The 66,066-nt window shown below is 38.5% G+C and overlaps 1 protein-coding gene and 1 long non-coding RNA gene across 3 annotated transcripts in view; one reads left to right on the top strand and one right to left on the bottom strand.

Annotated features, from left to right (window-relative positions):
* Nucleotides 1-5,355: 5,355 nt before the first annotated feature.
* Nucleotides 5,356-33,429, bottom strand: LOC130220145 (NLR family CARD domain-containing protein 3-like). Its single transcript, XM_056452528.1, has 11 exons — nt 33,382-33,429; nt 32,651-32,701; nt 31,840-31,944; nt 30,837-30,941; nt 30,578-30,662; nt 28,578-28,773; nt 25,578-27,363; nt 11,354-11,527; nt 9,329-9,502; nt 6,593-6,639; nt 5,356-6,240 (listed from the first exon to the last, which is right to left on the bottom strand). Exons 2-11 carry the CDS (start codon nt 32,692-32,694, stop codon nt 5,711-5,713), a joined length of 3,246 nt encoding a protein of 1,081 aa, XP_056308503.1. The 5' UTR covers nt 32,695-32,701; nt 33,382-33,429; the 3' UTR covers nt 5,356-5,710.
* Nucleotides 33,430-57,900: 24,471 nt separating this feature from the next.
* LOC130220146 (uncharacterized) overlaps nt 57,901-66,066 on the top strand; it is a 10,854-nt gene continuing 2,688 nt past the window's right edge. The window contains exons 1-2 of one of the 2 annotated variants that reach the window (XR_008836138.1): nt 57,901-57,990; nt 63,228-63,304. This is a non-coding gene — a long non-coding RNA (uncharacterized LOC130220146). Of the gene's footprint in view, nt 57,991-63,099; nt 63,305-66,066 lie in introns of both variants that reach the window. The other variant, XR_008836137.1, reaches the window with a different exon arrangement.

The raw sequence follows: 66,066 nt of genomic DNA, 5'->3' as shown, positions 1-66,066 counted from the left end.
TACTCTCTCTCTCTCTCTCTCTCTCTCTCTCTCTCTCTCTTTCTCTCTCTCAGGATTGTGGGTAGTGGGAGGAGTTTCAGGGGTTTGGAACACGCTTTTGAGAGTTTGTTTCACTAACTTATTAATTACCATATATATTTTTTTGTTTTTCGCATTTTGTTTTTTCTAAGAGTTAATAGCATAGTCTTAAATTGTATTATAGTTGCTGTTTTTTTGCCGACCAAGGTCGGTAAACTCCGACAATGGGGTCAAGCGAGGATTTCTCGCTTTTGACGCTCAAACATGGATTTAAATGCATTTCTGATGATTCCATATCTGTGGAGGATGTGTTGGTTGCAGTCAGCGAAAAGGTTGGTGGACAGAACATTAAATCAGCTTCTAGAATGAATAAAGCAGTTGTTGTTTTTCTCACTGAAGTCAGAATAGTTGATGATCTCATTGAAAGTGGAATCACAATCAATGATACTTTTGTGCCGTTAATGCCGCTGTCGAGCCCAGCAAAAAAAATTGTACTATCAAACGTACCTCCGTTCATTAAGAATGAAGCCATTCAAAGAGTACTCGAAAGATACGGAAAGCTAACAGCCCCGATCAAAATGATCCCGTTAGGCTTGAAAAACCCAAATATCAAGCACGTTATGTCTTTTCGAAGGTATACGTACATGATATTGAACGCGCAACAGGATCCGCTTAATCTGGCCGTAAAAATCACAAACGAGGGTAAAGATTACACAATTTTCATTACGTCAGATCACATGCGGTGTTTTCTGTGCGGAGAAACGGGTCATGTCAGGCAAACATGCCCTAATAAACAGAATGACAGACCATCTCAATCACAAATAACTGACCAAATTGTAAACCGAGTAAACGAGCACTCTGATGAAGTTCAAACATCACCTGTAGATCAAACTAATACAAACAGTAATGACGAAAGCACTGATATGTCTGATCGACAAACTGGCGGTGAAGAAGGAACTATACAAATAAATAGAGATGACACATTATTAGAAAGAAAACAAGTGAGGAAAGAGAATAATGATGATGAGGATGATGAAGATGAGGTAGTGGAAGAAAACCTCATTCACATGTCTGCTATGAGCTCAGAATGTGCTTATTCTGACAATGACTCCGAAAATGATCTAGAGAGTCTAGGGAGTTTGTCAGATGAAGAGAACACTGACAAAACAGGAATATCCTCTTCAAAACTGTATACAGTGAAGCAAATAAGTGATTTTCTTGACAGTACCAAGGGAGCTCGTAAACCACAGATCGAAGCTTTTTTTCCAGATTTGAAGCGTTTTTTTGCGTCTTGCAAAATGGCAATGGAAAAAGCAACTTTTGAAGAATTGAGTAGACAGAAACGATATCGCCTTAAGAAAATTATGACTAAAGTGAAAAGTATGACAAAAATAAGTAAATATGATTAAACAGCACAAAAGAAACTAAAAATATATAGCTAATTTTTTTAGTAGAATACACTATGACATCCTTAAATTTTGGAACTTTAAATATTAATGGATGTCGTAGTGCGGAAAAAAGTATTTCTTTAATTGATTTTATAAGCTTAAAAAAACTGAATGTCATTTTCCTGCAAGAAACACACACAGATATGGAAAATCAGACACAATGGCTACGAGAGTGGAGTGGTAAAGTTTTCCTTAGTCATGGAACAAATGTCAGTGCTGGAGTAGCCATTCTTATTTCTGCAGATCTGCAATTTCAAGATCATAAAATAACAGAAATTATACCTGGTAGATTGCAAATGTTAGATATCAAGATAATATGATTTAAGCTTTTCACTAATTAATGTTTATGCTCTAAATGATGGCTTAGGAAGAGTGACTTTTTAAGAAAAATTGCAAGATGTTATTTCAGATATTCCAAATAATAGAATAATTTTTATAGCCGGTGATTTTAATTGCACTCTCGATTATACTATGGATAGAAACCATTTTGAGCCTTATCTATTATCAGCAAAGACTCTCAAAACCGTAGTCCAGTATCATAAATTAGTCGGTCTTTGGAGAGAAACTTTTCCAAATGATAAACAATATACATGGTTAAAAATAAATAATAATGTTATTTCTGGTGCACGACTTGATAGAATATATGTCCAAATGGGAAATAGAAATAGTTTTTTTAATAGTCGCATTTTACCAACATGTTTTTCTGATCACTATTTTGTAGCAGTAACTATGTCTATAACACAAAGCACAGTCCAGAACAGTTATTGGCGATTTAATAATAGCCTGTTGCAAGACACTTCTTTTAAGCAATTTTTAAATATCTTCTGGAAAGAGTGGAGAGAGAGACAACCACAATATAAAACTTTGAGTCAGTGGTGGGACATTGGCAAAGCACAGATTCAGATTTTCTGCCAACAATATACAAGAAATCGAAAAGCTGATATAAAAGAAAAAGTTAATTTCTTAATTGATCAGTTGAGCAGCTCCTTTGGTCCAGATGAAGATGGAGAGACTGTGAAGATACTTAAAAAATACAATTTAGTCTTAAAAAACTTGCATGAAGAAAGGAGTCATAATGCAAATGTACGAGGAAAAATTTTACATCTAAATAGTATGGACTCATCAACAACTTTCTTTTTTCCCTGGAAAAGAAAATCTCAGAAAGAAAAGATATAAAGCATCTTAAATTAACAAATGAAAAGGAAATACATGAAAAAAGGAAATAAATCTCCAAGTTCTACGGTTTATGAAGATTCGTACACTGCACAACCTTGTAACCCTGAAGCAGTTGATCAGCTATTACAAGGACTTCCACAACTTGGAGAAGATGATAAAGCTAAACTGGAAAAAACTCTGTCCCTCCAAGAGTTAGACAAAGCCGTTCAACAACAATCTCCAGGAAAAGCACCAGGATTAGATGGACTGACATCCGAGTTTTACAAAGCCTTCTGGCCAATTATCAGACAAGATTTGTATTCTGTGTTACTTGAGTGTTTTAAATTGGGAACTTTGCCTCTCAGCTGTAGAAGAGCTGTGGTGACTCTTTTACCTAAGAAAGGAGATCTTGGACTATTAAAAAACTGGCGACCAATCTTACTGTTAGGAACGGATTATAAAATATTCTCTAAAGTGTTGACCAATCATCTTAAGGACTCTCTAACATCAATTATTCACAAAAATCAATCGTATTGTCTTCCAAAACGATCAATTTTTGACAATCTCTTTCTTGTGCGAGATATGTTATATTTAACTGACTTGCACAAACTAGATCTTGGCCTAGTGTGTCTGGACCAAGAAAAGGCCTTTGACAAAGTGGACCATAAATACTTATTTACAGCACTCGAGAGGTTTGGCTTTGGAAAACAGATTATCTTATGGATAAGTCTTTTGTATAAAGATGTCTACAGCATGTTGAAAATCAACGGAATTTTGACAAGACCCTTTCCAGTACAGAGAGGAGTAAGACAAGGCTGTAGTTTATCTGGTCTCTTGTATGCAATCTCTATTGAACCATTATTGAAGATGTTGAGAGAGAAGTTACAAGGTCTAATTTTTCCATCTTCAAACTCTCTGTCTATACCAACAGTAAAACTGACAGCCTATGCTGACGACATTACAGTGATTATGAGATCAGAAGAGGATGTCACAAATTTACTGTCTTGTCTCAACTTACTTCAAAATGCATCTTCTGCACAGGTTAATTGGGGAAAGACTAATACTCTGTTACTTGGCTCTTGGTTAGACCGGATTCCACCAAAGCTTCCACATCAGTGTCTCTGGAATAAAGAAGGTGTCAAAATACTTGGACTGTTCTTTGGTACTGAACAATTTATGGAAAAGAATTGGGAAGGACTAATTGAGAAAATCACTGGAAAGTTACATAGATGTAAATGGAATCAAGCACAACTCTCTTACAGGGGCAGAGTTTTAGTAGTGAACAATCTTGCTGCTTCAATGTTATGGCATCGATTGACAGTGCTGGACACTCCTAAAGATTTCTTGTTAAAACTTCAAAAAGCCTTTGTGGACTTCTTTTGGTATGGACATCACTGGTTGCCATCCGGAGTACTTTCTCTTCCTGTTAATGAAGGTGGTCAAGGTTTAATTCATTTAGTCTCCAAAGTTAATGCAATGAGACTACAGACTGCCCAAAATTGCTTTATTCTTTGAGCTCAATACCGTGGGTCAGTCTTGCTCTTGAAATTTTATGGATAAAAAACATGATGGGGTTTGATAAACAAATAGTTTGAGTTCAGAGAATAGTTTGAAAGAAAAGACCGATATAAAGTTTTATGGATCTGTGTTCAAAGCTTGGAACTTTTTAAAATTAGAGCAGAGGACACATTATGGGCTTAATGAACCACTTTTTCATAATCCATGGTTGTATAAAAAGATCAATATGTCAAAGAAAGACATTGACAACTTTGCTTCTGCAGGAATAACTAGAGTTGGAAATTTGTTGAATTTATCAGAAAGAAAGTGGTTTTCAGCATAGGAAATCACTAGGAAAGTTAAAAGTAGATCAGAAAGAATAGTGGGAAATATTGTGAAAAATTTAAAAATTTCTTTTCCTCAATCCTTATCAGATTATATATTAGAATCCATGTCAAATAACTTCACGGAAGTCTTTTTTCCAGAAATGCATGTAACGCCAAAAATAGAACAGTTTGAAAATAATAATGATGATGATGTTAACTTGCTTCCATCTTTTAAAAGTGAAAAAGTCTTAATTTTTCTACAACAAATAAGCGAGTTTTATATAATATTTGTGTCAAGTTTTTCTTTACCAGACAGTTAAAAGGAAGAAAAGATACAAAATGGAGATCTTTGTTGTCTGAATCTGAAATGATTTCGCCCTCTTGGCGTTTATTATACAAAAACCCTCTACCAACAAGGTCTGGTGATTTGCAATGGCGAATCTTGCACTGTTCTTTGCCAACAAGAATGTTTTTGTTTAAATGCATTTTTTCAGATTCTTCTTTCTGTCCTGTGTGTAAAAAACCTGATGACGTTTTTCACGTTTTTTATGTATGCTGTAAACTATTGCCACTTTTTAATATGCTTAAAAGGATTTTTAGCAGGTTAGGTCTTAATTTTACAAATACAATGTTCATTTATGGTCACAAGTACTCTTTTAATAATAAAGAGATTTGTACTTTTTCCAACTTTATGATTGGCCAGGCAAAATTAGCTATCTGGAAGGCATACAGAGCTGACTTGGAAGATCAGAAAGTTAATTAATTTGTTCAAAGCTTTTGTAGAATCAAGAATTCGTTTAGAATATGAATATTATCAAATGAACAGTGATGAATTAGTTTTTGAAAAAAAAATGGTGTATTAACAAAGGTTTTGTATTTATGGAAGACAATAAAAAATTTTTTGACTGGGAATAAGATAAAGCTTTTGAGTTTATAAATGAAATGTTTTAATTGTACATATTGTAAAATAAATAGCTTTTTTAAAGTCAGTCTCTCACAGACACACAGAGAGAAAGAGAGAGACACACAGAGACACTCTTACTCACTCACTCACACACACACACTCTCTCTCTCTCTTTCTTACACACACACTCTCTCTCTCTCTCTCTCACACACACACAGAGAGGAAGAGAGAGACACACAGAGACACTCTTACTCACTCACAGACACACACACACACTCTCTCTCTCTCTCTCTCACACACACACACACACACAGCTACTGACTGCTCCTGCAGAGGATTGTGGGTAAATCTCTCATCAGTCTTCAGCTAAGTTTCACCGACGATCCAGGATAATAAAACCTAAACCCAGGCCAGAGCGGCTCAGTGAATGTGGTCTGGACTGAGTGGATGAGGCTCATTGTGTCTCTATAGATGTTGTAGAAGATCAGAGTTCCTGCACTGTGATCCACAAACACTCCTATTCTCCTGCTGAGCCGCTTCACTGGGAGTTCAGTGTGTGTGTGATTGTGTCTGAATAAGAAACTGGAGGAAGAGCAGCTCAAACTCCAGGACTGAGCATTAGATCCAAACACACACTCAACACCTCGTCCCTTCCTCCTGATGCTCTTATATGACACTGATATACACACACCATGATCTCCACTGCAGTCAATCTCCCAGTAACAGCGTCCACACACACTCTCTCTGCACAACACCTGAGGCCAATAATCAAATCTGTCTGGATGATCAGGATACGGCTGTTTCTCTTCCACACACTTCACCTCTCTGTTCTTCTTAGACAGAATGATTTGAGTGTGTGCTGTGTTTGGATCCAGTGTGAGGAAACAGACATCTGAACACAAGAACACACACATTTATAACAACAGCTCTGTGTGTGTGTGTGTGTGCATATGTGAGAAAATGTGTCTGTGTGTGTGTGCATGAAAGAGAGAGGGAGTGTGTGTATAACCACAGCTGTGTGTGTGTGTGTGTGTGTGTGTGTGTGTGTGTGCGTGTGACTGATTGTGTGTGTGTGTGTGTGTGTGTCTGATTGTGTGTGTGTGTGTCTGTGAGTGAGTGTGTGTCTGATTGTGTGTGTGTGTGTGTGTGTGTGTGTGTGTGTGTGTGTGTGTGTGTGTGTGTGTGCGCATGTGTGTGTGTGTGAGAGTGAGCATGTGAGAGTGTGCGTGTGTGTGTAGTCCTACATTTGCGTGGTCCTGCTGTAATCCTCGTGTCTCCTCCATGATCCAGACTGTAAACACACACAGATTGTCCTCCAGTCAGTAAACAGACATCAGCTTCTAACACACTCACACACACACACACACACACACACACACACAGATTTTCCGTCAGTCAGTACACACACACACACACACACACTCTCTCACTCACTCACTCACTCACACTCTCTCTCTCTCTCTCACACACACACAATGGTTGTGATCAAACATTAGCTTATAACACACACACACACACACACACACACACACACACAAGGCAAGGCTATTTTAATAAGTAATACTGGCCTCAGATCAGTGTATCCTGCATCAGACTGACAAAGAAAGATCAGGCTTTGCTGCTTTTTTTACTGTCAATGAGGGACAATATTGGTCATCCACTAAAGGTAATGTGAGTCTCTTAATATTAGGGCAAGGCAAGGCAAGTTTATTTATATAGCACATTTCATACACAGTGGCAATTCAAAGTGCTTTACATAAACAGGAATAAAAGAAAAGTATAAGAAAAATAAAAACAAAAAATAAGAATGGTAAAAAATACATAAATAAATGAATAAATAAGCATAAAAACAGATAAAATGTGTTATAAAAGAATGAAAAAGAAGAGAAAAACATAATAGTTCGATCTGTCGGACGTAGCACAGTGCTCATTCAGTAAAGGCACAGCTAAACAGATGTGTTTTCAGTCTTGATTTGAATGTGTCTAATGTTGGAGCACATCTGATCATTTCTGGAAGCTGATTCCAGCAGTGAGGGGCGTAGTAGCTGAAAGCCGATTCACCCTGCTTTGACTGAACTCTTGGAATTTCTAGTTTATATGATCCTAAAGATCTGAGTGATCTGTTAGGTTTGTATTCAGTGAGCATATCTGTAATGTATTGAGCTGCTAGGCCATTTAGTGATTTATATAGCAGTAATAATACTTTAAAATCTATTCTGAATGTAACTGGAGCTAGTGTAAAGACCTGAGGACAGGTGTGATGTGCTCTGATTTCCTGGTTCTGGTCAGAATTCTGGCCGCAGCGTTCTGGATGAGCTGCAACTGTCTGACTGTGTTTATGGGAAGGCCAATGAAGAGGCCGTTACAGTAATCCACCCTGCTGCTGGGCATCCAAACAAAGCATCCAATTCCTGCAATGTTTTTGAGATGATAGTATGCTGATTTACTAACTGCTTTAACATGACTACTGAAACTCAGATCTGACTCTAGAGTCACACCAAGATTCTTGACCTTATTTTTTGTTGTTTGACCCTTAGAGCCAAGGTACGCACACTCGCGCGCGCACACACACACACACACACGCACACACACACACACGCACACACACACACACACACACACACACACACACACACACACACACATCAGTCATTACGCAGATTCAGTACAATAAGACATGTGGAGTGTCTGCTGAATGCTGGATTGTGATTGGCTGATCAACAATAGATGATATCAGTGCATTAATAACTGCAGTAAAACAACATGAGTGTGTGTGGAGCTGTCAAATCAGCTTCTGAATGACACACAGAGCTTTTAGATCAGATGTGGACACAGAAAACAGAATCTAAACACAGAAACAGTCAGATATAAAGACTGAAGGATTCATTCAATGATCCATTGACAAAAGCGCAGCACAATAATAAAGCAGAATTCAGTGTTAAATGACTTGAAATATGATGTGGATTTTCATCTTCTGTCAAATGGCTCTTCATTATCTCCAAACAGACTCATAACTCAATCATTCTGAGCTGAGAGTGTGTGATTAGTGATATGAGACTTGCTGTAATCACTGATTTACACATTTACATATTCAGAATTGTGATGAGAAATCGGATTCATTGTGGAGCTCAAAGACAAACACTATTACTGTATTTTCACAACAACAGTTAATGCTCACTATTGAAGCTGATAGTGTATGTGTATGACTCAGATCAGAGGAGTTTTGCACAAGCAGATTTAAGAAAGCCAGGATTTCAGAAAAAGTGCAGTTTAACTGGCTTTAGGAACCACCGGTCAGTTTTTACTCACTTTGGGAACCACTGGTCAAGTAAGGCAAGGCAAGTGTATTTATATAGCACATTTCATACACAGTGGCAATTCAAAGTGCTTTACATAAACAAGAATTAAAAAGACAAGTATAAGAAAATAAAAAAGAACAAACAATAAAAATGATTAAAAACAGATTAAAATGTGTTAAAACAGGTTATAAAAGAATAAAAAGAAGAGAAAAACACAATAGTGTGATCTGTCCGACGTAGCACAGTGCTCATTCAGTAAAGGCACAGCTAAACAGATGTGTTTTCAGTCTTGATGTGAATGTGCCCAATGTTGGAACTCATCTGATCATTTCTGGTACACATTCACCTTGAGAACCTCATCTCTGTTCCAAAATGCAATCACTTCAGTTTTCTCTTTATTTAACTGAAGAGTGTTTTGGCACATCCAATTGTTAATTTCATCAATGCATTGGCAGAGGGTGTCAATTGACGAGTTCTTTTATAAATATAATAATAATTAAACACTTGTGATTAATGAAAACTAATTTAAAAATGTGTACACTTCCCTTAACATTATTTCATATTATTAATTCACACAAGTTGTATCTCCTGTGTGTTCTACCCCATAACCCTCACAGTAAAGCTTAGTGTGTTTTTAAGTCATTCAGTGGAAAAGCACAAGGCCAGTGATGCTCCACATACTTGAGTTTGTCCAGTGTGTAGTTTGGATCCTCCAGTTGTTCAGAGAGCAGCTTGACTCCTGAATCTCCTGGATGATTGTAGCTCAGATCCAGCTCTCTCAGGTGTGAGGGGTTTGAAGTCAGAGCTGAAGACAGAAAACCACAGCCTTCCTCTGTCCCCATACAGCCAGACAATCTACAAACACAGCAATAGTCCACATCACACAGTTGGACAATCACACATCTCTTTGTGTTGTGAAGATGCTGACTGCTGTTTCTGCTCATGTCAACAGCAGTGATGAACACACACACGCACACGCACACACACACACACACACACACACGCACATCCTGATTAGCTCTCCTTATTAATCAAGCCCTCACATCAGCAAACACACTCACACACTCAACAAGGACTCCACATCATCTGTAGAACTGTATATCAACATAAATAAAATCACACCCCTGCACATTTGGACTCCACATCTGGTAAGACTTAAGGGCTGTTCACACGGAAAGTGATGTTGAATGTTGACACCCACAGACATCGTCACAACCTGCTAAAGTTTTCAAATAGTGAACTAAGACTGCAACTATTTGGGGAAATCTCTATAAAAGGTCTTCAAATCTGATTTCGATTTAAAGGAATTGTTTTTCATCTTTAAAATAGGATTTATTCTTGTGTTTAAAGCTTTTGTCATTACGCTACTTCAGTGTCTCAGACTCATTCACAAATGATTATTAAATGCTGGATTAATGCACAAGAGAGTTTGGCGACACGTTTTAGACCATTTCAAATATATATTATATGTGCACGCTGTATAAGTGCACATACAGCCGCTCAGCATAATGGAGTACAGCCCATTCTGAAAATCCAGATTTTCCTCCATTTCTCAGTCAATATAGGCAGTGTATTTTGGTGCATTTAAACAAAACAGATTTATTAAACAGAAATATTTATTACAAGAATATTTTAGTCACCAAACATATTCAGAAATTGAAAGATAACACAATTAAATTCAGGCTAAATATTGCAAAAAAAACAGACAAAATTTCAGCTGAATTCTTCCATTGTTTTGCTTCTCTTGATTTTTCCTCTTTTTTCATTTTGTATTGAATATTTTTCTAGAACATATAAATTTGAGTGGACCTGTTTTTGGAGCTTTATCATAAGTTATTTTGTTAGATGAGCTCCAGATTTGGCTAATCTATTGTATATCCACAAAGATAATATTGTAGAGCTTCCTATTTAAAATATGAATGTAAAAGAGAGATTAGTGAGGGGTGTACTTATATATGCTGAGCACTGTATATTGTTCACCCAGAGTGTTTACATGGTCACACAGCAAGTCATACAACAAGCATTTAGTTTGGGCTAGCTGTTGCAGATGGACATTGCTTTACACTGCCCTTGATGGGTGAGTGGGGGAGTGTCTGTTGTCCTCCAGGTGTAAATTATTCATGACCATTGTCACTCACACATACCGCTGAGATCACCCAAAACAAACCCAACAAATTGTAAACCATTGTAATGTTTTCTTTGAATGAGAGAACAGAATCATTTTCATGTAATTGTGCAGTAAATATTCCAGCCTACAAGACTGCTTACTCTAAAGTCTTGTTCAGGCACATTCAGTCTGGTTTTTGGACCTTATTTCAGCTATTTTGTCCTCTAAAATCTACTAACCACACATAATATTTATTTCTAAAAAACACAAGCATGTACACCAATATTTCTCACATATTATTGTAGCACAGTTTGTGCTGAATACATATAAAATACATATTGGCCAGTACTATGAAAGAAGTAGCTGAAATAAGCACAAATGTCAGGGCATGTCAAAACATCTCAGGGGTCCCAAAATCACCTCAGACCTCTGAGGGTTAACTACAGGTATAGTATGAGCAGAGTGAAACATAATTACTGATAAACCATAATTTCTGTTATCTGGGGTTTAGTATCACCCAGGGTTAACATGTTCAAGCATGAAAAGCCCTAATATGAAACAGTCTGACTGTAGTTATTGTAGAGTGGAGAATCATTTACCTCAGTGTCTCCAGTTTACAGTGTTGACTCTTCAGTCCATCAGAGAGAAGCTTCACTCCTGAATCCTGCAGGTCATTGTTACTCAGGTCCAGCTCTCTCAGGACACAGTTTGAGGATTGTAGAGCTGAAGACAAACTCTGACAGCACTGAACAGTGAGTTTACAGCCCTGTAGCCTGTGTAGAGGAAAAACACAATATGTATGTGTTGATCTGGTGTGTTTAATAGTCTGAAGCATGTATGAATGTGGTGACTGGTTTAACTTTACCAATTAGTGAGCACATCTGGTGATTTTAGCATTAAACAGTATTAAAGTCTATAAAACACAATTAAATGGCTTCCTTCAGATGCTCCAATAGCCCAACTCTTCATTAAACACCTAACACTGCAAGACTTTTTAAACTGTTTTATTTATTAATATTTTAATGAACAAACTAATAACAATAATTTTCTGTAGCATCTTTTAAAGTTGCATCTCAAAGCCCTTTACAGAATAAAGTGAAACAGATGGGTATATAACAGAAATAAAGAAATTAAACAACGAAAACATGGAGAGAACATGCAAACTCTACACAGAAATGTCAACTTGGCCAGGTAAAGACTTGAACCAGTGACATTCTTGTTATGAGGCCACGATGCTAACCACTGAGCCTCTGTGCCGCCCTGTCAAGGAAAAGGGAGGAGTATGGGTTGGAGGAGTGGAGTTTTCAAAGTGAAGGCGGCTAGAGTAAGATACTCTGGTTATTATAGTGATTTAGGGATCATCTGATTGGTGGATCCAATGCATTAGCAGTCAATCATAAGCACATGCTCCTCTCATAATTAGTTTATTAATAAACTTCACTTAAATACACAGATTCTGTGCATCACAGTGTATTAGCGACTCCTTCTATACACAATTGTTAATTTTCCACAATTAAAGTATACAGTTTTGCCTTTTAATACAAGCAGTCAGATATATGAAGTGTTTTAATTTTAACAGCAAATCTTGATTTAGTTTTAGTCGTATTTCAGCATTCTGAATCATTTTAGGTTTAGTCGACTACATTTGATCAGATTTTAGTGACTAAATCTACTCTAGAGTTACATGACTAAAATATATTTGCTTTAATTTAAGAGTATTTGAATTAAATATTGTAAACATTTATTTATACAAAATGTTCAATCTTAAAATGAAATAAAACCGTCTCATTAAAATATGGAATATAGCTTTTCTATTGAAGATCTAAAATTAGATATGCATTGTTTATTTATATCATAAGTAATATGTTAAATGTGTCAGCAATCAATACACATGTAAGAACAGTCTCCATCTGAAAATGCAGGAGTCTGCAATTATTCAGCAAACCCTTTATTAAAAAGGTAAACTACGAGTATTTTGACCAGTCTGCTGAACAGTTTCAAGCCATTAAATCTTTGAAAGGGCTTAAAATAGTTTAAGTCCTCTTTGCAATGTCAGTGTACAGCAATAGTTTATAGCAGTGTATAGATTTACTGTTGGTGCTGCAGTGCATGGTGCTCAGCTATAGCACTGAGTAAATAAGTAGAGTAATGACCAAGCAGCAACCTCCCACTCTCCCTCGTGAAGCCAATACAGAAGTAACTGAAACTGCAATTCATGGAAATCCCGCTAGTCCTGGCTCCGTATAGAGCAGATTTCTATTGAGCCCACTGTTAAAATGGCCGACTTTACAGCAGGAAAAAAAGGTGGGTACAAGAACAAATACAAAGAACCATTTTGGTTCATATGGCTAATATTACCCTTCATGGCAACTGTAAGAGGGTGAATTTTTTTATAACTCATCCGTTTCGTTTATATTAGGTTATATTAAGTCTGCATAATTAAGGGCGTGGCCACTTGAGTGACAGCTAGGTCTCCCTGGTTGCTGTCTCGTCACCTCAGCTGATTCCGGCTGATTAGCCGCTGAACTCGATGTATTTTTGTGTTGTTTATGTGGCTTTACACAGTCAGTCGCCTTTTGGAATTATTTCCTACAAGTATCAGATGATATGGCATGCTGTGTGCACTTCACAAACCGTTCACATGGCCTCTGTTTCTCAGGTGAGTGAAATTCTATACTTGAATACCATCTCTATAAATGTGTTTGTTTTATTTAAGATCATTCATCATTTATAATGTTCTTTAGAGCTGTAATTCACTCCAGAATCTGACAGATTAATTAGCTGTAGGCTCTAGAACAGTCATCTGAAGCGTTGTCATACAGTGTTATGCTGGAGTTCATCAATAGTCTTGCATTTACTAACACAGACTATATCTGAGAGGTTTGGAGGAAATTCACACCTTCCCCCTGTAGAAAAACATCTTAAGAGCAATGTTCAGTGGCTCAATGTGTTACAGCGGTGTTTTTAAAAGACTAAACCCTTTATTGATATAGTGTACAGCCAAGCACATGTGGTCAGAACACAAACCAGTTTGTAATAATTTGCCTCTACATGTTAGAGTTTTAACTCGTTCTGTTTTAAAATCTAGTCTGAAAACTCATTTCACTCTTTGACATTAAACCATATGAGAGTCTTGTGTCCTTTATTTGTCCTTCGTTTTAAATGGAGCACGCTTGTACAACACTTTGGTAAACACTTGTTGTCTTTAAAAGCGCTTTATAAATAAACATTGACTTGACTTGACATTGAATTAATAATCCCGCTTGCTTTTTGAGCACTGTTGAGCGAGTTCTTAAACACCTGTGATTCGCCATTGTGTTCCTCAACAGAAATGATGATGCTGAATGGCTGCGTTTATCACAGCTGATCCATGACAGATGCAGTGGTGAAAACTCGTTCTACAGACAGCCTGGATCCACAAGTATCACTCTGATAGCTTTACAGCTTTCATTTTCACCCTGAGCAGCAAAAAGACTCTCCAGCAAACTAACAAGCAGTGATTGTGCACTGTTATCTGCTTTCTAAAGTAGTTGGAGCTTTTAATTACTCGTGCTCACCTCCCTCACCATAGTCATCTACAATGACAAAGTGCATATGAGATAAACTACATCAGTATGTAACAACCAGTTATGATCTATTACTGAACAGATGCCGAACTGTTTTGACATCCTTATGGTGTACATCAGGAAAAGAGTTACTTCAATTCTGAAAATGCAGCTTCATGCAGTTTATTCAGTAATACATTTAAATAGATTTGTCTTTTTTATTCTGAGTCAACACATAGATATAATCCTATAATCAATATCAATGTGTAGATATGAGTAAACTCACATCCCTGCAAATGTCTGTGTGATATTGCTGAGTGGAGAATCATTTACCTCAGTGTCTCCAGTTTACAGTGTTGACTCTTCAGTCCATCAGAGAGAAGCTTCACTCCTGAATCCTGCAGGTCATTGTTACTCAGCTCCAGCTCTCTCAGGACACAGTTTGAAGATTGTAGAGCTGAAGATAAACTCTCACAGCACTGAACAGTGAGATTACACATGACCAATCTGAGAAAGAGCACACATTACTAAAAACCACACTGTTAATGTGATCTGTCTGATGTAACAAAACAAAAAAACAATCAATCAATTTAATCAATAAATCAAATAATCAATCAGGTGTTTGATCTCAGACCTCAGTGTCTATAAAACACAATTAAATGGCTTCCTTCAGATGCTCCAATAGCCCAACTCTTCATTAAACACCTAACACTGCAAGACAGGAAATACTTTTTAAACTGTTTTATTTATTAATATTTTAATGAACAAACTAATAACAATAATTTTCTGTAGCATCTTTTAAAGTTGCTTCTCAAAGCCCTTTACAGAATAAAGTGAAACAGATGGGTATATAACAGAAATAAAGAAATTAAATAATAAAACACGGAGAGAACATGTAAACTCCACACAGAAATGTCAACTTGGCCAGGTAAAGACTTGAACCAGTGACATTCTTGATATGAGCCCACGGTGCTAACCACTGGGCCTCTGTGCCGCCCTGTCAAGGAAAGAGGAGGAGTAGGGGTGGAAGGGGGGATTCTTCAAAGCAAAGGTGGCTAAGGTAAGATACTCTGGTTATTTTAGTGATTTAGGAATCATCTGATTGGTGGATCCAATGCATTAGCAGTCAATCATAAGCACATGCTCCTCTCATAATTAGTTTATTAATAAACTTCACTTAAATACACAGATTCTGTGCATCACAGTGTATTAGCGATTCCTTCTTTACACAATTGTTAATTTTCCACAATTAAAGTATTCAGTTTTTCCTTTTAATACAAGCAGTCAGATATATGAAGTGTTTTAATTTAACAGCAAATTTTGATTTAGTTTTAGTCGTCTTTCAGCCTTCTGAATCATTTTAGGTTTAGTCGACTACATTTCATCAGAGTTTTAAGTTGCTCTTTGGTGTCTGACCAGAAGATCTGCTCAATAGTTCCAGAGTGCATAAGCTCTTTCGTGCTGCTGATTTCTAGGCGCAGTCTCTTTTCAGTAACAGATTTTGTAGATTTGAGAGCATCGAGAAGAGAATGATTGTCTGTTATACATACAATGGGCAAGTTGTTGCATGAGCAGTCACCAGTGGTGACCTCTGAGTAGAGTGTAGCAAGGAAAACTGCATTGTCAATCCCGTCTGCAAGTGCAAAAGCCTCTCCTGCTAAGTTACTTCATACAACTCTCCTGATGCGCTTTGACTGCCAGGATATTGGTGAGAATTTTCCATTTTCTCCCATAAGCATGATGAAATGTCCACCTTGTGTGCCACCATCTGGTAGTTTTCCCATTGAGGAATCACTGAACACTACTAGCTTAACAGAGCTGTTGTTCCCCAAGTACTGAAACCTCAAATTAACCTCTTCTGATTTAAGTTTTGTGATAAGTTTATTTGCACAATGCAGGGTCTGAACAGAAGCATGCTTTGTGTTAGATGCCAAGAAGCATATGTCACACATTATGTCAGGTCTGCTTTGTCTGGCAGCCCACAATATTTGTCCAACCTTTCTTAGTCTAGCCTGATGCACTCGTACATACTGTAGGTTCCGCCATGCCTGACAAATACAACTACACCATCTTGGCCTAGGACCACACCTGGACCTTTCCACTCACTGCAGTCTATTCTCTTATAATATACGTTGTCCCCTGTCTCATATCTATCATGAACAGGTCGCAGTTGCTTAAGAAGGGCTCTACTGATTCTTTCTGAGCATTCGGCTTCTGTGATTGCTTTTCTCATTGCATGCAGTGTTTCAATTTGTTTAGCAACCCAGTTACTTGTACTTGTTTCCAGTGCTGGTGGCTTATCAGTGAACACTGAAAGCAGATTCGGGTTTTGCCCAAATACTAGCTGGTAGGGGCTGCAACAGTGTACATTATGCATTGCGTTCTTAGCCATTAATGCCCAGTCAAGGGCTGTTTTCCAGTCACAGTTGTTGTCCTTTTTCACCTTCAGCAAAATTTCAGTGAGGGTCTGATTATGCCCGATTATGCTCTATAGACTGTAGGCTGCAGTTGTTTTAACTTCAATGTTAACATTTTCAGCCATATCCCTCATTTCGTCGTTATTAAATTCACCTCCGTTGTCACTAAACAGTCGGCATGGAGGACCATGAACACTTATCCAACAGTGAATAAAGTGATTCACTATCTCTCTTGGGTTCTTTGTGGGGACAATACTCCCTGCACTGAAGCGTGTGAAGTTGTCAATAGCATGCAAATACCATATTCCAGGCCCAAGCTCATGCAAGTCCACTGCCAGTCTCATTATATATTGATGCCATAGGCAAACCTACAACAGGGTTATGTTTTGGCTTACTGTATCTACTACATGTATCACAGTTTTTCACAATGTTCACGAGAACAGTGTTGCTTTCATCATCATGATTACCTGAGTAGGCCAGTAATTTTTTAGTCTATCGGCTGAAGCATGTCCAAATTGTCTGTGTAGTTTCAACAGTACTCTCTCCTTTTCTTTAGTTGTCATGTTTTCTGTCACAGACAGAATTTCTTCATTTGGTGTCTTGGTCTCACTTGTCTCCTTTCCATCTAGAATGCGGTCATCTCTCAAGTTCACACAGAAATGTCCTGAAGATGTTAGCTCAAGTTTAACAGATTGTTTAAACATTGTTGCTTTGTCATGTGCAATGTCCAGAACTGCACTTGCTCTTTTGAGTGATGCTTTGCTTATAAGCATTGGTATATCAGCAGGAACAACTTCTGTCTACATTTTGCATTTGGTGTGTCCTATTCTTGCTGCAATAGTAGCTTTCTTTGTGGAGTGAACAACTTTGCCATCACCAAATCTAAAAGGTCTTGCACTTTGTTTCTCACTTATTTTTTGGAACTCACTCTCTGTTAGCCCACTTGTGTAATCTTCAAGCCATTTTCCCCCACACACGGTTCTTGTACAGGCTGTGTCAATCACAGCTGATCCTAAAGCCTCCACCATGAAAATTTCAGAGTTAGACATAGATTCATTTGAAAACAAAGTGATGTTACGTTCTTCAATGTCATCTTTTAATCTTACATCTTTTGTCATTTTTACATGTTACTTTTTATTTGGACAGTCCTTTGCCCAGTGAAATGTGCTTTGGCAATAGCACATTTTGTTCTTCTCCCATATTTATCAAACGTTAATCGTTAAATAACGTTATCGCCAAATATTCTTTTCAAGGCTGATTTCATCTTTCATATTTCATGTTTATCTTTAACAGTAAGACCGGCGGTATCGAGTAACTTGAAAGCTAGTACAGCATCTGTGAGCTCCATTTTGAACTTGCGCAGCCTGTTGTATCGCCGTTCGAACTTGACGATGTGTTCCACCATAGAAACACGGCTTTCTCTTATGATCCGGTCAAACTCTGTGTACGCTTCGTACTGTCGATCTCTTTTTCTTCTTTTAAAAACAGTCCAATTTTTCCATTAATGTTTGCATACCATTGTCAGCATTCAAATCATCCGCGGGTATTTCCAGTGCGCTGTTTCTTGTCTGCCCGTTAGTGACAAGGTAACTGTCAAGGCTTGTTTCTTTTTGTCCAGGTCTGTGACGCGTCTCCAGATTTCAATCTCATTTTTCCAACTTTCATAAGCTGTTTTTTTCGTCAAACAACGGCGCATTTTTGTAATTCCCAGCAGCAGCCATCCTCTGCTACCAATGTTAAATCAAATCACTACAGCGGTTCTTTTTATTTGTAACACACTTTATTCTCTCCAACACACAACTCCCACAAAAACAGACAGGGATCCTTTTTTATATCCCCCCCCCCCCCCCCCCCCCCCAAAAAAAAACCCTGTAGTGCACACACTTTTGTTATGCATGCGCAGCTCATAAAACATAACTTAACAGTGCTCACCTCCCTCACCATAGTCAGCTACAATGGCAAAGCGCATATGAGATAAACTACATCAGTATGTAACAACCAGTTATGATCCATTACTGAACAGATGCTGAACTATTTTGACACCCTTATGGTGTACATCAGGAAAAGAGTTACTTCAATTCTGAAAATGCAGCTTCATGCAGTTTATTCAGTAAAACATTTAAATAGATTTGTCTTTTTTATTCTGAGTCAACACAGACATAATCATGTAATCATTATCAATGTGTAGATATGAATAAACTCACATCCCTGCAAATGTCTGTGTGATATTGCTGAGTGGAGAATCATTTACCTCAGTGTCTCCAGTTTACAGTGTTGACTCTTCAGTCCATCAGAGAGAAGCTTCACTCCTGAATCCTGCAGGTCATTGTTACTCAGCTCCAGCTCTCTCAGGACACAGTTTGAGGATTGTAGAGCTGAAGACAAACTCTTACAGGACTGAACAGTGAGATTACAGCCCTGTAGCCTGTGTAGAGAACAAACACAATATGTATGTGTTGATCTGGTGTGTTTAATAGTCTGAAGCACATCTGACTGTAGTGACTGGTTTAACTTCACCAATTAGTGAGCACATCTGGTGATTTTAGCTTTTAATAGGATTTAGGTTTATGCAACAAAAGTAAATGGCTTCCTTCAGATGTCTGAATAGATGAAGAAATGTTTTTATCAAAAGACGAGAAGATCATACACAAAGGTCCACAGATGACAGACAATAAAACACATGAACAAACTAAATAAGAATAATTTCCTTTAGCACATTTAAAAGCTGCATATCAACAGACAAATAAAAGCAAACAGAGATACAGAAATATAGAAAATAAATACATCTATTTAGAAGTGCCAGTGATAAGGACTGCCTCACCTGTGAATGCAAAATTTAAGGACACATTATATCTCTGTGCTCCAGCTGTTTATCCTGATCCACAGGATCTGCCCTGGTTTACTGTCCAGTAGTCCCTGCCTTGGCTTTGTCCTCCTTCCTGTTCACCTGTCTGTCAGTTTCCCCCTCACCATCTGTCCTGTACCCTGTCATGGTTTCATTTACCTGCCTCTCCCCCATCACCCTTGTTCACTGTAGCACCTCCAGCTTGCTGAACTCACTCGTTTTGTGTTTTCCTCTAAGGATCATCTGGAATCTTCTCCTAGAAGGGAGCTATGCCATGGTCCTGGTTGTCCTGTCCTTGTACTGTTGTGTTTTCCTTGTGTTCTCTGTGTTCACCTCATGTTTTCCCCATGTTACTCTTGTTAGTTGCCCAGTTACTCTTCACCCCCTTGTTAACCTATTAGTCTCTGTGTGTTTAAGCTCCTCTGTTTCAGTCATTATGTGTTGATCAGAGTTTGCTGTATGTGTGTATGTTTCTCTTGTCTGTGTTTTCTGCTCTTCAGCTCTGTCATTTTCTTTGTGTATGGATTTTATTTAACATTAGAACTGCACCTAGATCCAACTCTTGCATTTGCTTTGCCTGCCTGCATGATTAGAGGAAGATATGATAAAGAAGAGGGCAGCACTGTGGTTCAGTGGTTAGCACTTTCACCTAACAACAAGAAGGTTGCTGGCTTGAGTCCCAGCTCCAGTTTACCCCACAGCGTGAATACATACGGTATAGGTGAATTGGGTAAACAAAACTGACCATAGTGTATGAGTTTGTATGAGTATGAGTGTGTGTCTGTGTCAGTGAGTGCGTTTACATAGACACAGAGTTGGGCAAGCTACTAGAAAAATGTAGTGAGCTAAGCTATTAACTACTCTACTTAAAACGTAGCTTAACTACACTAAAAGCTACCCCCTGGGAAATGTAGCAAGCTAAGCTAAAAGCTACTTGGCAAAAGTAAAAATCTTAACAATTTTTGCTATTTTAATTTTTAAATCAAAGCAACTTAAATCCAAGTCAATCACATCTTAGTGATCAATAAAACTGTCAATGAAACATGAGGCAGAATAGTTCAGTTATTTACTGTAAATAATATGCTGTACTAAACAGAAACACATTATAGTATATAACAGCTAAAACAATCCAATAACACCAGGTGTTAGACATTTAAAATACTATAGTCATTAATAGTAAAGGGAAATATATTGGAATAAGCATTATATATATATATATATATATATATATATATATATATATATATATATATATATATATATATATATATATATATATGTATATATATATATATATATATATATATATATATATATATATATATATATATATATATATATATATATACACTAAAGCATTTTTATTTTTTGAGCACAGCATCAGAAATTAAGTTATTGCATCTTAACATGTACTCCTGGAGGTATGGTCATGAGGAAATAACTCCTCTCCCTCAGTCATCTTTCCATCAGCTTCGCTACTGAAAAGCTCTTTGATTTAAAAGTAAGCTACTTTTAAAATGATTTTCAAATTTGACTTGAAAGTAGCGATGCTACCGCCACGTTACTGAGAAATGTAGTTAAGTACAAGTAGTGATGCTACTGCCCAACACTGCATGGACACCAATAATTCGATTTTAGTGAAGTTTCACAAACTAATTTTGACAGGACCACGTGATATGATTGACTGCAGCTTGCCACCCATCTACATTCACTAGTTAGCTAATCAGATTAATCCCAACTCACTATAAGTAGCCTTGCTAGAACTACTCTCTTATCTTCGTTTTTCGAAGAAACTAACGACAAGTCCGCTCCAGCTCCTCCAAAAGCTACTCACGGACAAACCAACCTCGTTTTATTTTCAACTACAATACCACACCACCATTACCAACATCGTCAATTACAACCAAAACAACAACAACAACAGAGTTCACAGAGATCACAACAGTGCAGCTATGGACAAGAGAGAAAGCTCCGCGCTCCCTGAAACATCAGCCTGGAAGTCGGCCCGAGACTGAGGCTCCAGTAAGAGGCCAAAGGCCTTTCCACTCTAGCCAGAAAACAATGTTTTATGCAATCCCCATCTCCCGTTACTTCAAACCGCCACGTACCTTCTTCAGCATCATCATAGGTCTCTCGTATCCAACAAACGACCCGAAACCCGAAAAGACCTTACGAATCCACGTCTTAACTGACTCCGCCCCCCTAGGACATAACAACTACACGCTCCTGAAACGCACCCTAAACCCTACGTACTACAGCCTGCAAAAACTGCGCCACCCCAGGCCACCATAGAAAGCATTAAAGCAATCTCGGAATCGGACATCCTGCAGCCATCATTACTTTTAAACGTAAATAGTACTAATCTCCCGGACAATAACGCAACTCTTCTAGCCTGCAGCTCCCCAATCCAGTGCAAACTCCAGCCCTCCTCTTCCAGCAATCCTTACCACTCTAAACCCTCTTTAATTCTGTCTTCTTCTAAACCTCCTACATTAACCCAGCTCATAAGAAGAATGATCCACCGGCTACGTACCCGCCCCTCTACTCTGCTATAGACACTATCCCAGCTCTCTCTCCTCTCACTTCTACACACTTGCAACTACTGCGGCGACATGCACGCTGTCAGCCAAGTGCTAAGTGTAATGAAAACAGAAACTACTCGTCAACTTCTGTTAACATTTGACATAAGGTTTTTACTGAATTACATTTGCACCCTGATCTAATTTTTCTAAATTTCTCATTCCAGGTCTGTATAATGGATCCAAGCCCGGTATCTTGGCGCTTCCTTCCTCACCAGCCCTCAACCAACGCTGAACCAGAAATCACAGAGCTATTAATAGAAAAAGAGATCGACAATAAATTCATGTTTGGTCTCCTTTTTCTAGCTCACCGGTCAAGCACATTCACATCAGCCCTACTGAAATGGGCATTAGAACGTTTCTAAAAACGTCTAATAACGGATCTTTCATCTCCTCATAATTCCACCTCTTTCAGCATTATTCATTATGCCTAATGAAGATGCCTTAAAATTGCCACGCCATAAACCAAGCAATCTTTCTAATTAATCTAGTCGGCTGCAACGCTTGGCTCGCAGTCGACATCCCCCCCGCCTTTTAAGTCATTCCATTAAACCCTGATCTCTGGTATCTCCGATTTCTGGCACTAATCAGACATCACAATTCTACTTCGCAGTCTGTCTAACAGTCGGACGCAGTAGTAATCACATTTATGCTTCAGAAAATATTTGCAGGATTCTCGCCAACAACTATGGCGTTCGCACGTAGTTCATCTACTAGATGATTACTAGTATCTCTCCCCTAATATCCTCCAGCCAAAACTTAGCGACAAGTCTTTCTAATATTGGCATTCCCATCACGGAAGAACCTACGGCTGAAGCACATCTATAGAATTCCTGAGCATCAATTTGAATTTGCAGAATTGCAAACATCCATACCTAAATAAATCGACTGAAATTTAGTTCCCTTCTATATTCTTGAAGAAACAAGATCGCGCTAAGCACAAACTGCTGTCTATCTTAGGACATCAAAACTCACACGCGCATTATCCCGCAGGGATGCTTTTTCGTCACTCACCTCCTTCAACTTGCAGCATCAGTCCCCGGATTAGATGAGAATATATCTCTATCCAATCTCGGCCATAACAACTCGGCCTGAAGGGCGTCACGTACCGGAGGCACCACTCAGCACGGCGACGGGGTGCGCACATGACAGGGGATAGTAGGCTAATGCACGCCAGACACACAAATTCATGTTATTTAAACTATTCATATAGCGCTCCGTGGCGCGGCAGAATGCGAACAGTGTCCTGAATTGTGACTGGGCACTGCGGACAGCCACCGACTTGCGGCGCTGGCGCGCGTACCCTGATGGAACATATGTTTAGAATTCTAAATGCATGGCGCAACGCAGTGCATCACCGAACAGCGCTTATGGCGTGCGACCTGCTTTATGCTTTCCTTCCTAAGCACTGGAATTGCTGCCCACTCATTTGTAAGCAATCCAATTTTCATCCCCAGTACACATCATTACACAGACGCCGCCCCCTCTGTAGGCTTAGAGGGATGTTATGAGGGCTGCCGACGCACTACCAACAGACCATATCGCGGAGAAATGAATAGTCCGCCTCCAAGATTCTCATCCACTGTTACAAAGAAGCCGCTGTCCACTGCACTAATAAAGGCGTTATCATTATCATGCTTTAAGGCTGCTTCTCCAATGCTTCATTTGGACTTCAGCTATAAAAAAAAAAAAAACATTCATACATACACATTCAATATTGCCTCCCCCACAAGCCATTCCAAACACTCCTAGCTTACATACACTATAGAAAAACAAGAAGCTTAAGTCCCCCAGCCCCCCCTTTTCCTAGATGACACACACCATCCAGTGACACGTTTGGTTTCAAAAACACATTAAAGCAGTCCTCCACCATTCAGGTTTCACACCAGGATCATACTCCAGTCACTCATTTAGAATAGGAGCTGCCACCACAGCTGCACACAAAGAGCTATCTCAACAACACATACAAACACTAGGAAGGTGGTCTTCCGACGCCTTCAAACCACAGCCACAGCCATCTCAAGGAAGCCCAAAGGACCCTCACCAGCAGACAACTTAAACCCAGCGGCCAAGGGAACGAGCCTAATCCAGGGAGAAGACAAGACCCAACCATCCCGGCTTCCAGAGGGCGGAGGAGCTACTCAGCCACCCAAGGGTGCGGGCACGACCCAGCTACCTAACCGTTCTTTCTTCCTTCTGGCTCCGAGTTGCACTCAGCTTTCTCTCCCTATCCACTCACCTAACTCCAGCAGGAGTCTTAACCTCCCCCTCATTTCTCCCGACTCCTACCGGAGCTGGTCAAAATAGCTCAACCAACCCTGAGCTGTGAAACGAGCACGAGGTACGTCACCGACCCTCCCCGGCCTTAACTTAGCCTAACTTATTTTTCTTATACATTTATTTTCCACATTAATCTTTTATTTTTTTTAATTTATATTTATATATATATATATATATATATATATATATATATATATATATATATATATATATATATATATATATAAATATATATATATAAAAAAAAATAAATAAATATATATATATATATATATATATATATATATATATATATATATATAAATATATAAATATATATATAAATATATATATATATATATATATATATATATATATATATATATATAAATATATATATATAAAAATATATAAATATATATATATATGACTTGATGACTATAATTGAATTATGCGCAACATGAAAGCAACTTATAATTCAAAAAGCAGCTCATGTAAACGCCTTAATCTTATTATTGTCTTAATTAGATTATGGCAAATAATTCCATTACTGATGTCCATGTAAACGTAGTCAGTGTTACCTGATAATAATCAAAATAGATTTGAGTCAAAATAGACAGAATGGGGAAAACAACATCAGTGTGATCATTCCGCTCTTACCAGAAAGGACTTTTAAGGTGCTGTATCATTTTATAGCTGACTTGTGTGCAATTTCCGCTAATAGACAATGTAGTTTACTGGCTTATTTGCTGCTTCTTAAGAGATAGTTCTCCTAAACATTTACTCACCCTTAAGTGGTTCCGAACCTTTATGATCTTTTTATTCTGCTTAATTAGCCATTGACCTACATGGTAGGAAAAACAACTGGTGTGTAAGTCAATGGTTACAGCCTTATTCTACAGGCATCTTCATTTATGTTTAACAGGAGAAACAAAGTTTGAGAAAGGTTTATAACCCCTTGAGGGCGAGTAAAAATTTGTAAATTTATTTTTTGGATAAACTATCCCTTAAACAACCACTGCCAAAACATGAATCTAAACGTTTTTAAAAAACACAAAAATATTAAATAATGAACAATTATTAATGTTTTTTCAGGTGCAGATGATATCACTAATGTGCATGTTCATTAACATGATATACTATATTATTTAATTTGAGAAAGAAGCACTTTGACTTACTGAGCTCTTTTGGAGGATTTGATGACTGCTGATAGTCTGATGAGACACTCGTCTGATCTCTGGAATTTCTGAAGCTCAAACTCCTCCAGCTCCTCCTCTGAGGTCAACAACACAAAGACCAGAGCAGACCACTGGGCAGGTGAAAGGCGAGCAGACGACAGACTTCCTCTACTGAGGTGAGACTGAATCTCTTTCAGCAGAGTTTGATCATTCAGTTCATTCAGACAGTAGAACAGATTGATGGATCTCTCTGGAGACAGATTTCCTTCAAGTTTCTTCTTGATGTATGCAATTATTTTCTTTTTGCTCTGGTCTCTGTCATCCTGCAGTGTCAACAGGCCTCGTAAGAGTTGTCGATTGGACTGGAGTGACAGACCGAGAAGGAAGCGAAGGTAAAGGTCCAGATGTCCATTCTCACTTTCCAGAGCCTTGTCCACAGCAGTCTTCAGCAAATCAATCATGGACACATTTCTGCTTTTTTCTGCTCGTTTCCTGTTGATGTCTAGAAACAGATGTTGATAAAGGGCTGCAATGAACTCTTGAATGCTCAAGTGAAGAAAGCAGTACATGGTACTAAGAATGATTCCTGTCTCCTCCTTAAAGATCTGGGTACACATGCCAGAGTACACCGATGCCTTATAGACATCAATGCCACAGTCTGTCAGATCGCTCTCATAGAAGATCACATTGTTTCTTTCCAGCTGCTGGAAGGCCAGTTTCCCCAGTGAAAGGATAAGGTTCGGATCCCAGGAGACATCTGGTGTGTTTTCTCCATCATACTTTCGTCTGCTTTGCTGGATCTGAAAGCGGAGAAAGTGTGTGTACATCTGTGTCAGAGTCTTGGGAGATTCCTGCAGTGTTTCAGCATTAGCCCTGTGTTTCAGTTTAGTATTTCTGTTCTCCTTCAAAATGTTCTGGAGAACAGTGGCTGAAATCCAGCAGAAGACTGGGATGTGGCACATAATAAAGAGACTCTTTGACTGTTTAATGTGATCAATGATTTCTCTGGCCTGATTCTGATCTGTGAGTCTCTTTCTGAAGTACTCCTCCTTTTGGGCATCATTGAATCCTCGTATCTCTGTCAGCCGGTCGATACAGTCAGTAGGAATCTTACTGGCAGCTGCTGGTCTGCTGGTGATCCAGATGAGAGCAGAAGGAAGCAGATTTCCCTTGATGAGATTCGTCAGGAGAACATCCAGAGAGACTGCTGAAGATACATCACGACACGTCTCATTACCAGCAAAGTTCAGAGGAAGACGACATTCATCCAATCCATCAAGGATGAACAGGACTTTGAATCGTGTGCTTCTTGTAAGGTCCAGTCCTTTAGTCTCTGGGAAAAACTGAGTTATGAGGTCTTTTAAACTTTGTCTTTCTTTCTCCTTTAAGTTCATCTCTCTGAATGGAAGAGGAAATATGAAGCTGATGTCTTGATTTTCTCTTCCTTCAGCCCAATCCAGAACAAACTTTTGCACAGAGACTGATTTCCCGATGCCAGCAACTCCTTTTGTCAGGACAGTTCTGATCTGCTCGTCTTGTTCAGCTGCTTCAAACAAATGTTTGCATTCAACCTGTATCTCTAGAGACTGATGACGTCTGGAAGCAGCTTCAATCTGTCTGATCTCATGTTCAGTGTTGACCTGTTCACTCGCACCCTGAGTGATATAGAGATCTGTGTAGATGTTATTCAGAAGTGTGGAGTCTCCTTGCTGAGCAATTCCTTCAAACACACTTTGATATTTCTTCTTCAGGCTATATTTAAGCTGATTAATGAAGAACAGCTCGCCTAAACACAGGAGCAAAGAAACAGATAGATTTAGTCTTGACTTATTTGTAAGTGACAGTCTGACAGATGGCCATGAGTAGGGCCTGACAAAATTTCCTAGTGGTGTAACGGACCACAAATCTCAGGGTTCAGATCACATTATGGTTTTTTAGTCACAGATTGGACCATTTTTCGGATCAGCCAAAAAGGAGAGGAGACAAATGTCATTTGCTTTCCATTTATCACAGAAACAGCACTGCAGGACACTTTTGGTTTTAACAAACAGAACTAATAAAGTGTAATATTATTAACAATAAAATAAAGAAATAATCAGCTGAATAAAAATAAATAGTAAAATATTCAGTGCTGTGAAAAATTCACTGTTACTGCTACTGTTGCTGATCATGCTGAATGTAGAAATCTAACATTATCATTTGTACAGCCCATATTTATTTGTAGTCTCATTTTCAATAAAATTATTCAGTTATGCACTCATAAATCTTCGTTTCATTGCTAGATGATTTTTTGAAGAGTTTGAGTGGTTGTTGCCTCCTAAAGGTTAAATAATGTAATTGCTGCCTACAACTTTCATTTTTGAGCATATGACTGTGATTTTAATCTTTACCATAAACATCAGTGATTTTATCTGAACTATAAACTGTTCTCCCAGTACTTCTGTGTTATTTGACTGTTTGTAAAGGATTAATAAACATATGCAAATCACCATCATTTATGTAGATCTCTCAGCGATCGTTACAAATTTAATCTGCGGGTCACGTGTCTTCCTAACCATGGGTTGTGATCCATATGAATCATGGATCAACCGTGATCCGTTACACCCCTAGAATTTTCAGTCATTTTTTGCTATTTCTGTGGAGAATTTTGCAAACAATCTGCAAATAACTGTGGAAAGATTTAGGGAATATCATAAATAAAAACTTAATATATAAAATAAAATATGCAACACAAATCCCATTAGAATTACTTAATTGGTAAACAAAGCACAAGACTCTTGTATAACAGATCTACTAAAAGACAGAAAATATGACTTTACAAACTGCACTGTAAATAAATGATGAACATTTTCATATTAGTCAACAATATTACTGAAATTAAATAACTGAATGAATATAAATGTACACACATTTACACAAGTGAATAAATAAACTCAATGATGGGCTAAAACTCTGTGAAAGTCTGCCGATTTCGTGTAGGTCTACCCATGAGTCTCTTACCCTCAAGAGTATCAGCAGCTTGATCTTGCTTCATCTCTCTCAAGAAGAAGAGTGTGAGATCAAGAGCTGCTTCTGTGTTTCTGCTTCTGTTCTCATTAAAGTCCTTTACAAACTCTTGACTGTTTTCTGCTTGTAAGATTTTCTTACATTTCTCCAGTTCATTCTTCAGAAATCTGATCATTTTACTCTCAAGATTCTATGAGTGAAGAAACGAGAACAATATTTAACCAAACGATTCATTCACACACAGTTGTAGATCCACAAACTACTCAAAATACATTATAATACATGATACTATGAGTCTGTTAAATGCTTGATTCTGATTAGCTGATGAACATTCAAAGGTTATTTTCAGATAAACACAGCTAAATTGGATCCAGGCAGGTTTTGAGCACATTACACTAAAAGGGGGGGGGGTCGCACACCGGACGCGCAATGCAGCACACACATGACAGCTGGAAGTATCACACACCAGACACACACATTCACATGTTATTAAAAATGAAATTTCACAGCTACAAAAGACAAAAATAAACACAACACAGTCTTTGGATAAGAGGTTTAAGAGACTAGTCCTACACACAGGAGCTGTTTGAGAACAAATACCTGACAAATGTCTGAAACACATCTGAACGGCTGTGGAAACCAGAGTCTAATAAACATCTAAACAAAGACATCTCTGCTAAACTTGGACTGTCAGTGAAAATCTAATAGACGTCTAAGATTAGCCCTAATCTAGACTAGTCATCAAATACACATGAATGAACACATATGTCAAAAGTTTTGCTAATTTAGTGTCTTTGTTGCTATATTTAGCGGCTTTGCAGACTTTTCCAGTAACAAGATGTCAAAAAAGTGACAAATCTTTTCTTTTCTGGAGTCACTGGAGATTTTGGAGACTCTGATGTGTCTGTACTGTACCATTTCTGCTCTTCTCAATAAGCAGGGATTTCAGCCATTTCAGAGCACCAACTGCAAATTATTTAGCACCTTTATTTCAAAACAACTTCTGAACCAAAGTCTTGAGAGTGTGAGGTGTTTCCCTGGTACAGTCAGATCTCTGCTTCTGTTTCAAATTTGATCAGTTTAATATTTGGCAGCAGTTATTGAACTTGTGTGTTTATCATGTCAGAGAGATTACTGTACACAACATAGGTTTGGGAGGAGGCAGATTTTTCATCATGGCTAATCAATCCTTGTCACATGGCTATATAACCAGCAGCCATTACACAGCTGACAATTTTAACAGATGCAGATATGCAAATTTATGCATACGTCACCTACTGACACCTAGAACATTCAAACGAAACTAGAAGTTCTTGTAAAATTAGTAAAACTGACAGGAAGTCGTTTCTCTTTCTGTGTCTTCTGTCATCATGACTGGTAAACATGTCAGAGAAAACAGCTGAATCTTTAGGAGCGAACTCATCTCTTGTGCACATGGTAATGCTTACAGGGGCATAATATTGGACGCTCAGTGGATTTATTGACAAAGTAGTCATGCTTGAATTTAAAATATTCAATAAGCGTGATATTTCAAGATTTTACATCGTCAACAAAATTATTTTGAAAATATCGCTAATATTTGATGTATCGCCGAACCCTACTCATGACTAATGTACATCCGTGATTATATATCATGTATAATATTACATCTCATTATTTACAATAATATTCCCTCAACTGTCACCATTTTATAGCATAGTTCTGTATAGCTCAAAACAAGCTGCTGCATGAATAAATTAGATTGTAATAGTGAATCCCTGCAGATAATGTGATATGAAATCAATTTCGCCAGGTTGAAAATTAAGTCACGATCACAAGAAAGAAAAAATATTTTAATGCATGGCCCTCCATAGCTTAAGACAGATAATATGGGCTCTTTAAGACAGGTCAAGCGGTTTACAAGATTCAGTTCTCTACAGTCTTGTGAACAAATATTTCTGTGTTTCAGGGAGTTATTTCAGTGACTTTAATTAATCAAAATTAGTTTTTCCCACCTGAAAGATTGACTGGAGATTGTCTGTGAAGCTCTTGTGTCTCCTGTGAGTCTCGTCTCCTGAATCTGCTAACTCATATTCAACACTGTTAACAGATAAAGCTATTGTAATTATATATTTAGAGGCAAACAGAGACAGATATTCATTCATTCATTCGCCTTTGGCTTAGTCCCTTATTTATCAGGCATCACCACAGTGGAATGACAATAACATGTTTAAAATAGTCCATGTGTGATTAAAAATGTAAAAAACTAAATACCTTTGGGCAGATGATGGTGTTTTCTCTCTGACGTTTGGTGGATCATCTTTAGACCAGTCACTCTTGAGAGACACAGATCTGGACACACATGATGCTGATCTCACACTGAAGACACAAACACACCAGAGGAAAAGGAGCTTCACAACCTGCTGCAGTCTCTCTTATGAACAGTAGAGGGCACAGGGTTTTATCTTCCTGGACTTCATTTCCCATCAGCCCCTGTGCTCCTGATTGTCTCTTTGTAACACAATTAGCTCATAGGGAATTATAAATGATAAATTATCTGTTAGTGCTATATCTTTATTCTTCACTTGTATTGCCTCTTCCTAAACCAACTGAATGTGTGTTAGATTAGTTCAAGTGTTCAGTGGAGTTAATGAAGCATTACTTGTGTCACACTTCAAATTGCTCACTATTTGCTCATAAATGGAGTCCCTGATCTTGCAGAATACTCTAGCTTCTAATGTATTGTAAGGTTGTGTTCATTTTTTTGATGTCTAAAAATAATAACTCATACAGCTCTGTTTTATTTTATTTCTGTCTACAGTTTAACAAGCAAAAACTGAGGTTTTGATGTGATTTGTCATTACATTTATATCAGCCTATATTAAACAGGTCTAATAATAGTTGGAAATGTGGCTCACAGGGGTTTGGTGTAAGATCACTTTCATTAGGCAATATTGAAAAGTAATCATTAAAATCTTTAAAAAGGTAATAATAATAGTTTTATAATCTCAAATATTAATGTGGCTGAATTTGCAGGATATGATTTTTTTTTTATTTATTAGATGCTGAACATCTATCCTCATGACTCGTAACTTTATATGACAAAGAGGATATTTTACTACAAGAGTTTATTCAGATGCAGTATTTAAAGTTACAAGCTGTAGATAAATGTTTAATGGTCAAATATCTGTCCTTATCAGGAGTATGGATGAATTTAAGAAAATTATATAACACCTTTCTTGTGTTTCTTACATTTTTTGCTTTAAAGTTATAATACCTGATGGCAGATGATGGGGTTTTCTCTCTGAAGTTTGGTGGATCATCTTTAGACCAGTCACTCTTCAGAGACACAGAGCTAGACACACATGATGCTGATCTCACACTGAAGACACAAACACACCAGAGGATTAAAACACACCTGAAGAAGAAATGTCAGTCTCTTTTAAAAAGGTTTGTGTAGTTTCATTCAGCTCAAACTAATAGTTGACTGAAGGTCTGTCTGATAATTCTGCTACACAGGAATCATGGGTAAACAGACGAGTGATGTGCTGCTTTCTCATTCTGCACAATCTCAGCTTCACTGAAAACACATTTGACTCTAAAACTTGTTGTGTAACCTCTTGAGTAAAAACTTACTATAGAAACCAGATGAGGAGATATAGAATACAAAATATTATTTTGTATCTATAGAAATTAATATAATCTCAGAGTCTGAGAGACAAAAATATTTTATAATTCCCTTCACTGAACTATACACTGTAAGTTTAACATGTACATGTGTGTTAATTTTAGTTGATTTTCATTTTCTCTTCTCTATAAGCACCAGCTGAAACTGTTCTGTGGTCAGCTTTAACTCTGATGTTGTACAGGACTTTAAACAGCACACATGACACATATTCAGCTGTGGTAAATATGACACCAGACCAAGCTGTCTGTAATCTAGACTGGTCTAAACACATTTCCTGAAGTTAAACTGAAGTTTTGTCCATCATTTGATCAGGCAATAGCAACACAAATAAGTGCATTGTTGTTGGTCTTTGTCCTTCAGAGAAAGTGTTGAAATAATGGTGTAAAAACAGAGTCAATACCTGTGTTTTTCTGAGAGAGAGTCCTTTACTCGCTCCTCTGCCATACTGCAGCTAAAACACCAATGCAGACATTAGCAGAGCTTTCAGGAAACAATCATATATGTATATGTATATATATATATATATATATATATATATAATATATATATATATGTATATGTATATATATATATATATATATATATATATATATATATATATATATATATATATATATATGACACCCCAGCTATTTCACATTTGATTTAAGATAAATGCATGTTATATAGAGTTTATCAAGATAAGTTCAGGTTTAGCCAACTGTTGATTGAGTTAGTATTAAAATGTCTTCTCTATTAAAGAGGCTATTTGGTTAGTTAATGAGTGACTCTGACGGTTAAAGGTTAAATGCAGTTTGGTTTATGGATCGTCAGCTTGTTGTTTTTCAGCAGCTTTTCTTCCTGTTCAGCTGAAAGGTCTGCTTTAACTTTACTTTTGATTTGGTGACTCTGAATGTTTAGAGTTATATTTAATGCTGAATTATTGGAAACTGTTGAGTCAGTCTGATATAGAAGAGAACAAACACTTTAAAGGGATTAAAAAATAAAGCTTTTAGACAGTGTTTAAATGACCGTGTTAAATCTGTGTTTGAGGATTTGATCTTCAGGATCAGACATTTAAATCACACTCCCACATTTAAAATCCCTTCATAATCTCCACAAATAAGCGTAATGTAGAAGAATTAAACTCACATGCAGAAGTACAGACGCTCTTGTGCAGCAGGAACACAATCTGAGCTCTTTGACCCTTTCACTTCACTAAAACACACATGTGTGATCTACAGGTATATCCTGAAATATTATTGGCTCCACTGAGTGACACTGACATGAATATTCATGAGATTCTTCTGTCTGTGGGCGTGTCCTGAAGACAACACATAAACCACTGGAGCTGAAGGTATCTGTGCAGCTTCTCTGAGCACGAGTGTGTTGAAGGAAGATTTATTTGATTTATTTTATATTATTATTATCTATATGATGCTGTTCAATAATATCCAATAAGTGTGTTTATACAATAGAATAGTCAGTACCAAAGGCAAAACTGGAACTAATGAACAAAATAACTTAAGATCACAGTGAAGAAAAACAGCAAACACAAATGAATAATGTTTAAACAGAGGAAAAATCAAGAAAACCATAAAACAGTATTGCATTTAGTTAAAATGGTGTAGTTTGTCATTTATTCATTGTTTGCAACACATAATTTAAATTTACATGTTTTATCTTTCTATTTCTGAAGGTGTTTTCAAACTTATTTTAATCAATATATATGTTTGTCTATATTCACTGTTAGAAATATTTATATATACATTCACTATATAATATAAATATACAGTTAAATAATTATTCAAATTTTTTTCTTCTTGTTGAAATATTTCCCAAATGATGTTTAACAGATTCAGGAAATTTTCACAGTATGTCTAATAATATTTTTTCTTCTGGAGAAAGTCTTATTTGTTTTATTTTGGCTAGAATAAAAGCAGTTTTTAATTTTTTAAACACCATTTTAAGGTCATTATTAGCCCCTTTAAGCTATATTTTTTCTCAATAATCTACAGGACAAACCATTGTTATACAGTAACTTGCCTAATTACCCTAACCTGCCTAGTTAACCTAATTAACCTAGTTAAGCCTTTAAATGTCACTTTAAGCTGTATAGAAGTGTCTTGAAGAATATCTAGTAAAATATTATTTACTGTCATCATGGCAAAGATAAAATAAATCAGTTATTAGAAATGAGTTATTAAAACTATTATGATTAGAAATGTGCTGAAAAAATCGTCGCTCAAACAGAAATTGGGGGAAAAATAACCAAGCGGTCTAATAATTCAGGGGGGCTAATAATTCTCACTTCAACTGTATATATATATATATATATATATATATATATATATATATATATATATATATATATATATATATATATATATATATTTTTTTTTTTTTTTTTTTTTTAAGGCAGTGTATTTATTAATGCTGTGCATTGTATATATACAGTAGTCAACATTTGAAATGATTCAAAAAGCTTTTCCAAATTGTCCTAAGACAAGAATAGGACTGCTTTAATTAAATGTTTTGATTATACAATGATCACACATTTACAATACAGATGTTTAATACTACTGTTTTTGTCATCATTTCTCAAAATTCTGGATAAAAAGTCAATAAAAATATCAATAATTTACTCAGAAACTGGAAGACGGGGTTGACGTGTCTTGGTTGTGAAAAATGATTTATTATTATCAGTAAAAAATCTAACTTAGCAGCTTTTATTCATTTATTTATTTGTTCTTTTATTATAAGTTTAAAGGGAAATAGCATAAGGGAATACATAGTTACACACAAACCATTATAAAAGGGAATTTTCAAATTAAATACAGATAACTTAAATGTCTTAAATGACTGAAATCAGGGAATCATTAAAACCTTTAGATCGGTGGAAAAGAGTTCACAGATTCAGGATCAGTTAGCATACATTGTGTTCTGTGAATGTGATTGTCACGGATTGGCCAGGCTCTTCCACCAGCATCACGCAACGAGCATCATCACCTGAGTTCTAATCACACACAGCTGCACCCAATCACTCCAACTCACTATAAAAGCACACACCTCCCTTCACTCATTGTCCGGTCTCGTTCCTACGAAGCGGACTCATAGAGAGTACCTCCTGGTATTCACTCTCATTTAGACTCATCTCCTGTACTTACCTAATCTCTGTTTCCTTCCAGTTTGTCCAGCGTTCCCGGTGTCCTGTCAGAGTTGTGTGTTTCGTCAGTCTGTCTTCCTCTCAAGCCCTCTGGTGTGTGCATTCGGTCTCCCTCAGTGTCTGTCAGCCATCCTGCTCCAAAGAAGGACTATCAGACCAATCCAAACTCCATTCACTTACTATTGTTATCCTTGTGTGGCTCTGCTGTCACAATAAACATCACTCTTCGTTTACTTACCTTGTTTGTCCATCTGCTTCCCTAACAGAAGACCGGACCATAATACAGTAAACAGCATGAGCACTCACGATCCCAGTCAGGAGTTGGTGGACTCGCTGAAGAGAGTCCTACTACCATCTGCACCATTTCCCGAAGCACCATCAGCACCGAGCACTTCTTCACTGTCCACCCACTCATCCAGTCCCATGGCTCGACCAGCGCCCTACTCTGGCGGGGCGGAGGAGTGCAATGGATTTCTGTTACAATGTTCTCTTGTATTCACAATGCAACCTGATTTATATCCTACAGATCTCCCTTTTCTCTAGTTTGGCTCTCCGGTGGGCTGAGACCATCTGGCAGCAAGCTGGGCCGGTAACGAATTCCATTCATACATTTGCGAAGTATTTCAAGGAGGTCTTTGGTCGTGCGGATGGAGAAGTAGCAGCCGGAGAACAATTGTACAACCTCAAACAGGGAGCCATGTCCACACAGGATAATGCGTTCCGGTTTAGAACTTTGGCTGCTGCTGGCGGATGGAATGAGCGATTTCTCCTTACGACTTACCGGCTCGGACTGGAGCCCAATCTTCGATTACAACTGGCCGCCCTCGACGATACCATGGGGTTGGAAAAATTCATCCGACATTCTCTTCGATGCTCTGACCGTTTGAAGGTCTACTAGCATGAACTCACACCAATACCTCAAGCACTCTTCCGTCCGCCAGAGCCAGTTGTCCCTCCAGAACCAGAACCAATGATCATCGAATCCCAGGGTCTGTGTCTGTACTGTGGTGCCGAAGGACATGTCAGGCTGGACTGTCCCATTCGTCCAGTACGCTCCTTGGTGAGTGTGTTCAGTTCTACCACTGAAAAAATGCACCCCCTCACCACCAATGTTCAGTTAACTACCCATTCTGTCTCTGTTTCAGTCACGGCCCTTATCGACTCCGGGTCAGCTGAAAATTTCATCTCACACGCCCTCTGTCGCCACCTCCAGCTCCACACCAAAGCCTCGACGCATGTCTACCAGATTCAACCCATAACCACCGATATCCATTCCCAGGCACGTATCCATCGTAAATGTGAACCTGTCAATCTCCAAGTGGGACTGCTCCGCAAAGAGGAGATTCAATTTCTGGTTCTGGAGGGTGCATCAATGGATATCATCCTAGGGCGCCCGTGGCTGGTGAAGCACGATCCCATCCTCTCTTGGGGCACAGGAGAAATCAAGAGATGGGGTGAAGAATGCAGATCCAGCTGTTTTCCTGATCTACCCTTGCAGATTCAGAGACCCCTAACAGTCTACGTCACGTCAGTCGAAAGCCCCGTCGAGAAACGATCCATCCAGATTCCGAAGATCTACTCCTCATACGAGGACGTATTTTGCCCCAAGAGAGCTTCCCAGCTACCTCCACATCGGCCATGGAACTGCGCCATAGACCTGCTTCCAGATGCTCCTATGCCCAGAGGTAGGATCTACCCGTTGTCCCTTCCGGAAACTAAGGCCATGGAGGAGTACATTCAGGAGGCTCTGAGTCAGGGGTATATCCACCCATCCACGTTACCCGCTGCCTCAAGTTTCTTCTTTGTGGCTAAGAAGGATGGAGGGTTGCGGCCACGTATCGACTACAGAGTACTTAATCAAGGAACCGTCAAATTCCGATATCCCCTTCCTCTCGTCCCTGCGGCCCTGGAACAACTCAGATCTGCCAAAATTTTCACAAAGTTGGACCTCCGCAGCGCCTATAACCTGGTCAGAATACGCGAGGGGGACGAGTGGAAGACGGCATATGTGACCCCTACTGGGCACTATGAGTACCTGGTCATGCCCTATGGTCTGGTTAACGTCCCCTCCGTATTCCAAAACTTCATCCATGAAGTCCTCCGGGAGTTCCTCCATCTCTTCGTCATAGTCTACATAGATGATATCCTGATTTACTCCCGGAGTGAGGCCGAACATCGCCACCACGTTGCGGAGGTCCTGAAAACCCTCAGGAAACACCATTTGTACCTCAAGGCTGAAAAATGCTCATTCCACTTACCATCTGTTCAGTTCATCATACAGGGTACATCATCGATCAGAGAGGGGTTCGTATGGACGAGGGGAAGATCACTTCCGTCATCTCCTAGCCAGAACCCAAAACCATAAAAGGAACTCCAACGATTCCTAGGATTTACCAATTTCTATCGACGTTTCATCCACAATTACAGTCTCATCACCGCTCCGCTTACCAATCTGCTCAAAAACAAACCCAAAACACTACCCTGGCCTTCCGAAGCCGCCCCAGCCTTCCAAAACCTCAAAGAATCCTTCACTCAAGCTCCACTCCTGACTCACCCCAATCCCGACTTGCCTTTCGTGGTCAAAGTAGACGCATCAACCACTGGAGTGGGAGCCATCCTGTCTCAGTACCACGGTACTCCCGCACTACTCCATCCATGTGCCTATTTCTCCCGGAAGCTCAGCCCGGCGGAAAAGAACTATGACATCGGGAACCGGAACTTTTGGCTATCAAGCTCGCCCTGGAGGAGTGGCGACATTGGTTGGAGGGGGCCAAACATCCATTCCAGGTGATCACAGATCACAAAAACTTGCAATATCTCAAAGATGCTAAAAGACTCTGTCCTCGTCAGGCCCGGTGGTCCTTGTTCTTCTCCAGATTTCAGTTTTCCATATCATATCGACCAGGATCAAAAAAACATTCGAGCAGACGCACTTTCCAGAATCCATGATCAGCAGGAAATCATTGAAACCCCGGCCAAGATCCTTCCAGATCAGATCACTGTCTGTCCCATCACATGGTCCGCTCCTACAGTCGTCGCCACTCCAGAATCCAGAATTCCGCCGGGCTGTCCCCCCAATCGACGCTTTATCCCTGAAAATCAACGGGTAGATCTCATTCATTCCAGCCAAACATCTCTGGGCACAGGGCATCCCGGGGCCAACAACACCCTCTCGCTGCTATCCCAACGCTTTTGGTGGCCGAATATGGCAAGGGATGTGAGGAGATACATCCAAGGCTGTAGAGAATGCGCTATGTCAAAGAGTCCTCGCCATCTACCTGCAGGTAAACTCCATCCCTTGCCCATCCCGAACCGCCCCTGGTCACAGCTAGGAGTTGACTTCATGATGGATCTCCCATCATCTGGAGGTAATACCTGCATTTTAGTCATTGTAGATCGATTCTCAAAATTCTGTCGTTTGATTCCCTTGAAGGGTCTGCCCACAGCCCTAGAGACAGCTGAAAACCTATTCAACCATGTCTTTCGATGTTTTGGGTTACCTGAAGATATAGTCTCGGATCGAGGACCCCAATTCATCTCCAGACTATGGAAAGCCTTCTTCAGACTCCTAGGTGTGATCGTCAGCCTCTCGTCTGGCTATCATCCACAAACCAACGGCCAGACAGAGAGGAAAATCCAAGAAGTGGGGCGGTTCCTCAGGACCTTCTGTCACGGTCATCAAAACTCCTGGAGCCAGTTTCTAGGCTGGGCAGAATACGCCCAGAATTCCCTGCAGCAACCTACCACCGGACTTACGCCATTCCAGTGCATCCTAGGGTTCCAACCTCCACTCTTTCCCTGGGATGGCGAACCTTCTGATGTCCCCGCAGTGGATTACTGGTTCCGGGAGATCGAGAGGGTCTGGGACGATGCTCATCACCATCTCCGGAGGGCAGTTCGCAGAGCCAAGGAGGTGTCCGACAAGAGGAGGATTCCAGGTCCTATCTATACTCCGGGGCAGAAAGTCTGGCTCTCCACCAGAGACATCCGCTTGCGACTGCCCTCCCGAAAACTTAGTCCCTGATTTGTTGGTCCCTTCACCATCCTGGAACAGGTCAACCCAGTCACTTATAAGTTACAGTTACCACCACAATACAGAATCCACCCCACATTCCACGTATCACTCCTCAAACCCTTTCACGACCCTCTGATTACCTCCACAGAGCGTGGCCAACGAAGAGGAACCCCCTCCCCCACTGATGTTGGAAGAAGTGTCCATCTATAAAGTCAAGGACATCCTACGGTCCCCGCGTCGTGGTGGTCATCTGGAATACCTCGTCGACTGGGAGGGATATGGTCCAGAGGAGAGGTCTTGGGTCCCCAGATCCGATATATTAGACCCTGCACTTATGGAAGAGTTCCACTCCAATCACCCCCAGTTCCCAGCACCTTGTGGACGAGGTAGACCACCACGGCGTCTGAGGTTTAGGCCCTCAGGAGCGGGCCCTGGGGAGGGGGGTAATGTCACGGATTGGCCAGGCTCTTCCACCAGCATCACGCAACGAGCATCATCACCTGAGTACTAATCACACAGCTGCACCCAATCACTCCAACTCACTATAAAAACACACACCTCACTTCACTCATTGTCCGGTCTCGTTCCTACGAAGCGGACTCATAGAGAGTCCCTCCTGGTATTCTCTCTCATTTAGACTCATCTCTTGTACTCGCCTAATCTCTGTTTCCTTCCAGTCTGTCCAGTGTTCCCGGTGTCCTGTCAGAGTTGTGTGTTTCGTCAGTCTGTCTTCCTCTCAAGCCCTCTGGTGTGTGCAATCGGTCTCCCTCAGTGTCTGTCAGCCATCCTGCTCCAAAGAAGGACTATCAGCTCAATCCAAACTCCATTCACTTACTATTGTTATCCTTGTGTGGCTCTGCTGTCACAATAAACATCACTCTTCATTTACTCACCCTGTTTGTCCGTCTGCTTCCCTAACAGTGATGTTTTCCAAATAGTGTAAGAATTTTACTTCACAATCTATAAACAAGATTATTTTAATCAGTTATAATGATAAGATACAGAGCACTAAAATATAATTATTGTGACTTCCTGATTACTCCTTAAGTCACTAGAGAGGCAGTGAGGGTCCCAGACATCCCGTCATATCCGGTGCAGACAGAGATGATTTGCGGTAGGTCGCGGGAAAGTGTGTCGATGAAGGTGGGGGGGGGGGAAGGGGGGGGGATGGTGCGTGACGTATCTGAAGAGCAGTGGGGGCGTGTGCGCGTGACGTATCTAAAGAGCGGTGGGGGCGTGTGCGCGTGACATATCTGAAGAGCAGTGGGGGCGTGTGCACGTGACGTATCTGAAGAGAGCGGTGGGGGCGTGTGCGCGTGATGTATCTGAAGAGCGTTGGGGGCGTGTGCGCGTGACGTATCTCAAGAGCGGTAGGGTTGAGTTGCGCCCAACATACCTTAAGAGCTGGGAGGGCTGCTATGGTTGGGGTGTGCACGTATTTAAGGACCGGGCGGGAGACGTGCGATTTCCGGGAGATTATCATTTATTTGTAGGCATCCTGAGGGGGCGGCGTCAGTGAATAATTTAATATCTACCGGCGATGCTATAAGATCGCTGTAGAAAAAGGAACAGCCTTTCAATTGCTTAAGGAAAGATATCCATAAGCTGATTTTGTCGCGACTGGGTTTAGAGAGAAGGATTGTGTCTTCTAAACCGAGAACTGTGGTGGAGAGTTGAAGGAGGTGCGTGATAAATGGACGACCTTAGGGGATAATACACATGGTGAAATTTAAGTGACTGAGAATGGATAGGAGTTCGCGTTTGGTACATGGTTGATTTTCAAGGAAAATTTGGCAAAGAGATGTGATGCGGTCAATGTTTTCTTTTGGAAGAGATCCTTGGAATTTTTTTAAAACTGAAAAAAGTATCCAAGAAACTTCCATTTATGTTCATGAAATTCATTAGCCAACTTTTCATGAACAGTGAGGCTTTTCTTCTGCTTACCAATACTGGCAAACATTGCCACCCTTGCTTCTGAGGATGAGGAAGGTACGCTGCTTTCTAATCCTTCAGATCTGTTTGGACCTTCTGCTTGAAACATGAACAGTTCATATATGGTCAAATAAACACAGATCCAATGGGAAATGTTGCAAACAGAAGAGGAGAGAAACAAAAGCCAAAATCAAAAACTTAATATACTGTAGGTGCATGTGATCCATCATCTGAACTGTCCAGAAGGTCATCATCTGCTATGTTCTCCAAAGCTTGCTGATTCTCCAATATTCCTGTCAGTAACTCATCCAACACATCACAGTCTTTCAAGAGTTCACACTTAGCTGATGATTGATTATAAAGTGTGTTAGGCATGCTGTCCCAGGAGAGAGCCCTGAGCTCATAAGATCCTCGAGCCTGGGGCTCTCTCATGTTTGCAAGGCGAGAGGGGAGTTTGAGCTCAGGTAGATCTAACTCCTCTGCTGTAGTAGCTAATGAACAGATAGTGATTGCTCTTAAGAGATAACTACTTACTAGGAGCATGTCTATGGTGTTGATATGGATTAGTCAATTAACTTAAGTTGCATGTTTTTGGATGGTGGGAGGGAACCGGCGAACCCGGGGGAAACCCATGTGAGTATGGGAAGAACGTGTAAACTCCGCACAGAAACATCAACTGGCTTGCTAAGGACTAGAACCAGTGATGTTCTTGCTGTGAGGCAACAGTGCTAACCTCTGGACAACCGTGCCATCCATCTAGGAAAGGAGGAGTAGGAGTGGAAGGGGGGATTCTTCAAAACGTAGATGGCTGTTATATGGAACTTCTATGGAGTATTTATAGTGGCTTAGGAATCGTCTGATTGGTGAATCATAAATTGAATGCGGGGCCAGCCGCAAGTAATCATAAGCACATGATCCTCTTGAAATGAGTTTATAAATCAACTTCACTTATTTGCAGGTCCTCCGCCAGTCTTAAACCTCTCTCATCAAGCTTCAGCATTTTTTTAGGTTTATTTAGATATTGTTTCCACAACACCTGTAGAACTATTATAAATACAACAGTGATTTTAAAAAGCCAAAATAAACCTGATGATTCTTACCTGAAGTTGTTGTATTGTTCTTGTAGATGTGTGTTCATTTGCAGTAAATTCATTACAAATAGATGTCCAGGCATTCCTTTTGTTTGATTCAACAACTGATGTGTGCAGTTTATCTTCAGTAACAGGATGTCTCGAAACTATTTGCTTTAAAAGACAGAAAAGTTCTTTGTTCGTAATCTCTTTTCAACTTCCATTGCCATTTGCTTCTCAGTTGCATACAATTGGTTCATTCCATGTTTTATAAGCAACCTGAATCCAGCAAATCCTGATTTGCACAGGTGGTATTAAATTAATGGAGTGTTTTAGTTGAGGACTCCATAGTCCAGGTGTTAGTAATCTGAACTTAATCTGTGTTTCAGAAAGCCATTTTTTAAAACATGATTAACTATACTAGATTAAGGCCTACGTCTGTCTTAATTTAATCTTGGTCCGGGAAACCACCCCTGAATGTTTCTTCAATCTTCTCTCTCTTCTTTAATAAACACTGTGGTGGAGTGAGTGGAGCCGAACACCCAGAAAGGGGAGAAAGAGAATGGAGACACCGGCGGCTGGTCAGTAGCCCAATCAGAAATAATTAATAACACCTGCTTTCTCTAGTGATTGGGCCGGAGAGACGCCTTCTTAAGGGAGCAGGAGAGACCATTCGGGAGAGAGAGAACCGAGTAACAGCCAGCACATTGTGGAGCGTGTTGCTCAGCACTCAAAATAATAATAATAATAATAAAACTTATCACTTGCCTTAACGCCGACCCTGTCTTCTTCTTCCCTCACAACGAACCTTATTACAGTGGTGCCGAAACCCGGGAAGAAGAAGAGATCTCGCTGCCAAGATGACCACTCCGTCAACCAGTCCGTTTGCGGAAGTGATCCAGGCGCTCGGGGTCCTCCACCGTGAACAGCACCAGGAACTCCTGGATATACGGGCCGAGCAAGAAGAGCGCTTCAAAGTCCTGGTGGAGGCCCAGCGCGAGGACCGCGAGCTCGTCCGGAGTCTGCTGGACCGGGAGATCCAGCCCGCGGTAACATCAGCCACCCACCCTCCCATAACGCTACACAAAATGGGGCCAACGGATGATCCGGAAGTGTTTCTCGATTTATTCGAGAAGATGGCCAAAGCATGTGGGTGGCAGCGGGCCAATTGGCCGGTCCGAGTCATCCCGCTGCTGTCGGGCGAAGCCCAGACCGCCGCACAGCAGCTACCGGCCGAGGATCTCCTGGACTATGCTCACCTGAAGCGAGCCATACTTCAGCGGGCCGGCCGCAATCCGGAGGAACAACGCCAGCGCTTCCGGTCGCTGAAGCTGGAAGAAAGCGGCCGGCCCTTCGTATTTGCCCAGCAGCTCCGTGATGCCTGCCGCAGATGGCTGGTACAGGATGACCGAACCATCGCCCAGGTCGTGGATGCCGTGGTACTGGAGCAGTTTATCGCCCGCCTTCCCTCCCGAACATCGGAATGGGTCCAGTGCCACCGGCCAGACGATCTGGACACGGCCATCCAGCTGGCGGAGGATCACCTGGTAGCGAGGTCCAGGGTCGGCGAAGTAACATCTCTCTCTCTCTCTCCCCCTGTCCCTTCTCTGTCTCTCTCTCCTCCCACTCCCAGGCCCAGATCGAGGGGACCGCCCATTCCGGCGCCCCGGAGGCGAACCCCAGGCCCGGACCCTCAGCGCTTCGCGCCTCGTTGGGGCGCTTACCGGGACAGAGACGGGGACGCCCGTACTATGGGCGGATTTCAGGCGCCGACAGGTCTCTCTCCGGCCCAATCAGTTGGTCCTACTGGCCCCGGGGGTGTAACGGGAAGGTCTGGGCCGGCGTGTTGGCATTGCGGGGGGGAGGATCATGCCCCAGAAAACTGCTCCGTAATGGAGGTGGGTGCATTGATCCGCCTGCCCGACGTGCCAGCCGTCGCCCCCGGTCGCAATGGACTGTATCAAATACCGGTGAGTATTAAGGGGGATACCTATCAGGCCTTGGTGGATTCAGGCTGTAACCAAACCTCCATCCACCAATGCTTGGTGCAACGCTCGGCATTGGATAAGAGCCGCACGGTTCAGGTAAGGTGTGTGCACGGAGAGGTAAGACACTATCCGCTAACGGCTATGAAAATTCAATTCAGGGGGAAAAAGCATAATGTGGAGGTAGCGGTTAATCCACACCTCAAACACCCGCTAATCTTGGGGACGAATTGGCCTGATTTTAACAAATTACTGGAAATCTTAAGCGCGGGTGTGTCTTGGAAAAAAAAAATCGCCGAAGAGGGGGCGGGTCGCTCAGCTGGGGAATCCCAAGTGATGACGTCACGCGCTGACTCAGGGGCAGGGCCGGGAATTTCCCGGTGGAAAGACTTTTCCCTAGAGCAGTCGCGTGACGACACGCTGAGACATGCACTTGAAAGAGTGCAGGTTATTGATGGGAGAAACCTCCAGCCTGATCGACCCCTGTCCTATCCGTATTTTAAGATTATTAATGACAGGGTGTATCGAGTGACCCAAGACACTCAAACAAAGGAAGATACAACCCAATTATTAGTACCAAAGAGCCGCCGGGAAATGCTTTTCCAGGCGGCTCACTCGAATCCCATGGCCGGACATTTAGGTCAAGCGGCCACATTAAATCGCCTCATGACCCGATTCTTTTGGCCGGGCATTCACGGGGATGTTAGCAGATGGTGCGCTGCATGCCGTGAATGTCAACTGGTGAACCCACCGGCCACATCAAAAGCGCCATTGCGCCCTTTACCAATTATAGAGATCCCCTTCGAGAGAATTGGTATGGATCTCATCGGGCCATTAGAGCGATCCGCACGCGGGCACCGCTTTGCATTAGTCATAGTGGATTATGCAACGCGGTACCCGGAAGCAGTAGCGCTCCGTAACATCTCGGCAAAGAGTGTTGCGGAAGCTCTGTTTAGTCTGATCTCCCGAGTGGGGATCCCCAAGGAGATCCTCACTGATCAAGGCACCGCGTTCATGTCACGTACACTACGCGAACTTTACGGATTATTGGGCATTAAATCGATTCGCACCAGCGTCTATCACCCACAAACAGACGGGCTGGTGGAGCGATTTAATCGCACGCTTAAGTCCATGATCCGTAAATTCGTTCACGAGGACGCGAAAAATTGGGATAAATGGTTGGAGCCCTTATTATTTGCTGTGCGGGAGGTTCCCCAAGCCTCCACGGGGTTTTCCCCCTTTGAGCTTCTCTACGGCAGACAGCCCCGTGGGGTTTTGGATGTTGTTAGAGAGGTTTGGGAGAGGTTCACAAAGCAAAAATGAAATTCAATATATCCTGGACCTACGAGCAAAACTCCACACACTGGGGCGGCTCTCTACGGAGAATTTGCTCAAGGCTCAGGAGGAACAACGCAGGCGATATGATAAGGGCACTAAACTACGAAAATTCACAAAGGGAGATAAAGTCCTTGTACTGCTGCCTTCTTCCAGTTCCAAATTACTCGCCAAGTGGCAAGGGCCGTTTGTGGTCACACGACGAGTTGGCGATCTTGATTATGAGGTGATGCGAACGGACAGGAGAGGGGCACGTCAAATTTACCATATTAATTTATTAAAACTGTGGAAGGAGCCGGAGGAGGTGATGCTGGCGGCACTCGTTACCAGCGAAGATGACCTGGGACCGGAGAGTGTTAACCGGAATGGGGCAAACACTCTGGTCGCCGGGGGTGATCATCTTTCGCCCGCGCAGCTCACCGACGTCCGACGCCTCCAAACCGAATTTGCAGACGTGTTCTCCCCCCTACCCGGTCGCACCAACTTAATTCAGCACCACATCGAGACCGAACCGGGCGTGGTCGTAAGGACCCGACCGTATCGCTTGCCTGAACACAAAAAAAAGGTGGTTCAGGATGAATTAAGAAAAATGCTGGAAATGGGTGTAGTAGAAGAATCCTGCAGTGACTGGGCCAGCCCGATCGTTTTGGTACCCAAAACAGATGGGTCAGTCCGGTTTTGTGTGGATTACCGCAAATTAAATGCTGTGTCGAAATTCGACGCGTATCCAATGCCGCGGGTTGACGAGTTGCTCGACCGGTTAGGCGCTGCTCGCTATTATTCGACATTGGATCTGACTAAAGGTTATTGGCAGATACCCCTAACTCCTTTATCCCGTGAAAAAACGGCCTTCACGACGCCGTTTGGTTTACACCAATTTGTGACGCTTCCGTTCGGGTTGTTCGGGGCACCGGCCACGTTTCAGCGCCTGATGGACAAAATACTGGCCCGTCACTCGGCATATGCCGCTGCCTATCTGGATGATATAATCATATACAGTAATGATTGGCAGCGGCATGTGCAACATGTGCGGGCAGTGTTAACGGCGCTGAGGCGGGCCGGGCTTACGGCTAACCCGAGGAAGTGCGCGGTTGGGCGTGTGGAGGTGAGGTATCTGGGCTTCCACTTGGGCCATGGGCAGGTGCAGCCCCAAATTGATAAAACTGCAGCAATTGCAACTTGTCCAAGACCCAAGACCAAAAAGGAGGTAAGACAGTTTTTGGGGCTGGCGGGATATTACAGACGGTTTATACCAAATTATTCGGACCTCGTCAGCTCCCTGACTGATCTCACTAAAAAGGGGGAACCAGATACTGTCCAATGGTCGGAGCAGTGCCAACAGGCCTTCACCGAGGTTAAGGCTGCACTTTGCGGGGGGCCGCTATTGCACGCTCCTAACTTTGCTCTCCCCTTTCTTTTACAAACAGATGCATCTGAACGGGGTCTGGGGGCGGTTCTCTCCCAGGAGGTTGAGGGTGAGGAGCGCCCGGTGCTGTACATCAGCCGGAAACTGTCCAACCGGGAGGCTAGGTACAGCACCATAGAAAGGGAGTGTTTGGCGATACGGTGGGCGGTCCTCACCCTCCGTTATTATCTCCTGGGGCGAGAATTCGTCCTCTGTTCGGACCATGCTCCCCTCCAGTGGCTCCACCGCATGAAGGATACCAACGCGCGGATCACCCGTTGGTATCTCGCTTTACAACCATTTAAATTCAAGGTGGTCCACAGGCCGGGCGCGCAGATGGTCGTGGCTGACTTCCTCTCCCGGGCGGGAGGGGGGGAGGGGGGCCGCAGGCCGGACGGCTGCCCGACCTGAGACGGGCGGTGGGGGTATGTGGTGGGGAGAGTGGAGCCGAACACCCAGAAAGGGGAGAAAGAGAATGGAGACACCGGCGGCTGGTCAGTAGCCCAATCAGAAATAATTAATAACACCTGCTTTCTCTAGTGATTGGGCCGGAGAGACGCCTTCTTAAGGGAGCAGGAGAGACCATTCGGGAGAGAGCGAACCGAGTAACAGCCAGCACATTGTGGAGCGTGTTGCTCAGCACTCAAAATAATAATAATAATAATAAAACTTATCACTTGCCTTAACGCCGACCCTGTCTTCTTCTTCCCTCACAACGAACCTTATTACAAACACCATCTATATAATAGTGTGAGGTGGATCTCAGTCGCTTCAGCAGGAGTTTCTCTGTCTGTTTAAGAGGAGAAGAATCAACACAAAGAAGAAGAAGTCAAGACTAAACCTCTGTCTGTGTCTCAATCACTTCTCTAGTTCACTAGTCAGTGCACGGGAAGAGAATCTCCATCACCTGATCAGACAGAAAACACACATGAATGAATGTGAATGAGACATCTTAATATTTAGCAGAGCTTAATAATATAAAAATACCCAAATCTGAGGTGAGGCGAACATGAACACTGAAATACTCCTGTCTGTATTCATGTACAACAAGTAAGCGGCTGCAGGCACGTCTCATTCACTGTTGGCTCTTTGTTACCTCGTTCACTTGCCAGATCACTTCCATTTTATTGACTCTATTATTGTATTAGTAGTTTCATTAAATTAGTAACTTCATAATGGGTCATTACAGATACTTCACAACAGTGAGTGTCCACCTAAACTAAAGGATTTAATTACAACTGTTGGTTTTAAATGAAGACTCTGACTCTTTTTCTCTCAGAATGCAAAGAATCTTTTATTTTACTTCCTCACATCTGCATCATGTCAAGGAAACGTAACACAACTGAATATATCTATATATGTATAACAACAGCGCCCCGCAGTGGTCACACCCAAAAACACAAAGCACCACTGCTTCAATAACAGCATTTAACTAAGATGGAAACTAAAACATATACATATCCATACACAAAACCAAATGAGAAAACATTCTGATAAGAGTGCTTTCTAACACTCCTTCTCACTCGCAAGCAGAATGATGAATTTACTGGTTTTGCTCCAGCCATTTCTCTAAGTTTTGCGAACTTTTCTTGACTCTGCCTTTTTGTGAACATGTCAGCAACCATGTCGTCGGTGTTGCAGTACATCATATCTATGACTCCACCTCCAATTTTCTGCCAAATGAAATGGCATTTCAAGAGTTCACACTTAGATATTGTTTGACAACTGTTAGCAGGTTTGGCATGCTGTCCCGGGAGAGAACCCTGAGCTCAGAGATAGGTGGGGCTGATGGATTGTGGGTCTGTTGGAGCCTGGAGCTCATCCACTGTCTGTAAGGACTGGATCTCAGTGAGGGTCTCTGCACAGATCAGGGGTTCAGTTTGAGAGCCTCTGGACGATGATGAATGGAGAAGCTGGTTCTTCATATTATCAATGAGTTCATCTTTCTTTTGAAGTTCTGATTTTAAGGCTGAGAGTTCTTCCTGTATTTCTGTTTTAATCTCTGTTATTTGTCTTCTAAATGTTGTTTTTAGTTCCTTCAGCTCTTCTCTTGTTTCATGGAGCTCTTTTGACATCTGCTCTTTGTTTTTCTGTAGGAATTCAGTCTCTTGTTTTAGGTCCATCATGTCGTTTTTAAGCTGTTGCAAGTCAATGTTGTCTTAAGTGGGATAGTAATAATTCTTTTAGTTCAACCACATCTATTTCTAGGAGTGAATTTCTTTCATTCTTGACATTGGAGATTGAACTAGGGGAGTTGCAGCTGTTATCTTATTTTGGGTGTCTTGAGGAGAGGTGTTTGATTTACTTTCTGTTCAGCTATGTGTGATTTTTAATTTGTGTAAAGTCAATTATAAATGTTTGAAGGGCAGGCTCTGAGCCCTGGATCATGACGGTGCTGTTGTGGTATAAGTTTAGAGATAAGCTTCTTGATTCCTCATTCTCTTCAGCATCTTCAAATACTAGTATTTGTCTGCTTTGGCAGATCCCTCTTTTTGAGGTAAAGGCAAAAGGTTGGCAGAAAGCAGTATGCCATAATGGGCTGTTTTCAGTATAAAAGAGCAGGTTGTTGAGTTTACTGTGCTCATAGTCTGCTAACAGTGTTTCAGGTCTCTCCTTGATCTGCTTCTGTCGGTGGACCTGTTTAAAGTGTTCAGAGCTCTTGTGAGGGTAGGTAAAGGGGCGGAGCCTGCATGCTGCAGTGGCCATTGCTGATTTTAAAATGTAAACAAGCAACCGTAAAAACTGTCACTTTGTTCCTCTGTGAATTATATATAATTGTAAATCAAAATATCAAAAATGTCCACAAAAATAAAATATTGATGAAAATCAGTGCGTAAATTGTAAAAACAAGAGCAAAAGAAGCATCTTCATTGATACTGCCACACTGGGAAAAAGATAAAAATAAGATCCATTCTTCTTCCTGAAGTAATCAATGTTGAATATTTCCAGAGTACCTTCATTAATTTCTGTCTCCTCATTATTTGAATACTGATGTTTGATGTCCTCTTTGGTTTTCTCTGAGGATGTGTCCTGGGATTGACTTCTTGCAGATCTTTGCTCTGGAAAGTTCTTCTCTGATCTGGTCTTGTTGGTTTTCAACTGCTGTTTTTCTTGGTTAAATTCAGTAAAACTTTGTTGAAAGATGTTTTCTTATTTAAAATTTGTCAGAATTAATTCTCTGATTTAAGCAAAACAATAATAATATTAAGCGAAATGCCAAATAATCAGGAGCTCATCTGCTGCTGCTTCTCTCTCTTTCTCTCTCTTGCTCAGACTTGTCTTTTTTTGGCAAATTAGTTTCACCAATTAGGAAAATAACTCTTGGGTGCAAATCACCTTTGCTAAAACATGTGGTGTCTTTCAGAAGACAAGTTTACATGATTCTGAAAGACAACAATGACGAACTAAGCCTGGCGTTTAATGTCAAAGTAGATGGGTTCAATTACACCATTTGCGCAACATCCGAGAGCATAATGAAATGCTTCGGGTGCGGGAACATCGGTCATTTAATACGGTCGTGTACGAGTGGAGGTGAGACAGGTCAGAAAGACTTACAGGGCGAGTCTTCTGAGGCTGCGTCTGTCTCGGTGAATGCCGCTGCACCTGCGGCTGATGCTGCAGTCTCTGAGGAGAGAGTGGGGGAAGGTGCGGTGGCTCCTACTATGGCAGAGGTAGTAGCAGGTTCTTCTGCTGTTCGAATCTCAATGAATTCTGAGGATGGCCCAATAAGTGGCCATGAGGCAACATTTTCTACAGTTGGAACAGCTAAGGAAAGTACAGGTGAAGAGTTAGTGGAAATGGAAGTTGAACCAGAGCAAATCTTTAAAAGTTCCTCATAACAGAAAAAAAGCTGGTGAAAACAAATGATCAAACAAGCAAAACAAGACAAAGGTAAGGCTGATTATATAATTTCAGAGAACGATGCTAATTCTTCAGATTCCAGTTCTTCAGTTTATTCTTTTTCATCATCGCAAAATGAATATCAAACACAAAGATATACAGCTGAGGAAATCAGGACATTTCTGAGGGAAACTACATTTTTACCAAATGTGGAGGCAGAGGATTATTTTCAAGATGTTTCTGCTTTCCTGAAAGATGTAAAGATTCTGACAAGAGAATGTGCATTCATAGACACAGAGGTTTATCGTTTAAAGAAATTGGTGGGTAAAGTAAAAAAAAAAAAACTTCCTTAATGATGAGAAACCAGATTTGGTGTAATTTGATTTTGTTTAAAGTTGCATTATTTCTGATTGTTTCTTTTATTCTTAAATCATCAATTTCTATGAGAGTATTTAACATTGGAACTCAATTGAAATTGCGCTAGAGACAGTCAGAAAAGAATGTGTTTATTTGAATTCATAAAAATGAAACGCCTAGATGTCACCTTTATTCAAGAATCACACAGTGACAATCTTAATGAAATAAATTAGAAGAAAGATTGGGATGGTCAGATTTTTATGAGCCATTTATCTTACAACAGTGGAGAAGTAGCTGTTTTGTTCTCCAAAACAGTGTCTCCACTATCTGTTGAAGAAGAAGAAATAGTTAAAGGTCATTTTTTTAAATGTCAAAGTCAAATTTGAAAATGCAACAATGGTGTTTTTAAATATTTATGCTCCTAATAAAGGAGCTGAAAGAATAAACTTAAAGAAATTTAGTGATGTTATTAATAATGTAGATTCAGAGGATTCACTGTTTTAGGTGGAGATTTAAATTGCACAGAAAATGACAAAATAGATAGAAATCATTTAGAACCACACAGTGCTTCACAGAAAGAAATGAAGGATTTAGTAGAAGTTTGCGATTTATGTGATGTGTGGAGAAATGTACATTTAAAAGATAGACAATATACTTGGGCACATAACAAAGATAATCAGATTTCTATGGCAAGACTTGACAGGTTCTATATGTTTAAGTTTCAAGTGAATTATGTCAAAGACTGTCGTATAATTCCTGTTGGGTTTTCCGACCACTGTTCGGTTATTTGTAAGATTTTTGTCAATTCTGTGAAAGTAAAAAGTGCATACTGGCATTTTAATACATCACTTTTAAATGATGAACATTATAAAGATTTTATTCTGTGTTTTGGGAAAATTTTAAAAAACAAAAACAAATGTATTCTTGACTGCAACAATGGTGGGATTGCGGGAAAATACAAATTAAAGAGTTATGTAAAGAGTACACTTTTAATGTTACTAAAGACACAATGCGATCAATTAAAGAGTTAGAAAAAAATAGAACAGAACTTTTAAATACAACAGCTTCTACAAATAATAGTGCTGATTTTCAAGAAAGTAAAGCCAAAAAAGATTTACTTGCAGATTTACTGGGTGTAAAAGCAAAGGCTGCTTTAATTCGTTCTCGTTTTCAGAACATTTCAGAAATGGATGCACCTTCAAAAGTTGAATATTACATTCATTAAAATCTGAAAAAATTAAAGGATATTACAGAATCTAGTAAGATTCAGAAACATGCTGTTAATTTGTCCTCATCTTTATATAAATGTGAAGTATTACAAAGTGATATTGAAAACTCAGTTTTCTTTGAAAATCTCTCTAAAGTTGATGATGAATCTAATGCAATGCTTGAGACACCTGTATCACAAGATGAGTTATATACAGTCACGATGAACATGGAAAATGGCAAATCACCTGGCATTGATGGGATTCCTGTGGATTTTTATAAAATGTTGTGGCCAGTGATTGGTGAAGATTTGTTTTTAGTTTTAAATGACAGTTTAAATAAAGGACTATTGCCTTTAAGTTGTAGAAGAGCAGTTATTACTCTTTTACCCAAAAAAGGAGATCTTCAAAAAATAGGTAACTGGAGACCTGTGTCACTTTTGTGTTCAGATTATAAAATTCTATCAAAGGCTTTAGCTGTAAGACTAAGTAAAGTACTGGACCAAATAATACAGCCTAATTAAAATGACTCTATCCCAAATAGATAAATTTTTGATAATATTTTTTTAATTAGAGATGCTTTAAAAGTTGCTAAATGATTTGGTATTAACTGTGGATTGATCTCACTAGATAAAGAGAAAGCTTTTGATCGTGTTGAACATGAATATTTGAAAAAAGTTTGAAATGTTTTTGGTTTTAGTCTTCATTTTATAAAAATTATTGAGGTAATGTATAGTAACATTCAAAGTGTACTCAAAATCAATGGTGGTTTAAGCGCTCCTTTTGATGTGCAGAGAGGTGTTAGACATGAGGTTGTGCTATGTCGGGAATGTTATATTCCATTACCATTGAACCTCTTCTATGCAGATTAAGAGCAGAGTTAAAAGGTTTCTCTATACCTCACTGTAATGCTCAAGTGCACCTTTCTGCTTATGCAGATGATGTTATTGTTTTTATAACTAACACTGATGATGTAAGAAGACTGGAATGTATTATTAACGATTTTAAAAAGATTTCTTCTGCCAAAGTTAATTGGGAAAAAAAGTGAAGCCTTTCTCATAGGTGACTGGAAAAGAGACCCTCCCTTATTACCTGGAGGATTAAAATGGAAGAGTTGTTTTTTAAAATACCTTGGAGTCTACCTAGGTGAAGGTGACTTTGTGTAACAAAACTGGAACGCAATGTTTGAGAAAATCCAAAGTCATTTACAGAAGTAATAATGGTTGCTACCACAACTTTCTTACAGAGGACGAGCACTCATTGTTAACAATTTGGTGAGTTCCTCTATTTGGCATATACTTGCTTGTGTTGATCCACCTGCTGGACTCTTACCAAAGATTCAAGGAGAACTGGTCAATTTCTTCTGGAACACTTTGCACTGGACACCTCAAAGTGTTCTGTTTCTGCTGAGAGATGAAGGTGGCCAAGGGTTGGTGAATCTTGTAAGCAGGGGAGCCACATATAGACTACAGTTCATTCAGAAGTTGTTATATGGGTCTGAAAGTCTCGTGTGGAGGCCTTTAGCTCAATGCATCCTACGTGGAATAAATGGCTTGAATCTTTATGCTTCACTTTACATGACAGACAGTGTGCATCTAGACCTGACTTGAATGCCTTCTTTCTTCAAAAGTATTTTTAAAGTATGGAGACTTTTTAAACATTCGTGGGCAGATTCAGCTACATCTCTCTTCTCTTGAAGAACCAGTACTTTTTGGCAGTCGCCTTGATGTGACAAGGGATGATACCCCAGGACTAAAAGACTTGCTTATCTCTAACAAGATGGCACGATTAAGAGACATTGTTGACAAGGTAGGTTTTGGACTAAGGGATGCAGAAAACGTTGCTTTATATATGGGAATTAGATCGGTGAGGTTTGTCACATAATGTTTGGATAAACTGAAATGTCTTTAAATTAAAAAGAAAAAACTTTACTTGAAGATTACAGCCACGATATTATTTTCCCTGATGATCAAGACTGTTTCCCAGACTTCCCAGACTGTTTCCTTAGAATTACACCGAACATTGAACATGCTGGATTAATAGTCCATTGTTGTGTTTCAAAGAAAATGTGAATGTTGATTTTAGTCCAGTTAAAGGGAAAGTGCTTTATAAAAGTATTGTGAAACTAAATAAGAAGTATACTTTAAAAGAGAGATCTGACACGGTGTGGAGAGATGAACTGTGTTTAGGAGAAGAAGAAAAGCCAGAATGGAGAATATTGTATAAACCACCATTGAACAGAAGATCGGGAGATTTGCAGTGGAGAATTTCACACGGCGCTATAGCTGTTAATGCATTTGTGACTAAAATAAACTCTAATGTCAGTGATCAATGTCCGCTTTGTTTAGAAAGGGAAGAATTTTTCTCTGTTTTATGGATTGTGAAAGACTTGCTCCTCTGTTTGATCTGTTAAATGTTTAACTTTCTTTACTTGGTTTTTTATTCACCAAACAATGTTTTATTTTAGGTTTTAAATACAAAAAACAACACAAATATAAAATGTCAATTGATGAATTTTACCATTGGTCAAGCAAAATCAGCTATTTATATTACAAGAACAAATGAAATAGAAGAGAGGAATGGTAAGAAGATGAATTAGTTTATAAAAACCTCGTCAAATCAAGAATTATTGATGAGTTTAATCACTATAAAATGATGAAGGCAATTAATGTGTTTAAAACTGAATGATGTTGTGTTCTGTCATTAATGAAGAGCTGCATTTTATTAAGGAGTTGAGTTGAGCTGTAAAACTATTCTTATAAAATAGATATATACACACACACACACACACACACACACACACACACACACACACACACACACACACACAGTGTAACCCCCAGTTTATTTTTCCCCCAATTTCTGTTTAACAGAGAGAAGATTTTTCAAACACATTTCTAATCATAATAGTTTAATAACTCATCTCTAATAACTGATTTATTTTATCTTTGCTATGATGACAGTAAATAATATTAGACTAGATATATTTCAAGACACTTCTATACAGCTTAAAGTGACATTTACAGGCTTGACTAAGTTAATAAGGTTAACTAGACAGGTTAGGGTAATTAGACAAGTCATTGTATAATGATGGCTAATAATTTTATTTAAAAATATATAGTAGTTGTCAGAATTATTATTATTATTTCTTTTTTTAAATATTTACCAACGTTGTTTAACAAAGAAAAGGAATTTTCACAGTATGTCTGATAATGTTTTTTTCTTCTTCTGGAGAAAGTCTTATTTGTTTTATTTTGGCTAGAATGAAAGACGTTTCTATTAAAAAAAAAACATTTTAAGGACAAAATTATTAGCTCCTTTAAGCTATATATATATCTATTTTTTTTCGATATTCTACATAACAAACCATCGTTATACAATAGCTTGCCTAATTACCCTAACCTGTTAACGTAATTACCTAGTTAAGCCTTTAAATGTAACTTTAAGCTGTATAGAAGTGTCTTGAAGAATATCTAGTCAAATATGATTTACTCTCATCGTGACAAAGATAAAATAAATCAGTTAAATGAGTTATTAAAACTATTTTGATTACAAATGTGCTGAAAAAATATTTTCTCCGTTAACCAGAAATTGGGGAAAAAAAGAACAGGTGGCAAATAATTTAGGGTGGCTAATAATTCTGACTTCAACTGTGCGTGTGTGTGTGTGTGTGTGTGTGTGTGTATACTTTTGTGTGTGTATGTGTGTGTGTGTTTGTATATATATATATATATATATATATATATATATATATATATATATATATATATATATATATATATATATATATATATATACAGTTGAAATCAGAATTATTAGCCCCCTGAGTTATTAGCCCTCTGTTTATTTTTTCCCCAAATTTTTGTTTAACAGAGAGAAAATTTTCAACACATTTCTAAACATAATAGTTGTAATATAATAACTGATTTATTTTATCTTTACCATGATGACAGTAAATAATATTCTAATAGATATTTTTCAAGACATAACTCTTTTCTAATAACTGATTTATTTTATCTTTGCCGTGATGACAGTTAATAATATTTATTAACTAATATATGGCTAACACATGGCTAATATATTAAAAAGCAAACTCATGTGCATGCATGTGCATGTGTATGCTTTATGACATTGATACTGATAAAGGCATGTTTTGCCAAAGCTTATAGGTGCACATGAGTATTTTACTGAAGGTACAAAAGTTATATTTAATTTAGCTAGAGTAATATTTTGATTATATCTGTGTTTCCTAAAATGTACTCTATCCAACACTACTTTTATGTCATCTAAGAATTTTTACATTTTATGTTCAACATAAAGTGATAGAAGACTTGAATTGATGCAAACATCTTTCAATCAGTTTAACTTTTAAGCTTTTATCATTGCCTTTATGTACCATGTACTGTATTTAAAACTGTGTGACGTGTTTAACTACCAAAAGTTATATATATATATATATATATATATATATATATATATATATATATATATATATATATATAAATATATATATATATAAATAAGACCATCATGGACCAGCCAGGCATTTGTTAAATGCGTTGTTAAAGTCAGAACATGAGACTGGGATGATGGTTTCAGGTTTTTTGTACATACAAAGGTATGTAGCTTTAATTAATCTAACAGTATTATACAGTTAAAACATACTTACAAAGCTCAGATGTTCTGTGTTTAGATGGCTTTAAAAGATCGAATTGGATTTATTCAGCTGCTGAAAAAAAAGAAAAACATCACTGAATGCACTAGATATTACATGTCTGCAAATTAAAAATATATTTTACACATAATTAATATTTATGACAAGTCAGAGATACAGGATGACTGCGAAAATAGGCAATTAACAATTAAACATAGTTCATGTTTTGTGTAATATGTTAATATGTAAAATAACATCTGAAATTGCATAAAGATATTAGCAAAGAATGTGAAACACAATGCCAGTGATAAGACCTTCCAACCCAGTAACAAACAAGAAGCCATGAGTAGACTTTACATTTTTATTCTTAAAGATGTTTAATTTGACCTATGACTTTTTTATTGTATGCTGATTTTTAGCGGGCCAACAGCATCATCGACATTTACAGTGCCCTCCATAATTATTGACAATCCTGGTTAAGATGTGAAAACTAATATTTGCATCTTTTGTGAAGTTGTTTTGGAGTAATTATGAAAAGTGCTATACAAATAAAATTTTATTGGATTATCATTATTAGGAAGTGTTTATTTAGTTATTTCCTAGGGACACTTTTGGTCTGGAGTAAATGACCATTTTTCCGTTAGGCGGCGGTATAAACTAGCAGTGTGTCGTTCGCCAACAACGTGCTAAAGAAAAAATTCCCGCCGAGATTCTCGCATGCTTCGGGGATTCGCAGTATCGTGGTTGCATTTGTTGTGGGCATTGTTAATGTTTTCAAACACCTAAAGGCTGACCAGGTAAGTATTTTATTGTCATTACTATATTCTAATGTGTTAACAAATCATGAAAATATGGACGTCATATGAAGTCTGTGTAGGCTAACGTTGGCGAAAATATTTTACTTCATTCTTGCATGGGAATTAGCAATGTCAGTTTCTACATGTCCATGCGCTGGGTATTAGGGTTAAAAGCGAGTGATAAAACGCAAGGAAACGTTAACGTTAGTAAATACATGTAGCGTTGCTTTGTAGTTTGTCAGATGATGAAGTAGGTGGGACACCGAACTGTGGCTTCCGTGAGGCGTCGGTCATGCGCTTGCCATTATAGATTAAAAGAGAAATAAATCATAAGGTGGTAAATAAATCTTGCATTGTTTGCTGTGTAAATGGTGACATAATCAGCCTGACGCAAATTGCGCTCGCATTAGCGGACAGGTGAAAGTTTTAATATTCAGGGACATTCTATAAAAGTGGGAAAAATGCTTTACATGGCTTCGTGTAACTACATAAACTTAGGAAACCCACATTTGTCAAACTTTCTGCGTTTTCTCTGATCAAATAGTTCTCTGATTTGTGAAAACTTTTTTACACTTGATCACATAATGCATTTCCGCTAAACGGATGATTTTCAACTTTAAATTAACTTGATAACGTCGACTGAAGCGTCAAATATAGGCCCGACGTTAGTGCATATTATATAAATGATATTTACATGAAGGAGATGGTTTAAGCTTTACTCGTGGTAACCTGCACACCCCACGGTTCAGTGTCACTATGTCGCGATGCGTCACTTAATATGTCACATATATAATGTTCTTCGTGTGTTCAAGCTACATTAAACTTCGACAGGTGTCATAACTGCATGACATCGTAAAACACTTACTGGGTTAATGCATTAATTAAACAATTAAGGATATTTTCGGTTTTTAATTGAAATAAATGTTTTCTGCATATGCAAAAGTGATTCCAGGCTAGGTTCTACGCAGAGATACATTACATTTAGAGACAGACTATTAAAAATATACAAAGATGTGTTAACTTAAAATGTTATAAAAATGTGAAAAACATATAGTCTAACTTTGCTGCTACTAAGCCTGTCGGATAAATACTGGATGAATCAACAAATTCACTTGATCTAAGCATTCACAACAACTAATTATTTCAAAATGATACCAAGCAACTAAACAAACTGTCTCACCACAAACCTTTCAATGTCTTTCCCGGGTTTTGCCTACTTATCTTGATTTAAAAAACTATTTCAATTCATAATCAGTTCAATTTATAATTTATAATAATGATATATGTTTTAAAAAGTATAAAAAATATTTAAGATTATAATTTTAATTTGATAATAATAATTAAAGGTCGCGGGTCAAAACGGGTCTAAATTGTCTAAACCTAAATATTGAGACGTGTAAATATTGTCAGTTAAAACTTACATTTCCAAAGATGTTTTTCGGCCCTTAAAAGAGCCTTTGGGGTAGCTGATGTTAACAAAATAAGGGGAAAAAACAAGACAAAATTAGATTTTATTGCAAATGTCTAAATTTAAAGTATTTGTAGTTTTAAATGTTTTTTTTCAAATTGCTTAAAGTTCTGTATAAAATTAATGGTACTTACAAGAAGCAGGGGTAGTCGGCACTGAAAAGAAAACAGATTACACAGTTAATAAAGACTAAAAACATAGCCTAAAATTGCACTTATAAGATAAGCAAAACGCAGAGTGCACTCTATCCGACTGAAACCTTACAGCTTATTATATTAATTTAAAAGTATAACGTTAGCGTTTCTCGGTCTCATAGCCTGGCTGTAATGAATGAATGAGCTGGCGCTCTTTTTACACACACACACGCACAGGCACTGTACATACACGCACATTAATTCACAGTCAAACCAAATGTGGGACAACCTGCTGTTTGTTTGTAGTATTGTTTTGCTTTTTTATCTAACAAATAATATGACGGACTCTAAATTAAAGTCTCAGTCGGATTTGTGTGACTACTAACGTCAGTTAGCGTAAAATGCTTCATACTCGCAAAACGGCTTTTACCGTTTAAACCGTTAGCGGCGTAAGATAGCCTACATATAGCGATTGTAGAGAAAACACGGAAAAAACGAGAAAACTGTTTTTGAATAGTAAATGTAGTACATTTACTAAAAGCGACATTTTTATGACATTGTATATATTGTTATTAACACGAAAATAAGCGCTAATACCCCTCATCTTTATTAATGAATAACGTACTCGATATAATAACCATTATTCTTGATATTTAAAACACTATTTTATTCGTAGGTACTTGTGTGAACAAGTTATAAACAATTTATAATAAAATATAACGATAAAGTTAAAAAAGACGTTTACCTCAGGAAAACTGGCAGTTGATGTACACAGGAATGTCCACTCAAATGACCCAGGCTGTGTCTGCGATGGGCACAGACCTCAGTTTATATATGCCCACCGCCTGGTTTCGCGGGCTAGTCACGGAGTAAAAAGTGACAAATTAAAAGGTTTATTAATGAATAATTGAAGATTAAAAATGTGTTAAAACGTCTTGTTTGTGTTATAAACGTCAATAGATATGAATAAAAAGTGCTGTGTAGGGTTATTAAATTATTATTGATTTTATTATTTAATCACATTTTTGTATTTGTCTAAATTATTCATATATAGGCCTATTCACTCAATTCCTATATTCAATTCCTAATAAATAATTACAGCAATGATGTTTAAAAAAACACTTGAATGAATCATGTGAAAATTACTAAATGTTTTGAGTGATAGATGAAGATTTTAATATTATTAGCGGAATGTGCTTTTATATTTTAAGCTAATCCACCACCATTTACTCATATTTATTTTTTTTAACAAAAACCACTTGAAAGAATCATGTGAAAATTACTAGTTTTTTTAAGTGATAGATGATGATTTTAATATTATTAGTGGAATGTGCTTTTATAATATATGCAAATAAATCACCATTTACTCAAATTTATTACTGAAAATTACTCATTCATAAAATGTTAAATATTTAATGTATAATGTCTAAATATCTATGTAAAATTTACAGCAATGTTAATCTCTGATAAAAATTCCTTTATCCATGTCATGGAAAAAACTGACCTGTCAACTTTCCTTTGTAGGAATAGTCACATTTTAGACAATATTTGACAGAATTTGTGTATTGCAAACTTAATATTCGTTTCTTTGTAAGTGATTTTAATTTGTGGAATATTTGTATAAATCCAGTTCAGCGATTCTAGATTTTCCAGGCTAGCCATGACTCACTTATCCTCCAAGACAATGCAGAAGTCCTCATGGTTGGTCATCCCTCTGACAGACAGCAATTCTCTGTGCATTCCCACACTGTAAAATAAACATTACGTTTATTATATTGAAATTATGCAGTTGTACATTTCAAATGTTTAAGGTTTACTAAAACACATTAAGGAATTATATTAATGAAATAAACCATTTCTCTTATCTCTGTGAACAGTAATTCTTCATAATGTTTGAGTAGATGTTGCTGACTGACACAAATACACAAGTATTTTGACTTATAATGGACAGGGTGTTTAAATGTAGTGTACAGACATTTATAAAAACAAACCATGTTTATACAAGGAATAGTGCATTCAACAGTGTAATGCTTGAGCTATATATTTTTTTGTAAGCATGCAAAAATATAAAATGCAGTTTTCGGAAGATCATAAATATCTGAAACAGTTTGAGACACTTACATAGCACTCCTGGATGAGCTCTTCCTCTTATTCATACAGATAGACCAGCAACAGAGGACGACATCTCTCGATTCATCCCTGATTTAATGTGAGGTCTGATGCAAAAAAGTGTAGAAATTAGTAATAATAATAATAATAATACACAAATAACATTATTAAAAATACCTGATGTATGGCACCCATTCTCTTTATCAAAATCTGCCTCAATAAACTGCTCCTCTTTAGTGGGAAAACTCTGCAAACGTTTTCTTCATTAAACTGAAAAATGAAGCAAACAAATATTAGTATTTATGTTCAGTATTATATATAAACAGTTCATTACATTACATCAGCAATGCTGTAAAAGGAACCTTATGAAATGGAAAAGCACTAGCTGTACATAAACCCCATTGAATAGCTAGCTAGCTTAGCTTAGATTTACCACTTAACAAGCTCACTGTTGTTCGTCTGCTTAACTGTTGCCTGATCGTTGCTGTTAAATATTGCGATGCAAATAATTTGTTCAACTTCATTTATATAATTCAGAATGAACATTGAAGCAAATCAATTTCAAATAGGAATGGGTGGTTAAAAATACCCGTGTATCCCTATATACATCATATGGCAAAAACTAAGCTCCTGAACAAGTTTGAACAGCATGTGTCTTTCCTGAAAGAGCTTAGGCTACTTAAGACAATAAAATGATAAACTGTTAATGCTTACCTCTTACCATGCTCGCTGTTGATCTGCTCCTTCAAAATGTCGTCTAATCACTGCCGTTGTTGAGATTCAAATGCAAACATCTCAATCAAATCCACATAATTGAGTGAATTTTCTTAAAATAAACGTGAAGCCATCTTTCCTCAATATTATTAGCTTAATTGGTTTCTCAAATTAAGCTTAATAATTGCACTAGTTTGCTTAAAAAAATAAGTAACATTAAAATCTTAGTTATATTGGTGAAATCTTCTTCATATTTTATAATAAATCCAGAATATCAATTTTTTAAAGAAAATAAGCTCATTATTTTTAATGACCACATTAATTTTTTTAATGAAAATTACAAGCCTCAAGATTCATTTTTTACAGTGTAGGTAATTTTATTTAAATTTGCTTAAGTCTTTTCTTTTAGGCCTCACATTAATTACATCTAAACATTTTATACTAATATTAATAAATGTGTATCCAGGAAACGTCTTTATATTTTAAGAGATCATACATTGGGAAAGGAAAGAACAGATTGTGATGGATTAATTAATGATGATTAACCTTCGAAAATGTGTGATTTCATGTAAATATGTTCTTTTTGTTTTTTTAATGTATAATAATGATGGTGATGATGATGATAACTGGCATTTTTATTATTAATATGTAATATCTCACCTGTTTCATCATTTTGTTTTGTAGGTAGAGGTACATCTGTTTTCTTCAACCAGAATGAAGGCAGTGTTTCATCTTTGTGGCCCTCGCATATGAGCTTATGTAGAATTTGAATTTTCCATAAGCTGTTTGTCTGTCTACTTGGATTCACTCAGGTTTTCAAGATGGCTCTCAAAAAGGAGTGTACTACAAGGTGCAGGCGAAAATCATCGCTTATGCTGTTAGATAGTAGGTAGGTAGGGTTATTTGTCTAGTTTGTATATTTGTTTAGTTGTTTTTGATTTGCAGAATTATTTAGCAGGCATCACACCAAACAACATGCCAAAGACAACATGTTTACAATTAACAGTATATAAAATAAATAAATAGAATAAAACACAATAAGCAGTCCAGCTGACTTAAAACTACTTGTTAAAGTTATTTGTCTTATTGCCCTGTTTTTGACACCACAGGGAGACAGTATCTCTGCTCGGATGGCAAATAGTCAAATAAGGAACTAAATGGGTGCATTGAATCAGCCACAATACTGATTGCCTTTATGACCACTCCATCTTTGTAAATGTATTCCATGCTTGGTAATGTAATGCCCACCAGTTTACTAGAAATGGTGACTATTTTCCTTAAACACTTTTCTTGAGTCTCAGTAGCATTACCATACCAGCAAATACTGCAAACAAGTCAATATACTTTCAATAAAAGCAGAGTAAAACATCTTAAGCATCTTAAGCACAAAATCCAAGAATGGCCATGTTTCTCTTTTCGCCATAAAAGAGGCTCACAAAGACTGAATCATCAGCATATTTATTGCCTGTTCCATAAGTTTAATAAGATGCTTGTTTTATATTTGGCCTTGATTCTGCATGAATGGAGGATTAACCACTAGGTAGGTCTGTCAACCATATGTTCATAATAACAGAATGAGCTAATTACATTTACATAATGAAAATTGAAAAACACACAAAAAAAATTAAAGACATCATTTTTTAAAGCAAATTTGATGTTAATAAAAACTGTTTTGTTTATTAGATGTAATACAATGGGCCCTATCATACACTCAGCCCAATAAGAAGCAAGACGTGTTTCTATTTTTAGACCAGTGCAACACTAGTTTTGCCGTTTTCCACCATGTTGTTTAAATAGTAAATCCATTCGCTCCACTTTGTGGACTCATGGGTGTTTCGGGGGCTTTTTCAGTTTATTCTCAACTTGCTTTTGAATAATGTTAATGTTATTATTATTAGTAGTATTATTTATTATATGCATGTGTATATTTGTTTTTTTTTAAAACAAGCTTAGATTTGTCCACTTGTCAGGTTTTTTGGATTAAAAAAAATTAAAAACAAATGATTGATTGGCATAATGCTTTTCAAATGTTTTTACCATAAAGATGTCTGTTATTGTTTTCTTATTCCGGCCATTCTGACCGAATCACATCTCAGACTTTTTTTGTCTAACAGCAACTGACTCGCCTCCTGTCGGTCACTCTCTTCTAAATACAATTTGAATTTTGACTAGGTAATGCAGGTATTGTGCATTCAATCATTTCTGCAAATGTTGCAAGTAAACAACAAGGCTCTTAAAACACTGCTTCAAAAATTTTTGTGTTGTCATATTTCAAATACAGAAGTCATTTGTTTTGTTATTTCATAACTGACAGTGTACTTATTTGTAAAATCATTTTAGTTTAAAATCAAGTGTAAAACAAAATTTCCATGTGCTGTAAAGCTATATATTCAACAAATTTGCCATATTGCAAAGCAGTGAGCAAATAAGTAAAATAGTGTAAAATGTGTAAATAAAAGACAATTTCAATCTTTTCTTCATATACTTTAATTAAACATTTCAAAGTAGAAAATATTGTTTAATAAAATGGACATCAAATATATCTATGGCCTTATAGTTCTGCCAGTGGTATTGAAAAATTAATTATGGTGAAGGAAAAAGCCACTACACCTCCATTGCCATATATCTATCCTTGTGATTAAACACTTGAACCATTCTATCAAGTTTACAGTTGTAAAGGGCCTTAAAGAAAATCTGTTTTTTATCAAACTAACTAATTGCTTATTTTGAGTATTTTTTTTAAAAGAGTACTTTTTTACTTTTACTTGTACACTTAATGTTAGTATTAGTTACTAGTAGTATTATTTTACCAATGTAGTAGTATTTTTACTTGGGTACAAATTTTCAGTTCTCTTTCCATCTTTGAGAGAACATAAACAAATACATATTTTAATTTTTTATTTTACAAGCACATTTATTGTAGGTTTATTATATTTTTATTTATGAATATATTATTAATTACTACATTACTAATGTATTTTATTTGAATAAATTGGAGAGTTCTTATTGAATTTAAAGTGCATTGCTGAGAATACATTTCAGGTGTTCAGTACGCTGCATGTCAGTCTAGAAAATAAAAAATAGGTACTGGAAAAAGTGTTTAAAAATCCTTGTTTTTTTAAATCTGGGTTTATACAGTTCTGCCTATATATACCCTGAATGGGGCACCAATATTACGATTCATTTTGAAAAAAGCAACCCAACAAAAAGACACCTGCAATTGAGACAATAAAAGTTTAATACTTATCACTTTTATAATATAGCAGGAGAAAAGCAGAATAGTATGTTAATGAACTAATAGGCTATTTATTTTTATAATATGCCATGGGAAAAACGTTTATTTGGCAAATATCAGCCAACAGAATAAGAAAATGGCAATGGCTATTTACATTAAGTGCAAATAGCATAATTTCTTACCATGATCTGTTAACAGTAAATGCCAATAGATCTAGATACAATAAATCTAGTTTAATTACTTGTTAGTTCATGTTTGTTTTTACATTAGCTAAATGTAACTAACATAAACTTGTTTTCTTTGTCAGGATGATTTTACTTGGGGCACATTATCATTAACTCATTTCTAATTATTCAGGAACTCTTGTGTTTAAATGTAATGGTTGATCTTTACACTGAAAAGCAGTAGAAATGTGT

This window comes from Danio aesculapii, unplaced genomic scaffold, assembly GCF_903798145.1.
Source record: "Danio aesculapii unplaced genomic scaffold, fDanAes4.1, whole genome shotgun sequence".
NCBI lineage: Eukaryota > Metazoa > Chordata > Actinopteri > Cypriniformes > Danionidae > Danio > Danio aesculapii.
This window is presented reverse-complemented; position numbering and strand designations above follow the sequence as displayed.

Bases quoted from the DNA above. Each gene is read 5' to 3' on its own strand.
- LOC130220145 (XM_056452528.1), bottom strand. From the start codon at position 32,694: ATGGCAGAGGAGCGAGTAAAGGACTCTCTCTCAGAAAAACACAG. The intron at 27,364-28,577 runs GTAAGAGACTCA...TCCTGTGTTTAG, and splicing joins AGCTGCTGATACTCTTGAGG to GCGAGCTGTTCTTCATTAAT. The intron at 6,640-9,328 runs GTATGTGGAGCA...GTGTGTTTACAG, and splicing joins TACACACTGGACAAACTCAA to TCTGGATCATGGAGGAGACA.